We start from the raw sequence: 72,089 nt of genomic DNA on the forward strand, positions 1-72,089 counted from the left end.
TTTAACGACGAAAGACTGAAGACGGACTAGAATTGGATAACTTGAGCAATATTTTGTACGATTGACCTTTGGTGCTTAGCTACTGGGTGAGAAACTCAAGTACAACTGAATGGACTCTTATTGTAACCTTAACGACTTTGAACGACCAGTATGGTTACGAAAAAATTGGACCTGGTCTAATTCAAATTATTTTTTCTTTTACTGTTCAGTCGCTATACGACGAAACAGGTGGAAATTGACAGTTAACGCTGAACTTTCGTGCACTATTTTGATCCAGACTACAAGCGGCCTCCATTATTTCACGGCCACAATCCTGCGCGGATTTGAACGTTCGGACGCACAGCAGTAACTAACCGGGACGGTCTGAAACATTCATTTTTTACAGTTGGTATTCGGAGGTGGCACGACTGTGTGTTGTTTCTTCCTGGTGCTCGACTTCTCGACAGCCGTGCAGTTACCTTTACTTCGGTAAGAGACCTTGATGCAGAAGTCGTTGCAGTAGGCGGGAACACTGGCGCACGCACGATGATTCTTTAACCAACACTATCTACATCAAAATTGCGATATAACCATATTACGGCAGTGTTTATATGCTATCCCAAAAATTCAATATTTTCACATTCATATATGGCGCACTGCTGCGTGTTGCAAAGCGTTAGAACTTGGCCCCACGCATAATGCATGCATGCATCATGTGTAGATTCTGAGACACTCTTATGTGGACGTGAGTGTACACACTGACATACATAAGCCGCTTCTGCTTTACAGCACCGTATTTTTTTTTTGAGACAGGATGTCATCCTTTGAAACTAATATTATAGGCCAGAAGACTGAGGGGTCGCGTCGAAAGTTGAGGGTGCGATTGCGTATAGCGAAACTAGACACCCCGCGATCGCAGCGGAGTTTGGGCAGATACCGCTCAAGTGGGTTATGTACGCTTGAAGCATAAGAGAGTTGGGCTTGGAGCTGTTGCGCTTGGAGTTTGAGGCGCTCAAGTGATATGTACGCCCTTGCAGCTGGAGTTCGCAGTTTGAAGTTCTTTTATTAGCAATATGATGTAACTAGTTGTATAAAGTCTGTCTTACCATATCAACTACGTCTCGGATTCGTCAAGTGTTCTTGCAGCAGCGGATAGTAGCCGACCGATTTTTCGGACCAGGAGGGGAGCGAAAATTAGTCCTAATAAAAGAGCAGTCCGAAAAATACGTTAGCCATTAGTCCTATGGTACAACTGGCGATTCTTCGGGAAAGTACGGAATATCCAGCAAGTCCGAATTTTTGGAGTCCGAAAAAACGGTCGGCTACTGTATTTATAAAGGCGCGTTCACACTTGCGACGAAAGCGACGAGAATTCTGTCGCTTTGTCGCGCGACGACAAAAATTGGTCCCGACCATTCGCCAAAAACGGTCGTCGCGCGACAAAGCGACGGAATTTCCGTCACTTTCGTCGCAAGTGTGAACGGGCCTTAAATGGTAGAGACATTATTAGCTGGCAGGTCGTATGGTAGATGACACGACGCGGTGTACATGCATAAAATCCTACCCTTCTCTCTTTAGAAAGAGGTGTGGTAATTGTTATTTTTGTTGTTTGTGACCCAATCATTCAGTGTAAACGGACCTCTGTAGCCGCACCCGCAACCGTCCAGTGGAATCTGAGAGTGTGAAGGTACCGGGTCGCTGGTAATCGCTGATGCTTAGGCTACAAGGGCCGAAAAAGAAAACCCACGTAAAGCGCATAAAAGAATGGTGTCGCTATAGAGATACTGCGCGAGCCGTTTCGATCCACGTCGACCAATGCATTCAGGAAAAATCACCCGACGAGTGCTTTAGCATATCGAGAAACAAAAATGGTATTGGTGCCTTCAGTTCGGGCAAACCGGTGCCATCATCGAAGTTTTAATACTGTGAAGCAAATAGTCATCCAATGATAAATAGGTACTATGTACACGCGTTGAATTTTGGCAGGGAGAAACTCTATTCTGGGGTTTCAGCGGAAGCCAAGCAAGATTTTGGGATCATCCGGAAGATAGGTGTCCAACGCTCTGGCGCTGCGCATAAGACTACCTTTGGGGAGGTCTGTTTTGTTAGGAGTTGCGTACCGCCTAAAAAGCCGACGCGTGGCACAAAGTGAAAACCTGTATTAAAAGCATTTCGCGAGGCCATTCGATAACCAAAAATAATTCGCGCACTCAGGAGGATGACTGGTGCGCATTCCCAACAAATCACGCGCTGTATTAGAAGTCATCAACCAGGCACTCAGCTACCCGGAAGCGCGAATTCTCGCCGCTCGAAACATAGTCGGGCCTACAGATTGCCAAGAAGAACAAACAAGGCACGGCCGCTCGATGGCAACTAGGTCCTAGTTTCCATCGAGCGGCCGTGAACAAGGCTTCACAAAACCACCCTTCGTGAGGAATGTATTACAGCCAGGCGTCTCCAAGAAAACTGTGAAACAATTATCAGCATACGGAAAAAACCACTGACGCAGAAATCGACATTCATGGGAGCTGGAGCCTTGAGTTTCGCCTGCGAAAGAGAACTGAAACATAACAAGTGCATACACGCCTCCTACGCCGGTTACTTCGGCCGCGGTCATGTAATTGTTATTTCTGCGTTCGCGTTCACGTGCACTGTTTTATTCCCGATAGTCCTCCTGTGTGAATCAATTTCGCATCCAGCCACCTACCGCGCAGCACTGCTAAATCATCACATTTCGTCGTTCTGTGTGGGTGTCACCACCGTGCGGTGTTTTATTCCAAGTGACCGATAGTTGGGGGCAAGCTATAGCACGAGAGGTGCGCATGCGCATTGCAATTTCTTGAAAAAGGTAGATTCCCGGTAAAGGGGCTACACGTACCAGCGCGGCAATACATGTTGCAATTCTCCGCTCAGGTGGACGCATGTCGTTATCACGGCCTTTATTAAATCACATCTGGGTCATCAAGTAGGTCCTATTTACTAGTTAAGCTGCTTAGAACTATTTGCTTTGTTTCGGCGGGATGATTGTAGGGCTAGTTCTGCTATAGTCCATGGAGTCCAGTGCTTACACCTTTTCGTGAAGTTCACGAGTGCTTCATATTTTCGCCGTTCGAACTTTGCCAGACTATATTAGCTAAAAGCGCTACGTCTTGCAGGCCATATGGGATGAAAAAGCAAGATTGGCACGATATCAAGGAACAACCACAGCGGCCTACAAGCCAATCGGATGAAGACGACGAAAGAAGAGATCTATGTAAGCACAATATTTACTGCTACAGAATATATTAACAGCATTTCGTACAATAGAAAAGTACCGAATAACAAGAGCAAAAGAAAAATACTTAATGGAGATATTTCACTTACTTTGAACTTCTGCTCTTCCTTCACCGTTACAGTCAGGCTAAGCGCAATGAACAGTACCGTTTTTTTTTTTGAGGAACAGAGGAGTAGTTTTAAACGCGATGGCAGCTTTAGTCATTGTACTGGCTCTGGCTTTCTTCGACTAACTACCTCCATGTGTACACTTGTAAAGATTGCTTTAACTTAGCCAATTATGCATTTTTGTGCTGATTCAGGGTGTTACATGGTCGGTGTTGTGGGGTACTCCAAAAAGAATAATTAGGAATTTAAAGACTGTAATAAGACCTTGAAACTGTGGTTGGTTTGTGGGCGTGTTTCTTGCGCCAGCAGTATTTGTAGTTTGGGCAAAGTTATCTAATTAGTTCAATTCACTTTTCTCATGTTCTTATTATTTATTTTATGGCCTGGGTAGCATTAAATTTCTTGCACGTTGACCTTTAAAACTACCCATGCAGCTGTGTGCAGTGTGCTGCTGCCATTTCGCACTTTCTTTTCTACTTTTATCTTTTTGCTGAGTGTAATTTTATGGCAATACAGTTTATCGTTGGCCGGCGAGAAGACAAAAGTGAAGCCCTCCAGCCACGGGTCTTTGCTGATGCATCAACAGGATGCCTCCTGAATTGTTACCTGAAGCGACTTTCACTGGGAGGGTTTTGCAGCGAACAGCTCTTGAGGTATAAACAAAGGATACTATCTTACTAGCCCTGTATACCGGCCTACTGTAACAAAGCCTACTGTTAGCCCTGTAACAAAGCCTACTAGCCCTGTATACCGGCGGGCTAGTAGGCATGAATGAAAGTACTTCATGACATTCTACTCATGAACTTCACTGCTTTGATGTGCTACACATTACCGTAATAGTGCTAGGTCATCGTGTTCCTTATGAAGTGAGGAGCTCCCGTGCACGCCGCCCAGGGAGCAGCTCCGTCGCATAGCAACCTCTGGTGGCAGCTCAGCTGAACACTGTGGCAGCAAGGTCCCCGAAAGACTGCAGCCACGCTATCCTGTACAGAGGACACAGCTGTTCGCTGTACTTGAATCACTTCCAGGAATTGCATTAACGCGGCGAAATTTAATTGCAAGAACCTTGCCGTCAGCATGATGTGGGTCGCTCTACAGGTTAACATGATCTCATACACTACGCCTTTTGCGGAGAAGTGAATCAGACAGCTTCGCATTTTTTTTCGCGCTATTCTTCTGGTCAAACACCGTAGATTATAGGGTTAATAGGGCGTGGCCCAAGTTCTGAAATATCTGGCTGATCGTTCCGGTTTTCCAGATTTGGAACGGCGTTCGCAAAAATTCATAACGACAGGAGGGCTGTATATCAAGTATCAACACACTGCCGCAGCCTACCATCACAATATAAAACAACAAAGATTCCGGGTGGATTTTTAAAATCTTCACTTGTTCTGCAACTTCCTTTGGGCTCACAGCCTAGTGATTGGCCCTAGTGATAGCAAGGGAATCAGCCTTCTCTTTTGAGCAAGCCAGTTGTTTCGTGCTCTCACCATCCACGTCACCTGCACGTTCTGCAGTACAAGGCAGCGAGCACCTGTCGGGGTCGTCGATGAGCTCGCTCGCGCCCGTGTCCACGGGCCAATACCCGCCGGCGCCTTTAACCAGCGGTGGACACACGTCTATACCGAACGGTGCGGGCTCTACTAACGGCGATGTCCCCCGTCGAAACCTCGACACCGGAGGATCCGGCTTTGGCGCAGCCTGTGACGCTAGTTCTCGCTGCAACAGGGCATTGGGACTCGTTTGCCTTAGGTGAGAAGAGCCACTACTTTATCCTTCCTTATGTAACCGGGAGAAGTTTCTTTTAACACGAAAGCGTGTTTATTCCTGGATACACCGAGATTTCACTGACGTCATATCCGTCACGAAAGTGGCGCCAGTACAGCGAAGCAAGCGGCCTGTAAAGGGTGCACCCCTGCACACAGGGTCTTCTTGCGGGAAAGCAACCTTTAGTACCAAAGAGTACGTTATACTTAGGGTTGTTCATTTTCAGGTTTTATGTCTTAACACGAAAGTGTTTTATGCCGCATTACCCCAAGATTTCACTGACGTCATATCCGTCATGGAAATGACGCCAGAGCAGCTTTGCCGAAGCGACCCGCCAGCAGGACATCGCTCGCCAAGCACACCCACAAGTCAGCCACCGACCCGCAAATCATGCTCAACTGCAGATTTCGCTGCACATTTCACTTTCGTGTTTTACTGAATGCTATGGCAGAGGAATCAACCACAGTTTTTTTAGGATGGTTTATTCGCCATACGTAGGAGTAAATAGACTAGGTGAAAAAAGCGAAATCGATTGTCAGATGCAAGGTTAGGTATATCCATATCTAAGCATAGAAATGATTAAGGAACAAGGTTAGGAAAAAAAAGACACTTATGAACGTTAAGAAGACACTCCCTATTAGCAAAGAAAGAATTTATGTATTCAGATACAAGAGAGCAACCTTTAGGAACTGCAATGGTAACATAGGTAAAGTAGAGGAAACGTGCCATCCCTACATTCGTGTTTGCAAGGCTAGGAAACGATATTGAATTTACCCACTTGGTTCGCGAGGAACCGTTAGTAATTAAAATGAGGTGGAAAAAACATCCAATGGGATGAGGAGAGGATAAGCTGCGGGAGTCGACGAAGTAACCGTTCATCACTGAAAGGGGGAGAAGATTCTGTGGTAGAAAATATTTCCAAATTATTGGCATAGTACCTGAGAAGTCTAAGGAAAGCCTAGTAAAATGCCACCGTAATTGTGATCCACAAGACCGGTTATGCCGAAAGAAATTAAGAACTGCAGACTCGGCAGCGTTCTGTATGTCGTATAAAAGTTGTTGACAAATGTATTAACCGCATAACCGACAGCCTAGGTTTCTAACGACTGATAGAACAGGCTTGATTTATAGGGAAGGCTACCCAACATTTGATCTTATTCAAGTCATTATTGTTTTAATATAAATTCCGCGGAGTATATTGAATCTATTCAGATAGAATTTATAGACTGCGAAGAAGCGTTTGGTCTTAAAGACACCGCCTCAGTACTTGAAAGACCGGCAAATAGAGGAGACATATTATAGGCTATTATAGGACATACACAAGGATTGCACGCGCGCGGTAATCCTGCACAAGAAGAGTAAAAAGATTCCAATCAGGAAGGAGTGAGAAAAGGAGACACTTCCTCTCCAAAACTGCTCTATCTTGACGAAATCTTTTAGCTACGTGTTTTTTCAATATGTCTTGCCGTAAGACGAGTGCTACTGACACGACTGTTCACAAAGTGCGATAACGAAGGTTATTGCACTCTGTGAACAGCTATGTCACTGTGCATGAATAGGCCCTACTGCGCATGCGTAGGCCCTACGCATGCGCAGTGGGGTCTACTGGGCTACGTGTGGTCGAATGTATTTCAAGCACTTTGCTTTACCCTGATGCTCAATAATATTCGAACCCCAGTAATAGTCGTTTTTCTACATGGTCGTTTTTACACACTTTTTGTTTTGAAGGGCCGATCACCAGAAGTACTTCTGCGGCTGCGCCATGGAAACACCCGTGCTCATCGAGGATGACGGCGTTAAAAAGTGTGTTCCAGGTAGCCGTCTGTCTTTCCTTTCTTGCCTATCTGCAGAGGACAAGGACGGATAAGCGTTTATTTTCTTCTAAATTTAGAGCAGGTGGGTGGTCGCCTTAGTCTAGGCAGCCGCGTGCTTTCGCTGCTCGGGTGAGCGGTTGAATCACGTTTTGCTGGCCGTACATGTCAGAGCTGGTCAACGTGCATTCCCACTGCTCGGGAGAACGTGAGGAGAGTGAGGAAGGGTGGTGCGGGCAGAAGAATACGAGGTGGGGAGTAGCGGAAGTCAGTGCAGTTATAGGGGAATCGTCTGGGGAGATGTGGGACAGGATGGTGCCGTTATAGAATGTGTTTGTTTGGAGACGTCGCCATATGTGGGATTCTTCGTTGGGGATTTTAGGGGGCGGGCGAGGGTATTCTCGGCAGTTGTGTCGGCAGTGTGATAAGATATTGGAGTAGGTGGCTGGTAATGGGTGTTGTGATGGCAAAGTCGTCCGGCCTCGTCGGGAGTGTCCGGTAGTGGAGTACGCGGGCCGCAGCGTGGGCTGCTTCGTTCCCGGGGAGGGAGTCGAGGCCTCAGGTCCAGACGGTGGGGATGATAGGAGCGGATGATAGGGCTTGTAGAAGCTTGAGAGCAGGAAGGTGAATTCTGCCGAGAAGGATCTTCGACAGGCTTGCTGTGAGTCGATGATAATCGTGAGGTAGTCGGAAGTAGCCCTATGGGTTGCGAGGGCTTTTGCTCTAATTTCCGCTGCAGCTGGAGATAGGTGGTGGTATGTGGCTGTGGTGAAGACGGTGCCATAGGTATCGGTGACTGCTAGTCTTGTATGGGAACGTGAGTAAGCGATGTAGGTGTAGCGGGGGTCATTGGGCAATGCGTATTTATTGCGCAGGTAGTGAAGGCGAGCGTTGCGACGTCCTTTGTTGAACTCTGGATGCATATGTCGTGAGATTAGGGCGACTTTGATGGTAGTCTGCATCTGAGGTGGTATTGGCTATAATGCTTCATGGGGATCAGATATAGAACGGCCTAAATTCTGGAGAATCGTGCAGTTTGGGGTGTTGAACGTAAGGCGGCCGAGTTGGCCATGGTGCCTTGAGTCGATGAGATCGGAGAGTGAATTATGCAGTCCAAGTTTAAGGAGCTTAGTGGGAATTTTCTTTACCTGGCTGATCATGATTGTCGTGGCTCTTTGGCGGGGTGACCGCATGATCAGTGCCGTCGCTATAATAAAAAGAGCGCGCTAAAGAGAGACGGGAATAGCGCCGTTGCTATGGTAATGGGGAATTTTAAGCTGTGAAATCCCCGGTTGGTGCACCTCCCCGAGTTGGTACGCCAGCGCGTGAGCACCGTACAATCAATTGTCGCGGCTCCTTGAAAGAGGATCACAAAAGAGGAGATACGGGGGCTAAACGTTGTCGCGGCAGAAAATAAATAATCCCACAGGAGCCACGCGGTATAAGGAGGCGCGGACACTCCGTTCACAGTACCTCGGACGGAGTGTTGCGCAGAGAAACAGACGCCCAACGCCTACGTCGACGAGCCAAGCTAGATCAGGAATTTGACGGTGAAAATGACTATTGTAGGACTGTTTCCTCAGCAACACGTTGCCATGATTCAAATATTTATAATGTTAAAATATCACGATGCCTCAACTAAATCGTAGCAAAGTCGTAGGCTTGTCTTGTGCTTGATCTAAATTTTTCAATCTCCGGATAGAGTAATCGTCTGCGAATTGTATTATTACACCCTATAAAAAATCATCTTTGTTGAGTTTGCCGTTACTTCTGCTAGGCTACTGCTCCTTAAAATCAATTTTGCCAAGCCTGCGTATATTCGTCAGTTGGCAAACTTACAAAGGTCAAGCCTTCGGTTACAGTCCCGAGGGTTACGAATAAGGCCTCCCCGGGGAATTACACAGGATTTGTGATTACGGCTTTACCGAAGATGGCACGTTTATAAAAGTTAATAACCTCATATTTTAACTGCAGCTTCTTGGCTACTTCGCCTTTTTTGCGTCGATGGATGATCTGGCTTTTCCCACTATCGTTTCCCTTTTTTCGTAAGAGAGGACGTCGGAAGCTGTGCTGACCAACGTCGAACGAAACCACCATTAACATCATAGGCCTCCTCGATTTACGGGTTCTAAACAGTACGCAGGCAGTCCGAGGACTGCTCTCGCACCAGAAGTCCCATAGGAATACATGGGAAAATCGAGCACCGGAGCGCGACCCGGGCAGTTGCGGACTGTCCGGGACTGATAATCGAGGAGGCCCTACATAGAGCCTGTCGGCTGTCTGCTGGGATAAGGTGTTGAAAATACACGCGCAGTTGGCTGCAGAAGTGATTATCATAACGATATATCATAATATTTACCGTATCATGGAGACTTCAACATAAATACGCTGCTATTTGTGTCGGGTACATTGGTGGAAATTGATGTCAATTTATGTCAAGATTTCACGCGGGACGACGCTTCTCGCAGCGAGGTCCATGTACGAGTCGTGCGTGAGCCACCAGCAGTGCAGCTTCCGCACGCCGAACCTGAAGTGCGTCGACTTCCTCTGCTACTGCCCGCTGCCGTTTGTGCTCACGAAAACGCTCGAATGCCTCAACCGTACGTGTGCATTAATCTCACTGCATGTCGCCCGGGCATGCTTAAAGTTGCGCGAAACCAAGGGTGAACTTAAGAGCACGCAGAAAATCAGGCAGGGGATGTCTCAGCACCTTCGTTCAACTTAAGGGATTAATATTGCGTGATCTTACAGTCATAATGGGAAAATAAAACGCGTAGAAGCAAACAGAAACGCAGCGCTTGCCAAACCAGAAAAAAAGTTGGAAAATATGGCGAAACTTGAACTCCTATCGTCGCAGTTGATAGTTCCTCAGCACGCGTATGGTGTCGCTGTAAAGTGAGGCATGACCGACTCTAATTTATGTAAGGTGAAATAGCAAAAGAAAGCCCGTGTTCGCACGTTATTTTAGCAGACGTTAAAGTACCCGAACTGATTTAAATCGGTTCGTAGCCATCCACTACTGCGCGTTTGGTAGCCTAAGTTAAGCTTTTGCGCTGAAAAAAGAATTTTGTAGCTGGTTTTGTACTCAGACAAGGAGAATTTATCAGACTGGTTCGAGAACATGGTGCTCAGAGGAGCCCGTAAGGCGCATTTCCCATCATAGTTTCAGAGGTTTTATTTCTTGGAACTCGGCGTTGCCGCCGTGACTTTACCTAGCGTCCATGCTTGCGGCAGGTGTCACGCAGAGACACTTGCGTGACAGCCGCCGCGTTGCATTCCCTTTAATATCCAGGTAACTATTTACCTGCAAGAAATTATCCGCTGAATAAGGATGGAGTGCGCTGCTTTTCTTAAAAATTCTGGTATCCTGACTGGTGAGCTTCCTCTGCCACCCAGAAAGCTTGTATTTAACCAATGCGTTCTTCCAGTAATGACGTACGGGGAAGAAACTTGGGGTCTGACTAAACGACTTGAAGAGAAACTTAGATCGCTCAACGGGCTATGCAAAAAAGAATGCTAGGGGTCAAGCTGAGGCACAAGAAAACAGCTGCTTTGATTAGGGAACAGACTCAGGTGGAAGACATTCCATCTCAAATTAAGCGAAGAAAATGGGTAAGGGCGGGCGTTGTCATACGAATGAGGGACAGCAGGTGGACCGTCCGTTTGACGGAGTGGCTGCCAATAGACTGTAAGTGCAGTGTGGGGGTCGGCCAAGGACTCAATGGTGAGATGAGTTACGAAAGTTTATGGGGAAAGGGTGGACTCGGCTAGCTCTCGATAGACGTGGCTGGCGATATGTAGGAGAGGCCTTCGTCCTAGCCTGGACACAACCAGGCTAATGATAATTATGGTAACGATGATTAACTATTTAATATAAGGCCCTGGGGGACGTCATTCGGCCGCTGCACCTCGTTCTCTTGCTTGTGGCTTTTAATGGGTTTCTCTTGTTCCAAGAAAAGATTTACTGGGCGCCCATTTTGTCTTTAGTACGATCGGTGTTCGCTGCATGTACATATACTATAAAAGCCGATGTCGCAGAGAAGAGCTTTAGTTTATCGCACAAATGACGTAAGTGGTGAGCACTGATTATTTTCCAGCCAACAGGCAGCCTGTTGTAATGTACTAACTCGGGCAAGCTTGATGAGTGCGCTGCTACTTACAGTAGAAACAGAAATATTTAATGCTTAATTGGGGGGAAGGGGGGGGGGGGTTGGCGGGAAGTGAACGAACTGATGCGTCACCGCCAATACATTTGTAAAGCGTTGTGCCTGTTTGCTCCTTTCTATTTTAAATCCTTTGGAAGTCGGGAACGTAAGTAGCAGGAAGGGCATCACTGTAGGTAGCAGTATTGCAGTAATCGCTGTAAATAGCTGCACGGCATTACTGTAGGACAACGCAAGGCACATTCTACGGCATCACTTTATTCGACGCGATAGTGCAGAAACTGGCGTCATTTCGTTGCTTTCATTGTCGTCCATCGCCCACTTTAGGCGCATACATTCAAAGTTCTCTTAGTGGCAAAAACGCTTGTTCAGTTGCTGCATCATTATTCGGGCGTCATGGTCTAAGAAATGGCGCGTTTTTCTAAGCCGCCACGTCGCCTTCGAGAATCGGGGTTTTGGTGCCTTCAGTGCCTTCAAAATTAGGGCACCACTGTCATCTCGTTACAAGCTGCGCACAGACATTTGTGAAGCTGCTGTTTTGATTAACTAGTCGTTACTGTCCTTTGACAGCGTCGGCATCGCAAACAAACATCGCCTTCGCCGTGGCACCGAGCCTGCTGCTTTTAGTCCTCATCGTGATGATCGCTGGGGGTTACGTCTACAAAAGGTGAGCGCACGGGGCAAAAAAGGCCGCTTGAACGACTTCTACGCGGTTGCTGTCGGTCCACATCTACACATTCACAAACTGGAAGTAGAGCTTCTATATTTGTCAAGCACTTGTAAATGTGTTGAGGCGAAAGTTAAGAGTTAATTCTTCTCTCGAAAGAATTGACCAGAACCAGGAATCGGCCTGTTGTTTGCGTGTTATTCTGTACAAATGACCCTCCGTAATTCTTTTGTCCCCGCTACTTGAAGAAGTGGGAATAGCATTATTTGAGGCTTTTTATTTAGAAATTTCTCAGCCCCCAGGGGAAGAAACCATCGCAGGGTGGAGAGCGGCCGCAGATCTCGGGGTAACAGGAGGTCTGGTCGCTGCTCGTCTCGGCGCTCCCCGGATTCCCCTCGGCGCACGACCTCAGCCATCCGCGCCAGTCGCAAGCACGAACCGCGTCTACGCACCCGGCTCTCGCCCGGCAAGCACGACGGGGGAGCTCCTGGGGTGACCCTAGAACACGGGCTGTCACCGTTCTACCCCGACAGCGGAAAGCGGGATCGAAGCGGACAGGTGCGTTCCATGCGAAGTTCTGGCGGGGTCATAACAAGGGTTGTACGGTTTCACTGATGACCGGTATACTAACGAAAAGCTTTGCCTTACGGGCGCCCCCATCACTTGAATATTTGAGCTGCTTGCGTCAAGGCTTAACTTTGTAATGACTTCGTGGGCAGAGCTGACCGTTCTTTTTCAGTTTGATCAAAGCCGCCGTCTCCCATTTTTGGGAGGGACTAGAATGAGATGTAGCTTGCAAATTATCATTCCGATCTTCAGTACCAAATCTGCCACTGCCTGAAACTGGTCCTTCTTACGTTGGCGAATTCTACACGCCTCGAAGAAGGTACAGACGGACAAGAACACTATTTCCCGGTCTCGTGAAAGCCCGCGCACGTTGAGTCTGAGAAAGGGGGAAACGAGGGATCTTTGCTGGCGGTGTCCGCTCGCAATGGTAGAACAGATTGTGGTAGAACAGATGAGGTAGACAGATCCGTGGTAGAATAGATTGTTTTCCAAGTGCCGCGGGTGTGATTCACCGCCAGCGTGGGCCCGCGCGGCGGGTGCACTCCGGCTTGTCGAATAATGTTGTAGGAGGGCGGCTTCCCTGCAGTACACAAAGCTCCTTCCCACTGCACCAAACTTGAAGCACGCGTGCCAGGGCAGCGCCGTGCTAAATCGTAACACCCCCTACAGATGCTTCACCCCTCTTCCAAATGAGGCTCCTCATCATACATCAACCCCATACTTGGGACTCCCACACGTGTCTCTTATTGCCCACTACTCAATTCAAAGTGGCCTAGTACGAGCATTATAGAGCGGCTAATGCTCTCCCTTCTCGTCACACCGAGTTCACATTTATCCCGTCCTCCCAATGGGCGCATTAGGCTCACATCCATGATTCCAACGGACCTGATGATGTTCCATATTCCAGACACCCCTTACCTTCTACACGCACTCCTCTCACTTGACCGAGAGTCGTTCTGCTCAGATAAAAGCTTTCTCTTTGGGGTAACTGAAATTGCGCCCAAAAAGCTTAGTGTTTTATTAGCTGGTCTGAAGATGGGCTGTTTCTGTGCTTGACTGGTTTACACTATTATGCTTTGTTACTTCATACGTACTGGTCCGCGCAGAACTAAACGGAGCACGGGAGCGGTGGCGGAATCGCATCACGGCGCCGCCTAGAAGCGCTCACGGGAAGCAACGAGCGGTGTTCTGGGGATGCGCAGGATGCGTGCGCACTGCCCCTGAAAACATTCTGATAATGCTTAATCGTCAGTCTGCTGGTGTGTCTGAATGCGCGTCCAGTTTTCAAGAGGTAGCGTTTGACTGTAGAACGGCACTGGTTACATTTCCGCTCGCCGCAATCAGCGGCGACCGAATCCGCTGCTTTTCAGTTCACAGAAGCTATTTCGTATAAAGCGTGCATTGTTCCTCGCTATTGAGCGCAGCCATTGATGTCCTCGTGGCTGGCCGCATAGTATCGCTTGCCTATCATGCGAAGTTTTAGTAGGCGCACGTGGTTTTTATTGACCTTTCGTCATAGCACTCCTGAGTTAATTACTAAGAGTCATTACTTAGGAGCAAACGAAGCAACCCCGAATAAAAGAAAGATATCTGAAGCAGCTAGCATGCAAATCCTAGAGATTAATCCTTAATTTGTGCTGGATATATTCCGAAGCTACATTTTGTTGTCGGTTTATTATATGTAATGCATTGCAAAGGCAGGCCCTGGGAATACTAATAAGCAGATAATACAATGTCGCCAGTGAGCACGCACCGATGGCTGCTCTGTATTGCACCTAACAAGGAACATTTTCAAGCGCATAGCTTCTTCGATCTCCAAAGCACGGCGGATTTGGTCACCGCTGATTGCAGCGAGTGGCGATGTAACCAGCTCATTCTACAGCCAAGCTCTGCCCCTTGAAAACTAGCACGCGCAGTCAGGCACGCCAGCAGAGCGTCGATTAAGCATTATCAGATAGGGTGGCGGGGGCAGTGCGCACGCATCCCCAGAACGCCGCTAGTTGCTTCCCGTCGGCGTTTCTAGGATGAGCCGCGATGCAATTCGGCCAGCGCTCCCGTGCTCCGTTTACTTCTGAGCTGACCTGTACATTTCAATCCTCGCGCTTTTTTTTCATGTCGTAACAATGCAGCTTAACGGGAAGGCGTCATAGGTGAATGCACAGCTGCTTAAATGTATCTCGTGCACTCGTATTTCGATTTGCTTCAAGTCAACACGGAGTTCTCGGTCGTTTAACGGGGGAGGCGGTCGTTCATCGATGCACCCCGAGTCAAGCGTTCTAAACAGGCTCCCTAGGTGAGCTACAATTAACCGTGTCTTTTGATCAACGTGGGGTCCAATAGGTAATCTTTCTCTGTCGTTACGAGATGACCATCCATACATTCCTCATACGCTTATTTCAGCAACTCCCCTCCCCAGCTCCTTTAACGGGACATGAAGATAAAGTAAAACTGTGTTTAATCTGTAAGAGCCAGCCTTTGATAACTCAGTTTCATCCCAGCCATGAAAGGTGTTTTCTTAACAAAAAAACCGTGCGAAATACGGATAAACTTAATTTCTAGCTACAGGGACGTGTTACGGGCAGCACTGAAAACCTAGTGTCCAGTGTATCAACTGCACGTTAGATTTGCAAGAGAGTTTGTTGCTGTTGCTAGGCTGGTTGGTGCATATTAAGTTTAGAGGAGACCAGCTGAATGCTGAAACAAAGGGCTAAGTAATAGCAAAGAAGTGACACAGACAAGGCTGCTCCCTGAGTGCACGTTAGCACTCAGGCCTTACGATCAAACGAATCTAGAGGCGCAACTACTATCGCTGAGTTGTTTGTATTGGTGGTGGCTTTGGTCGACGGCCACCAATAACACAAACAATATTCTGTGACGTCATAAAGACTTTGCCAAAAGGCGGCTGGACAGTCATCGCAGCTTCATCTGTTTTAAAGACGATGGTATTTCTTGGGCTACTTAAACGCAGAAATGTTGGTCTGTCTGTGTGTGTGTCTGACTCGATTCAGCCACCCGGCAAAAGTAAAACGATCTGCGCAATAGTCTTATATACTCACAGCCAAATCTAAACGTTTAAGTCCGGTGCCAGTGTTCATTCCTGTCAACATTGTTGAACAAGAACAAGACATTACGCAAATATAAAGCAGAAAATCAATACATAAGGGATATTTGCAGTGTTCCTTTATTAAAAAAATTCATGGATGCTTGGTTTTTGCGCTAGCAAACGAAATACTACATCAACAGCAGAAACCGTCGCCTGCTGTTGCCAGCGCTACCTCCTGGCGTTATTTAAGAAGTCAAACGGCAATAGCAAGGAAAGGTTCCACTAGATGGGATACACGTTCCACCTGGAACGCTCGCGCAGTAGGACATCATGCTTCTATAAATGTTGTAGTATAGGGCGCCTCAATTGACGCACGTCTCCGCCGTACGGCAGCGCTGGCATCAAGACACCCGACTTGGAGCAGTGGAACGCGGTAAATTTAAATGGACTTGAGCAAACCTCTAGCGTGTTATCTTGGGAGGAACGAGTCGGGAAAGTAACAGCATGAGAGGTGATCGGGAAAGAGAAGGGAGGCATTTACTTGGCAGGGGCGCCAGTCCACTATCGTCTTTCGGCGCCATTTGCAACGAAAGGAGCATGATACGCGGCCACTTCTTTTTTAATATCTCAATTATTCTTTTGAAATTTGCGATAAAATTAGTATCATTGTTATCGAGACAAAGCAATGTTTTTAATCAACCAAACTTGTATTTTGTCTTCATCGCGCTGCCAAAGGTTGCCCTGCTGTCATCAATGCTCGTGTCATCACTGTGTTGAACTATTTCTCGTAGTGTATGAGGCTCAAACATTGGGGTTTGTTACTTAGCGCATATCTGCAGTGACTTGATTGGTGCTTTGTCCAAGCATTTTTTTCCCTTGCCCAGCGAGCGAAGAAACCGTCTCCGTTGCGCACCCGTACTACCGCTGAGGAGAAGCAGGGTTCGCCGTCGATGGGGTCGACGGGTGACTGCAGAGCCGTTCCTCCTGCAGTGCCCAAGTCCAAGGGGCGGAGACGTCAGGAGCTGTTTGAGTCTGACTCTCAGCCAACGTCGTCTACGACGATCAGCTTGGAGCCATCCAGTGCGTACAGTCGCAGCTCGAATCAATCGGAAGGACGCACTGTAGTTTCCTCGAGGTCGCCTTGCAGAGGTCACTTTGAGGGGTTTCTGTGAAGGAAAGTTTGACATCCACCACAATGCAGCCTTACGGACAAAAGAAAGCTGTACAGCTTTCTCAGAAACTTTGTAGTTGAAGGAAAACTCGTGATGGTCCAGGATTCGAACCCGGGACCACCCCTTAACCGGAGCAGTCGCTCTACCAACTGAGCTAACCAGGGGGCTAGCAGTTTGTAGCGCGAGAGCGAATTGATCAAGAGCTCGAAGTGAAGGACAGGTGTTAATCGACCATACTGAGGAGAAATCCCCAAGGTGGAGTAAGTTTCTTACTCCACCTTGGGGATTTCCCTTAAATCTGGTCGATTTGAGGGGTTTGGATGTCTCGGTCGCAGGAAAATGTATGATGCCGTCAGTGCCATTAAACATTCATTTGACCATTGGAATCCCTTCTAATTACTTGGAACCTCGAGCGAGTCACGTGATCATATCGCTGCTAGTTATGCTAAAATGGTTTCCTTGTGAATACAACACTGCAACCATTATAATCTGTAGCATAAGGTGTCATTTCGTATTTAGGGGCTGCAGGACTATTCGATCGACCCAATTTCTTGACCCATTTTTTTGGGGCGGGGGGGGGGGGGGGGGTTAAGGCCACTCACAAGTGGCATTAATAAGGATGGAAAAATGCCAATGCTCACTTGCCGGTTACGGACAATTTTATTCTGAACATTGTGACTGCAGGGGTTGCAAGGTAATAAGTGCCCTGGTTGCGTGGTCGGTCATATACGGTTTGTGTTGTCAATCGAACAGGCCCAGCTAAAAAAAAGGCGTCGACATGAAAAAGCAAAACCATCGCTTGTAAACTAAAAATTCCAGTTCAGAGTTCATCCCGTCTGTCTACTCTTATTATTTCTGGTTTTTCTTTCGTTGGCTTGGTTTGATATTTTAGACATTTAATTTATGGTTTAAAAACGAAAAGAACATTGTGATCGCTAGGGACTGTGTTAGAGGTCGACTTCTTCAAGTTTTTCTCCAAGCGTAGCTGTGGCCAAGAAAACTACCGGTCAACTGGGCCTTCAGGAAAAAGTTGTTAAAAGTACCACGCTTCGGCGCCATGAAGAGCGAGCCTAGCATAGGTGGGGCGGTTCGATCTAGAGATAAAATAAATTTAGGTGAAGTTGCCCTTGCAGATTGAAGAAACTTTCATTTCGAAGATCATGACGTGTATTAGAATTTTAGCTGTTTTGTTCTGGTGTTTTCTATTCCGGTTTTAAAAGTTGTTTTATATGCATATAAATTATGATCTATGGTTTTCTAGAAATAAAAAAAAAATTGTAGCGATTCGATAAGTTTTCGTTTAATTTTAAAATGCCTCAAAACCGTCAGCGCTTTATACGTGAAACAATGCTTCACAGAAAGAAAAAAGGCTTTAGAAGCAGTATTTTTTCGCCTGTGGTACCCCTGGGTAGCTGGGATCACGGACTCAGCGAAAAATTGGCGCGCTGGTACTCAGTGAAATCTTCGCACGAGGCGCTGCAGGAAGGAAATGGTCTTCATTTCATTTCATTTCTTTTATTGCATCCTTAAAGGCCCGAGGGCATTACATAAGGGGGGGCAACAAATACTCTGTGATGGTGTACAATTGAATGTAAACAAATTATATGCACTATAGTAATAAACAAGCATATGGTAAAACAAACAAACAAACAAACAAACAAACAAACAAACAAACAAACAAACAAACAAACAAACAAACAAACAAACAAACAAACAAACAAACAAACAAACAAACAAACAAACAAACAAACAAACAAACAAACAAACAAACAAACAAACAAACAAACAAACAAACAAACAAACAAACAAACAAACAAACAAACAAACAAACAAACAAACAAACAAACAAACAAACAAACAATTAAATAAATAAACAAACAAACAAAAACAAACAAACAAACAAACAAACAAAAAACGATTCAACTGGGTACGCAGGTTGAGGAGTACGCACAAACAACTTGGCAAAAAAATGTGCATACAGTACGCTGGTAGAACATATCTACAGTCACGGTTATCGGATGGAGTCAAAGTGGGATTCCAGCTTTACGCGGGATGACGTGCTGTCAGGTGTGGTAATAATGGTGTCGGGGAGGTGACTATAAAGGTTAATTGCATGGGTGAAAAAGAAGTCGTCCACTGCGGACGTACGGCCATTGATTCGTGCAATGGGGTAGGAATGGTTAATGCGGGAAGAAGTTCTGCTTGGGGGATTTAAAAGTTCGTGTCTTGATTGTGGGCGGAACAAGAAACTGTGTAGGAGGCATAGACGTGAGATGAGGAGGCATGGCGCGAGAGATGGCAGTTCGATTGACTTGTTTTAGGCAACTGTGAGCTTATAAAGCGAGCTGCGCGGTTTTGGACTGATTCTAGTTCGTTAGCGAACTAAAATCAGTCTTCAGTTTGAGTGCAACGCAGTCGGGATGTTACTTCCGTGTTAATTTTTTGACCCGACTAAACGCTACGCAGCAGAGGGCGCAGAGGTTCCTTGGCCAAAGCCGGCTGAGGGTCGAGGTGCTCGGCAGTGTCCTTCGACGTGGCAACTGCATCCCCGGGACGACCCACTGCGCAAGGTTTTGAACGATGCCACAGTCACAGTCAGCGTCGAGCATCGCAGTTCCAGCCCTTTCGACGTCAAAGAGAGGGCTGGTTCGAACGATGGCCCCTCACAGCCACGACGAAGGTTCGCCGCACTATTGTCATTTTCTACCTTTTTACACAGTTTTTGTATTTTTAAGAGAGTTATTTTTAAACTGGCGTTTATCTCCGTAATATACCGTATTTACTCGATTATAACCACCCATTGTTTTTCACGATCGCGGTGCGCGAAGTGAGGGGGGTGCGTAGTTTCGAAAAACCGAAATTGCCCCTCCACCGTCCACTTTTTATGGCGGCAGTATCTCGACGACGCGGGTGCAAGGAATAATGTTTTCTTTGGCCAACATTCAACAGGAAAATGGGTACAGACAGTGCACCCACCGCTTTCGTCTGAGGCACGCCGCCCGCGTAGGTCGTCTTCTGTTCACTTGAAGCAGTTTATAATGAAAAACTTCAGAAATTACTTGGCCAGAACGTCAACTCGAACCCACTTCCACGCATCTGAACTCCATCTTGCGACGGTTTCTTAGGAAAGGGGGTGCTTAGATTCGTATGCAAACTTTCTTTTTCCAAATTTTTTCTCGAAAGTTGGGGAGGGTGCTTAGAATCGGCGGTGCTTAGACTTGTGTAAATACGGTACTTCCTTTAGTTATGGCCATGCACCGTATTTGTTGCACGAAGTTCGGTTAGCGACGTTAACAACCATCCTCACAAACAAACATATTCGCTAACAACCATGCACTTCTTTCAAGTTTGAGGCTGTGTTATGTGTGAAGGTACCCTAATGTTTGTAGCTCTATTGTGTCCTCCAAGAAAACAAATAGCACAATTTGGTAGTGTGCATCACTAACAAATTGTTCCTAGATATGATTTTCGACATGAATTATTGCGTAAGCTGCTGTTAAGTAGCCAAATTAAGCCGTGAACATGTAGTCAAATTCCAGTTGAACTTACAGCACTCATAGGTTGTCCCGAAGGCACCGGTTCGGCCTGTATGGCCGCATCTGCACGGAGGAGGCTGCGCTGTACGTCTTTACTCGACCTGTGGAAGCTCGAGCGATAGAACCATCGTGCAGGTAGTGCTGAATGTAAACCATGGGTCTTCAGCCTTTCGAGGTGGAGGGCCGGCGTGCATGGAGCTGACACGGCAAGGGCCAGACGGCAAATCTAGGCGCGCGGGGGGGGGGGGGGGGGGTTGATCGGTGCAACGAAAGGAAGTGAAGACGTTTGGCTAAGAGTGGATATGGCGCGCAATGAAAACTAGAAGCGATCGTGCTTTGTTCCTCTATGAAACAATTTGAGGTTAAAATTGCCATGTCAGCCTGCAGATAAGAAGTAACAAGGGGAGGGGGGTTTTGACATCGTGCCGAGGAATAGTTCCCCGCGGGCCGCAGATTGTCGACCTCTGATGCAAACGATTAAGAAAACAAGCGCGCCGAAATATAAAGAACAAAATGACAAAAGAAAAACTGACACAGTACCCCGGAAACATCCAATTCAAAGAATGTTGGTATGACAAATGCCAGCGCCCTTTACAAAATTCCGTAAAAAGTTGGAAGAACAACAGATTCACTAAGCAGTTTTGACAGATAGTGGCGGTTGCACTAGTTCGGTCGTCGCGTTCACAACCCTCAAGGAAACCTCAGGTGTCCTCGGACTTTTTTCTGTGAAGGAACGTATGCAACATATAGGTGGGAGTGTTATACGGTACGTGTTAGCAGCGGCGCTTTGAAGAGTTGCCCGACGGGTTGTTCGGCGCCTAAGAAGCCGGTGTTGTGACGGCGCCCGATCGAAACATGCCGAGTTTGGCCACATCGTTGGCGCGGGAAGGAATCGAACGTACCAAGTCGGAAATAGCGGCTCCGTCGGCGGGGGAAGGGGCGGGGGGGGGGGGGGGGGGAGGGAGGAAGAGGGGGACAAAGCGAACGCGTATTTGCGGCGGACAGGCAGTGGTCGCACCCTATGGCTCACTAACTTTAAATAAATGTGGAAGAAGGTTTAGCGCAGTTAATACAAGTGCAGTGAAAAGACGGGACGGGTGCTAAACCTGCTTCCATAGTTATGAACTAACTTACTCAACAACACGTTTAACTTCATTTTAATTATATGCCTTCCCTCATTCACAAACAACTGAATGTTTTTTTCTGATATAAGGTATAAGGTACGGGGCATTGATTCAACTGTGAATGCTTTATAATGCGGGCACGCCCCGAACTTGGGATTTTTGATAATACTGGCATTATTATCAGTTTTTGTGGACCGGCAATTTTTATTACTTTATAAAATTTATACGATTCTTCGCTGAATTATGTGGCGTACACCTGTAGGCAGCCTAGCCTTCAGAATGCAGCAGTCGTTCATGGCTGGTAGACGGGAGCGTAGATGAGCCTAAATGTACGAATGGAGGCGCAATGGCCGTGGTTGATCTCCTGTTATATTGGTTACAGCAAAGACGCTCAAGGAGTGGTTCCGGATTTTCGGCCATTTTTCACTACGCGCAAAACATTACTCAGCAATTCATTAAAGAATTGTGTACGTGGCGTACTCGACTCAATGTGGCGAAATATTTCACGTAGCTTTTATGACTGTTCGCAGAAACGCTAGGTTGGAGCAGGAACTTCCTATTAGTTCCATGGCTGATATGTATATATATATGAACAGAAATGGTCGAAAGGGGAACCCGTCTCAGTTTGAAATAATGAATGTTCGAGGCAACGAAAGTACTAACCTAACAGTACATTGCACTAAGGAGCAAGCAGGACATGTCAACAATATAATGACTAAAACAGGATGGGGTTGCAGTCTGCCCTTTTCACTTAAAGAGGAAAGCCGTTACGTTTCGCTGTAACGAGCGAATTTGGTGGAAGGCCTTCTATTCGCCTTAGACGATACGGGCGGCATTCAGTGCGTCCGTGACTGCTCCACCGGAGGACCGCACTCGCGTTTCGTCCTCTTTTTGCTCGCCACTCGCACCGATATATTTTGCGCTTCTGACCTGGGAGACGATGCCCTAGTTTGTCAGCGTATAGTACATCGCAGCGATTGAATTCAGATCGACGTAGTCTACCAGGGAGACGTCTTCCAAAATGTCCGCCGCGGGGACAATCATGCCTCCTTCGAGCGCAGATGGCTGGCTTCCTTGCAGGGTTTGCGCGCCGAAACACCAGTTGCGATAACCATTTGCTACCGTAGCCGCTGTCACCTGCCCTTAAGCACACAGTGTAGGCAACGGGTGTGTTTCTCTGGCCACGCGGCAAGTGCCAAGCCACCGAGGCGGTGGTGCGTAGTTCGAATTATCCATAGCGGAGTCTACTCGCGTTCGAATTAGCGGGCTTTTTGTAGCGTGAGCTACACTAGCTGAGGTTGAGCAGTTTCGCGTGACTCCTAGAGAGCCGTGCTGCGCATGCGCGAGGAGCAGTGCCGTCCCACGGCACACAGCTGGCGCGCCGGAGCCGCCGCGACTGGATTGGATTGTATTGGAAATCGTTTTAGCAGCAGTAAGCATGATGATCAGCTAATCCTAGACAACCAGGAAGCCTAAGAATAACCAGCTGAAACTTAGCTCATGCTATGTATATTCTGGCATGGCCGAGCTGAGCCACTTTTTTTATTATAAAAAATTCTATGGATACTCGCTAGACGAAATCTCACAGCCTGTATTATACATAAATTGGTATTATTGAGGTTGTAGTTAACCAGTTTCCGCTGAATAAAATATGTGTGTGCTAGTATACGTGCTTCCTGAAGCCTGAAGGTACCACACCAAAACATCAAAATTAATTTATTCTCTGTTTGTATTGCTTCTCGCAATGCATAGCCTGATTGTTGAACAGGTTAAAATTTCTGCCATTTTTTTGTCCTCTGAACAAAATGCATAGTTACAATATATAGTTCAACTAGGATAAAAAATTGAACTGTAAATTGTATCGAACTATAAATTTATAGTTCAACTTCATCACTGTGCACAAATATACAGAAACACAACGAAGTTTTGATTTGCTCCTCCAAAATCGGTCCATGATTAATCATTGCTGAATTCTAAACAAAACAGTAACATCAATTGAAACATTTAGTGCTTAGCTCGTAACATGCTTGACAGCTAACCTCCGATCCCAGAAATGGGCTCTTCTGATGGTGGCTTACTGGTTTGATTGATTGATTGATAGAACATTACCATTTGTTACACCAAGTTTACAAGCACTGATTCGACCCATATCCAGAAGCTGGGGCAGGATCCAATAAGAAAAGTAATGGACAGAAGCGGGAAATATCAATTACAGGTAATACATGTATAGGTGTACAAACACGGTAAATAGTCCTTACAGGTAGTTATAGGCATGCACTTTTTCTTATAAAGAGCATGCATTTCCCAGGGCTTCCGGGGAAGCTCAACAAAGCCCACCGGCCGTTTCTCATGCCACGGACAACTTCGTTGGGCAGAACGAGAAGGACTCAGTGAACGAGAACTCGCCCACGAACGAGGCCCAGTGCGAGAGTAAGGCTACCTGCACAGGGCCCTCGTTGTGGGACTGCGTCGGTTTTACTGGTGTCGTGGCCACCGTGGATAAGGGTGTTCAGTCGGACGAGGCCATTGGCGTCGACAGATCTCAGCAGACACCCGATCAGCCCAGCTTCGGTGAGACAGCTGCCGACATTACGTAATTTGTGTGTTGACTCCCAACGCAAATGATAACCATCGTGGTTTGTAAGAAAATAGGCGCCGCCGCCACATAGTATAGTAGCCGATGGGGTCGCGACACTGTTAATAAACACAATAATGAGGGTGTAGCAAAGTCAAGGTTGACATCGCAAATAATGAGGAAGATGACATCATAATTGTCATCATCATCCTGATGGTGTCCACTGCACGACCAAGGCCTCTCCCAAAGATTTCCAGCCACGTCTATCGAGTGTTAGCTGAGTCCATCCCTCCATCGAGCTGACATCAGTTATCCTAAGTATAAGAGGCATTGATTAGTGTTTTCGTATTTGCACGTGCCAAGCATTCGCAATTTTGTCTGCAAGCGAACCACGCAGTAAGAGCGTCCGGTTATTGCTTCTGTCTTTGGGTCATTGTACTAAAGAAACGATTTAGGCTTGTGGCGAAGCAAGACTTTATTGCGAAAACATTCAACAACTGGTCTCCTTTCGGAGCGCGCACACTATTATCTCTTCGGTTGGCGAGAGTGTTCCTATCTTCACATGCACTCGGGCTCAATATTCAGAGGCACAGGCGCGGCGCGCAGGCGGAGAAGGGGGCTGTCCTGAGACGCGCGGCAGTGGTGGTGATAACATTCCACTACAGACTTGTGGGTATTTTAGCATTGGTCCGTATCGCAAAATGCAAGGTGCCTGAAGGTCATCCTCACTGTTTGAACATAGCATTGTTATTTTAGCTTTACACAAATTCCGCAGCTTTATTATGGCCGTTTACATAGCTCTGTTAACTTTACTTAAATTCTGCAGCGTTATTCTGGACAATTACAGGTTCCCAGCATGCAATTCCGAAGTATACTTTATTTATAGGGGCACCTAAAGGGACACCTTTTTATAAAACAAGAAGAAAACTAGGAGTGGTGATGTTTGCTACCAGACCACGTTGTACATTCCCATTTGAAAAAAGGCGTTTGTTTCATGTAGCGCTAATAATTTTTCCAGGTCCATGGCTCAACAATATCGCGCCCGTCCACAAGTCAATCCGGAAGGCAGAAGCGAAGCAGGTGGCTGCGGACATACCGGTGCACCCGGTTAAAATAAATCATTTTCCCCAGGGTTGCGAGAAAGTTTCGTCGAAAGAAAACAAGATAAAGAAATCTGTAAACTTTGACGTTACCCTCACTTCATCGTCGCCAGAGAGCACCGAGACCTGTGGAGAAAGACGAGCGAGTTTCTTGAAGCACGTCTTGCCCAAGCTCTCACAGAGTTTTCTCCGCCAAACGGTTGCTAAAGAACCAGTGAAGTTGGCCAGAAGCGAAGAGAAGGACGCCAAGGATAGTTCCACATCATTTGTGTCACGCGTGGCGACAAAAAGTACGGCTCAAGGCGGGAGGTCGGCGGCAGACACAAGCAGAAGCGTGAGCGTCGACGACAAGGGCGACACTAAGAACAGCGCGGCAAAAGGGAGCGCGTTTCCTACACCGACGATGTCCGGTGCACGAGTCATCGGTTATGGCGTGTCCAGCCCTAACGCCCCTAACTTCAGTGAAGTCCTTAAAGAACTGGTCATGCGGCATCAGAAAAGGATGTCTTCCAATGCTTCGGTAGATGACCAGGCAAACGAGAACAGTGCTTCGCAAAAGGCGCGGCTGACACCTAACATGCCCGAGTGGAAATCTGACGGTGCGCCGTGCTCTGCAACGGCGAAGGAAGGCACCCTTCCTTCCAAATTGCTCGTGAATAAAAGTCCATATCTCCGGATGGAACAACAGGCGACAAAGAGCTTGTCACCTCTACTACCTCGTCGGCCTTACATGACGGCCGTAGACGAGTCAGCCACAACGCTTCCGTCAACTGAGGCAATAAAAAAAGGGGAGAAAAATAAAGAGGTAGAGCATCCGATGAGAGACGCGGAATCCCGGGATATGGGCGCCGAGACAACCAGCGCACTCTTAGGCCTTTTTGATTCTCCAACTGCAGTTCAAGGATCCGTGAAGCCGCTAAAATACCACCAAGACGGTGAAAAGGTAGGCAACACGTCACCTCACTCGTTGAAATCGCCACCGGCAGCTTGTAAAAAAGCACCCTTTTGGACGAGTCAAAGCACTACAGGTGGAAAGCGAAGCGTTGCTTTACAGAAAAGCCGGGAAAATACAGATGTCAGTTCTCCTGGCTCGTTGAACTTCCCAACGGCCCTTACTAACGACCCCAAATTTATCCGACTAAAGCGCTTCTGGTACCGGCCAGTGGACGGAGAGAATGAGACGCCAGTTGAGGAGCAGGCGGCCCTGAAGCGAGATGAAAGGCTCGAAGACAGGCGAACCTTTCAAGTGGGCGCAAAATTCAGCAAAACAACTCTGGAAAACAGTTTGAGCATGTCCGAAGAACTGCTCTTTGCGGAAAGGAGGAGGAGCCACAACTTCATGTCACCGTTCAGTCAGGCGTCTCCCCCGCGGCAGCTTTCTCTGAGGGAAGAACTCCAGGCAGCTGAAGCGGAGGCTGAAACCTCCGTGGAACAGTCTCTTAAGCACGACTGGGGCTTGGTGGCTTCCAAGGCGGTTATAGGAAGCCTGGACGTTGCGCCGGATCAGTCATCACCACCCCTCCCTCGACGCCCATCTGCGTCATGCGTGGATGCAAACTTCCAAATGCTGGTGCCACATGAGGAGTCCGGGCCGCTCGAGGTGAAAGCGAGCAAGCCCAGGAAACGGGTGCAATTCCAGGAAAAGCCTTTTGCTGACGTCCTTGCCGAGATTGAAGGGAGTTATTCGGAGATTCAAGAGGGAACCGGACCATGCGAAGGTAAGGAATACCAATGAAAAAGAAAGTCAAAGCCCCCTATCTTAAAGAAACGGTTAAAACGTGAAGCTTTCTCCCGCGCAACCTGAATCAAATAATGCAAACTGCTTCGACCGTGCCTGCATGGTGCAATCGGGTAGACGTCGGCTTCATAACGTAAGCAACGCACGGAAGCGAGGGAAACGGGAAATATTTTTTAAAGACGATAGTCTTTGGTGTGCTACTTAGCGCAGAAATTTTGGTATGTCTGTCTGTCTGTCTGACTGTCTGTCTGTCTGTGATTCCATTCGGCTGCACGGCCGAAGTGAAACATAAGCTGAGCAAAAGTCTTGTATACCCACAGCCAAATGTGAACGTCTAAGTCCGGTGTTAATACTCATACTTGTCAACAGTGTTGAACAAGAACAAGAAATGACGCAAATATAAGGCAGAATATCAATACAGGAGTGATATTTGCAGTCTGGCTTTATTTAAAAAAATCACGTATGCTTGCTTTTTGCGATATCGAATAAAATACTACATCAACTGCTGTAAACCGTCGCCTTCTGTTGCCCGCGCTACCCGGCGGCATTTTTAAAAATCAAACGGCAACAGCAACTAAAGGTTCCACTAGATAGTTTCACGTTCCGCTTGGAACGCTCGTGGAGTAGGGCAACGTGGTTCTATAAACCTTGCCTCAACCAGGACCACATCTTCGAAGGATACAGCTCGTTCCCCAAAGATAGAGCAGCACTCCAATAACCAGCCCTAAACGACCAACGCCGCTTTGCAGATTTTGTAAAGAAATTTGTTAGAGGTGCCGTGAACTGGGGGTACCTAACCCGGCTGCTAGTTTCACAATAAAGCTGTATTCATTGATTCATTGCACTAGGGTGCCTCGATTTACGCGCGTCTCCGCCGTACGACAGCGCTGGCATCGAGGCATCTGAGTTGGAGCAGTGGAACGCGGTAAATTGAAATTGATGTGAGCAAACCTTTAGTTTGCTTACTTTGGAAGGAGCGCGACGGAAGACGAACACCATAAGAGGTGAGAGGGAAAGCAGATGGAGGCATTTAATTGGCAAATGTCGACGAGAGACTATCGTCTTTTGTCGACATTTGCAACGAAAGGAGCAGATTCGCGGCCAATTTTTTTTTCTTCCCACTGTGGATTAAAATACCCCCAAATGTGGGCTTCTACTTTTTTCCGAACGGAGAAGTACGCTTCAATGACCCCATAAGAAAATACCTCATGCTTTACTTATACTGGTGTCTTCAATTTGTCGTGGAAAGGGGTCTCTACGCCTTCTAACAGCAAGACTCCCAATCACAGTAATCTGGTCTCTATGAATTATATGAAGTCAAAAGGGACTGTCAGAAAGCAATGGTTAGAGCAAGAGAAAAAAATGTTCTTAAAAATTGCGCGAGTTGCTGTGTGCGTGCAGGGAAGCAGTAGTTAGCGGTTTATTTGACACTAGCGGTAGTACCCGGCGGTGCCCGGGTGAGCCATTATATTAGGGACAGCAATGGGTATAACACAAGTTCGTTTATTTGTTAGTCGTCATGTTACGCTAGTTCATTCGGAAGTTGTACACATTCGGGAGCGCCTGCCTGCTGTCAGTACATAGGCTCCAACTGCAGGCGCGTCGTGGTAATGTGAAACGACTGGCACTCGTGTTTTACTCCAACTCAAGCTAAACAAATTGCACCAAGATGGTGCGCTCGAGTGAGTGAGTCAGTGAGGGAAAAAGTTTTATTGAGCCGGCGAAGTGGGAGTGGTTCCCCATTTCATACAGCCATTTGATGAGCGGGCAGCCATCGTTCTGGAGGAAGTATTGTATGGACGTCCAGATCGCTGTTAGTCACCAGGTTCTCCCACAGCTCAAGGGTGGGAAAAGTGGATAGAAGAAGGAGGAGCTTGGTTTGCTTGCACTCTTAATATGATATGAGAAAGAGTGCCAGGTTGTAAACATAATTTGAATTCGGCAGGAGACTGCGCTGGGAACTCACGATACAGGCCGACTGGGTGAGGAGTATTCTTCCTCGTGGGAAGTGCTATCTTAGAAGATATGAACGATGCTCATCGGTACAGTTTTCTCATAAGTAACATGGGCTCCCTACGGGAGGCGCGGGGTTGCAGGAAGTCCCAACAGATGCCGAGGGCTAACCTTGGCGCTTTTTACCGGTACATCTTCTTTTTTACATTTATGATGTATAACACCGGCTCCTACGGGAGACGCATAGTAGCCGAAGGCGTCAACAGGTGGCGACCGCTAAGCGAACGCGGGAAAACTCAACTGAATTTTACGTCCAAAGCGATGCAGATTAGAAAATTTCGCTGGCCTTCTTATCCGTATTTTAGGACAAAATCCTGAAATTGGTTTTTGGGCAATTAAATGGGCAGCATTTTCAATAAAAAACGAATGGGAGATATCAACTGGCTGTGTGGTTATTTACGAATGTGTAAAAACACAGTGTTTTCCTGAAATCTTGCTTGCCTCCATTGGGAGGGTGTCATTGACAAATGTTGTGAAACAGTGTTTAGATACCTGAGTAAGTTGCCTAGCTCACAAAAAACCAGTTCGATATCTCAAATGGCGGGTGGTAGAAGAATTAATATCGGAAAGCTATTTTACCACTTTTCACTCGCCCCATGGTGGAATTTTTAAAAGTTTCAGAAGTATTGACCTCCAACCTTGTAATCAGAATGTGCCCTTGAAATCTGTACCCGTTTGAAAGAGCAGTTTGGCTAGACGTCCACATAACCTGTTAGGCCTTTTTGGCTCGTCAGCCGTGTCATTTGTAAAAAAACAATTTGGCCCTTTTAGCGGCGTCGCAGGGCAAAATCCTTAACAAGGGTTCTGTGAATTTGTATGAGTAATATATGCTAGCGAAAATCAATTTGATAACTAAATCGGCGAAAGATTTATTTGAGAATCTTTAGGAACACCATTTTATTTCCGGAATGCGGAATCACCTCGCTAGCGTAGGTCAGAGTGGAATCCAAACACTACTTTTTAGATATGCTTAAGGGCTACATATATCAGCAAAAAGCGTTTCGATATGTGAATGGGTGACCGAGAAAATCACGAATTCGCGAAAACCCAATTTCGCCCTTTTCCGCGGTTAGGAGTGCAATTTCCAAAAAACCCGCCTTAGTGAGCACCTACTCAATGGCGCAAATAAACTCGCGAAATTTCAAGTCTCTGGATTTAACAGTTTTGGCTTGGCGTTGATGAGTCAGTCGGTCGGTCGGTCGGTCGGTCGGTCGGTCGGCCGGTCGGTCACTTCTTCTTATAGGTACAAATTAGGCCTATGGTTTTTAGATAAGACGGTGTTTGTTTACGTATTCAAAACGGGCTACCCCAAGAAATTGTATTATGGCAGCCGAGGCGGTGCTTTTCGTTACACCGAATTAAGAGAAATGTAGGGGGATGGTAAAATAACGCTGACACTTGTATTCAATTTGATAACAGGATAATACGAGTTATTTGTTTATGCAGACTGGCTTGCCATCCATAGACCAAAAATACGCACCGTATGTCCATTTTGTTGAACGCGTCCGTCGGCAGGTCACGCAATTAAAAAAAAAAGCGACATTGTATTGATAGCACTGTTTGGTCATTTCGCACCTAAATTTGGGAACTATCTTTTGCTGTTATCGCTTTCACGTCTTTAAAATTAACCAGCCTTTGCAAGTTGCCCGCCCCTATGTGAAACTGTAATTGAATGTTCTGAGACACTAAATGCTCTTGAGTTTCTTAAATTAACTGAGATATCAATGATCATTTACTGTAAAATCGAAATGAATAAAAGAACATCATCTTTGTTTATTCAACGCCCAATTCAGTCTCTAAAAGCTATATTAAGTAAAGTCCCTTGGGCTACTCACAAGAAACTCGTTCACAGCTTACGAGTCATTGAATTGCTAATTTGCTGTAGGTGTCCTCACAGAAGCGCGGCCAACTTTTTTTGGTTACAAGCAAGGTGAATCACCTGGAATTTGTCGGAATTTTGGTGTTCTCGCTGGGGTAATGCGTTTGTCTACCAAGGTCGTATCCATCGGTAATTGTAACTTTCTTTCAGGCGATCAGCACAAGGCCGGCAATGAAGACCATTACGCTGAAGGGTCTCTGTCATCATGCGACAGCAAACTCGAGCCAATCGACAATGTTGCGATTGTCGAGTTTAATGATGCCGCTGAAGGCGGGGAGGACTTCAACCAGAGGGGAGCTCTAAAACAGGGACAGAAGGAACTTCCCGCTGCCGAGGACCCAACCACGGCGCGAACCATTTGGAAGCGCGATCAGGTGGTAGCCCTCCAGTACCAAACTCTGGTTGACCGGCGTGAACTCAAGGGGCAGGGGGCATCGTCTGGTTGTCCCTCTAGGTCGGTATTGTACGGGGCAAGCTCAGTAGACGACGTCTTGCGCCTCCCTTTCTGCAGCTCTGGCGAAGGACCCCTGCCACCGTCAGCATCAACAACGCTGTCCTTTTTGTCATCCGACACCAGCGTCAGCTTGGCTCATCGCGTATCAGACTTGACTAGTCTGCACGCCCTGGCAACGCTAGCCGTCCAGCTGCAAGAAACCGGAGACGGGAAGTCGCAGACAGGAGTTGCGGATTTCGCCGAGAAACAGAAACCGGGTTGCACGCCTCAAGAAGAATTGCTTTTTGTTCGCCCAAACCGACCGGAGCAGCAACAGGGACAGACACAACTACAGCGAGAGTACCCGGAGGAAGCCCCGGTGCTCCATCGTCCCCGGTCATGGCGCATAACTCCACCAGCATCACAACGTGCGGCCATGGACGCGCATTCACCGGGGCGTGAAGGTCTTTCCAAGCAGCTCAGCAGCGAATACGGGGCCAAGAAATGCAACGCAGCTCCATTGTCCATGCGGCCAGACACGCGCGAGCGGCATCGAATGGGTCGCTTCACCACAAGGGAGCGCCGCTGGAACGGTGACATCATGCGGGCCATCTTGATGGGCAGCCAGGCTAGCTTAGGCGAGCAGTCAGCTATGTTGCCGCGCCTTCTCCCTGCTGAACTGATGAGCATGGTACTACCGGCTGAAACGGGCAACGCCGCTCGGCAGATTGAACGAGTGCCAAGCTCGTCTGAAGCTAGGGCCAGCACCAGCGGGTTTCTACAATCGGATCTAGCCACCCAAAAGCGACGGGGCAAGATGTCGGCGAAAGGGGATACGACTGTACCGGCGCTCTCTCGGGGCACTTCTTCCTCCAGCGGAGGGCGAGCGTCACCACAGACTAACGTGCTGAACGACGCCTCGCTCGCGTCGGCATCGCAGCATTTGTCGCTGGGGCCATCTGAGTTCACGCTGTCAGAGCCATACACTGCCAGGCACAGTGCCACATTTGGTCCTAGTGGTGAGCAGCGTAAAGTGGGCACAATCGCCAAGGAGGTCTGCGACACCGAGCTGGCCGACCATAAGACCACTTGGATAGCCTCAGGTCGCGACGCGTCAGGACTAAAGGCGGACGATGTCATCGTCGAGCTCGTCAGGAGCCCGGTCCAGCTGACCTTTCTCGGAGACAATGGGAAGCACTTGATGCCAAGCCTACCGTCTGAAATCGGGCATGAGAGCGAGCTGAGGACTCCGTCACCGCAGTTAGATGCGCGCGAGCGTGGACTCGTGGAGTCCGTCAAGATGCTGGTCGAGGCGTTTGGCGAAACGGAATCGTTCTCAAACGCCGCCTCGCTGCCTTGTGCCGAAGACCTGCTTACGTCAGAGATGACCTCTACGTTTCCAAGCCACGTGGCAGGAACGCCACAAAGTCAGATCGACTGTACCTTCTCCTTGGATCCTTGTTGTAGTCTGATGTCGCACGTTACGCCTGGAGGCCCGAAGAGAGCACGCAGCAGACGACTCCCGTCCAGGATGCCTGAGGGCCTATGCTTCGAAACCATATACAATTATATCATGCAGTACGGAGTTCCGCCGCCCGGCTTCTCGGCGAGCATACCGGTGCTTGGCTCTCTTGACATGTCGGGCCAGCCCGCGGATCAGGGGACGTTTAGTGCAACCCTGCCCGAGCAATCATGCTTCCGATCCCAGTCAAGGGGCTACAACGCCACGTTTACGACTGAACCCGAAGAAACGTCGGGACCCACGAGTGCTGCACCGGAGTTGACGCAGCAGGAGCACCGGGCCGGCGAGTTCGACACTGAGGGTCACGTGGTTTCGAGCAGGCGCGTTACAGAGGACCACCGCTTGATTCCGCGGAGTCGGCGTGTCGTGCGCGGCGGAGCATCCCCACGGCGTAACCGCCCGCGTCGCCGGCATGGGAGCCTCGGGCCTGGTACTCCACGAGGGGGACAAGACGTGCTGCATCCCGGTGAGAACAAAAATGAAAAGCCTCTTGCTGTGTTTTCAGCAGCCTGTACTTGCTTCAGGTCTGTTTCTGCTTAGTTTGAATGACTACATCTGTCCAATGTCGCTTTCACACGGTAGTACATAAGCATTGTGCACCCTATGAATGGATACATTCCGCGTACGTAGCGTAATTAATTCACACCGAGAAAAACCAGCCGTTTTAATCATGCGACAGAAGAGCGGTTCGTCCGGTGCCACCCATGCAATGTTAGGCCTAGGCGCTCTTCCGAGATCTCACGTCTCGGAAGAGCGTACAAGACCAAACGCGCCACTCTTACGTCGGCGCTTTAAGTTCCAGTGCTACTACACCACCCTAAACAATAGATTAAATTAAGCGAACAAACAAAGAGAAAACCCAGTTTTAATAGATCTACTGCGGCATATAAACATTTCTTCCCACTCGTGTGTCCAGTTGCTACGTCTTACATTTATTACTAAAGGAGGTAGCCTACGGTCATTATCCGCATGCTTCAGTCAGCGACTGTTGCCGCGCTTTGTGAGGAGAGTGCCCAAATATGTTAGTATACAATTAGTAGAAAAGGAAGGGCACGGGTGGTTTTCTCGTCACGTTTAGGGGCCACAACACAGTCTAGTTATGGTCGAATGTTGCGCTCAAACATTATGCTCGCGTTGCTTCACTGCACTGGAGGGTACTGGCCACGCAACGAGTCGAATGGAAGACCTCCAGTAAGTGGGCGTTGAACCTGCCAGCAAGGCTGTTGCCGTCTATTAGTTGGTAGCACAGTCACTTCGGGAACAGGAGGTGCAAAGGTCAAAACCACGTCGATTCTTTTCTCATATTTTTGTGCAGCGACAGATAGCTGTCCAATGTGGCTGTCGTCGTATTTCTATCGCCCTGTGTGCGTCGGCGCGTGGGCAGTTCCGTGTGTCCATCGTTGTCATCACGGAATGTACGCGGCCAAGCACAGATATAGAAAAGAAAAACGATTTTACCCGTTAGGAAGGTCTGGAGATCGAGGTGAGGCCGTCCTGCTTCTGAGGTGGGAGTAATAAACCAATAGGACACGAATATTCGGGGATAATAAGTTATTTTTACCAGTTTATACTAAAGCTTTATTGCCTGGTTGAACGCCTAGGTAGAGGAAGGTTAATTTATCGTAACTCGTAAATTTTACAGCGATTTGGAGGCAGAAATTCCGAAAGTGCGTGTTGTCACCGCACCGGTAGTGGTCACTCCACTACAGGTGGGTTGACCAAAATGACAAGACCGATAACGTGCTAACAGTTTCATGTGTCCTGGGCTGACGCCTGCATAGGCACACATGGTGTGTGCGCCCCCCTCCTCGCCACCGCCCTTCCAAAAACTTTTTTTTCGTTTTAAATTACCACTTTCGACGTGCCGTACAGAAGCAAATATTTTTCTTGGGGTATCGTCATAATGGCATAGCTGTAGGGAAACGGCTGTCAAAGGCTGTTCCATACAGGGGAGAGTGCCAATAGCGTAGTTCGCGTGTGTAGTTAAATATGGAGTTGCCAGGTCATCAGTTGAAACACGTGAACAAGTTTGTTCTGTGACGTAGTTCTTTCGGTATACAGTTAAACCTGGATGTAACGAACCTCTATGTAATGAATTCCTGAATTTAACGAAGTTTTTCAATTCCCCATTGCCAATCCCTTTGAAACCTATGTGTTTTCGACCTCTATGGGACGAAGGCGTTGCGACGGCTAACCCTGACGTAAAGAATTAGCTACGCGTATGAGCTATTATTGTTTTTTTGCCCATTTTAGGAAAATTCCGCTGGAGAAGTGTACTAATATATCAATTTTTTTATAGCGACAAGCGAATATAGCATACTAATATAGCGGGAAAATGGGAGACTAGACACAGCGCTGCGTGTGTTTAGTCTCCCCTTTTGTGCTGTCCTTAGCGCTGTTTTTCTCTTTAACCATTAAGTGGCTGCCTGTCGGCGTGTAGTCGCGCGTCTCCTCTGCTATCGGAAGTGTCGTTTCGTCGGTGATGATTTCGGCTTCCAGAAACCGAAATATTTTTGACTTTCCAAGACAAGCTCGCAATTAAATGCTGTCTTCGTCGGCGACAAAGAAGAACGTTGCCGCCCGCTACAGTATCCCAGCTAGCACCTTCTCGCGAATTTTGAGAGCGGAAAAGAGCATCAAGTTTGAGAAAAGGCATCCTTTAAGCATACGTTTGGTCCTTGAAACGCGTTAAGGCGCCGAAAAGTGCCAAAAGCAAAAGTGGTACTTAAGGAAATGTAACTTAATTTACGTCGGTGAATACGGGGGTAAACGAACTTGCTCCTTTGGAGTGCTGAGTAGCGGCTAAGCTCGTGGGGAAGCAGTAAGCGGGAATCACGCAGTTTTTTTTTTCACTCAAATAAATCCTTCAAGGGTGAGTTCACCGTAACTGAAGTGTAGCGTTTTGGTTTCGTTTCTACATCATTCACGCGAGCTTTAACTCGATACCTGTATGTAACGAAAACATGAAGGTAACAAAAAATTGCAAATTTTTATCAACTTTGTTATGTCCAGGTTTAACGATCATTTTATTTCCGGTATAACGCCATTCCCTCCGCAATCCTGGGCTACACCAGCGTCTACACGTAAAGCGGAACAATAGAGGCTGTTGAGACGTAGAGACAATTTTATGAGTTATATATCCCAGGAAGCCGCGAAGCCGGAAAGGTTACTGGCCTCTATTTTTGTTTTGTGCTCCCGTGTTAACTTAAGACTAGACTGACTCTAAAACAAAAAAAAAACTACCTGTATTTAGTTCCATTCCATTGCTTAAAGAACAAAAAAATGGTAGAGAAATAGGAAACACACAAGCCCCCTTCGTCATAATAAAGTACAGGCTACAACAGTGGTGGAAGGCTGAACGGCTGAACCGAAGATGTGCTCCAAAATACCGCTGCACTACTTGATCGAAAAATTGCTGCTGCCAATCCTCAGCAATCACATACCATGCAGGTGAGGGCAGCGAGGTGGCGAGGCGCTCCTCCTTTATTTCCTTCGATCAGTCCGGGTCCGAAACGTCGTTGCTACAGGAAGCCGGGGCCCAGGAGCGACCAGCCAGGTCGCCCCCTTCGAGCGCCGACCGGTCGTGAAGATCCAGAAAGAAAGTGTAAGGCTGTGCACGCAGCACTAGTGTACGAGCTTCTACTGTCTACTCATACCAACCCCTTCCTGCGTCCTTGTGGAGCTTTTTTATAGAGAATACAAGTCGTGGCCGCACTGAACATGACCGCCCGTGTATGCGTCGCTCTTCTTCATGATGAGCGATCCAGCTCCTCATTCTGATTTAAATGTCAATAATTGAAATGTACAAAACATTTCTCACGAGGCGACTACCCTCGAGCCCGGGATACGGGCCGGGATTTAGTGCCTTGCGGTGCTAATATTCTTCAAGCACGAGTAACATCACCAGCCTAGCGTTACCATCGTCAGCAGCGTTACCGTCGTCAGCGTTACCAACGTTACCACCCGTCGCTTCAGCAGAAGAAATTAGAAGAACACTTCACGCAGTTGAGGTTGTCTGTGTGATTAATTCCTTTCCTATACAAAGCGTGCACATGGCGTTACAACCGAGTCCTTCTGGTGCACTGTTCTGAGCTTTCCTAGCGCTGCTAGAGGTAACAGTACCTAGTAGGTTCGCTGTCTTTCACTGCGCACGCTGTTACCCAAACATGGAAGCTACAGTGACGTCAGTGCAATTAAAAGACAACATTGCTTTTCCATACATACCTTGTAATCTTTCACGTAGAATTGCGCTGCCATATTGCAGAGAACTTTGCGGGTCTCGAGGCCTGCCATTTTTTTGCCACTATTTGTTCAATTGACCGGCGCGATTGACAAGGCACTCGAAATGGAAACAGTCAACGAAAACATTTTTTTCTTTTTTGCGGAAATTCGAAACGTCGCTAACGATAGGGGACAAGTTACAACACATAGCGCTGACTTGCAAATGTATGTTTAGTCTGCAGGCCGCGAAATATAAAGGAAAGAAGAATATAAAATTAAAGCAGACTACAAAACCGTACGCGGGGCGAAAAGCACGGAGAGGGTACGAAAGCCCGGCACTCGCACCTGCGGCTAGTATGTCTAGCATCAAGATACAGAATACGTCCTTATTAAGCATATTTAGTCACACCATCTCACGTATTTTGCACATTCTGATATTGATTTGATAGATTGTAGGGTTTATCGCGCCGACGCAACGCAGACGATGAGGGGCGCCGTAGTGGAGGGCTCCGGATTAATTTTGACCACCTGGGGATCTTTATCGTGCGCCGAAATCTCGTACTCACGGGCGTTTTTGCTTTTCGCCTCCATCAGAAAAGCGGCCGCCGCGGCCGGGAATCGAACCCGCGACCTCGTGCTCAGCAGCGCAACGCCTTAGCCACTGAGCCACCGCGGCGGGTACATTCTGATATTGAAGCTCTGCATAAGACATATTTGAACACCCTCACGACCTAGTCACATTAGCCCAGTTCAGCGTTGCCAGTGGCCTGGCGAGCGTGATTTAGTGGGTGCCTACCTCCTTCCCTAACCCCTTTTCCCACACCAGCGACCTCCGGTCCTCCTCTTCCAAATAACATTCGAAGCCTACACAGCTGTCGACAACAAGTTTCGACGCGCTGAATAGGAATAAATTAGGTACTCTTGCTGCATAGTCGGTAGTTTAACTCATTGTACAAACCCGCCGCGGTGGCTCAGTGGCTAAGGCGTTGCGCTGCTGAGCACGAGGTCGCGGGTTCGATTCCCGGCCGCGGCGGCCGCTTTTCTGATGGAGGCGAAAAGCAAAAACGCCCGTGTGTACGAGATTTCGGCGCACGATAAAGATCCCCAGGTGGTCAAAATTAATCCGGAGCCCTCCACTACGGCGCGCCTCATCGCCTGCGTTGCGCCGGCGCGTTAAACCCCACAATCAATCAACTCATTGTACAATACAAGTCGATAAAGCTGATTTTTTGCTTCGTTGTTGTCACGTTGGCATGTCAACCCACGTAAAATGATTCGCATAAACGGTGATTAACGGCACGATTGCCCGCTTTTCTTTCAGCCTGTTGCGCCCACCTCGCATACGGGGCCTGCTGAGCGCTGTACGGGTAGCGTTCTTGGGTGGCGGGAAAGCTGCCCGCCCGAAACTCGCCCCTTCCTCGCCCTGTCTCTCCCTCAACTTTATGCGGAACCATTGATTTGCTGCTAAATCGTATGTCACCGCAATAGTCCTGCATGTACATCTCTTGAAGAAATAATCGTTGCAAGCTGTCGTCGTTCGTGTGTAATTGCTAGCGCCAGAATTTGTATTCATACCTGCAAATAAATTTCCCTTTTTACAACGAAGATGCGTATGGGTATGTTTCTGAGGATTTTGTGTATCCGTCAGCAAATCTGGGGAGGCAAGAACAACTTGCTGAAAAGACTAGTATTATCACGAATGCTCAGCAGAAATCGGCTTTAACAGCGGTTTTATCAAATTTTTCCTAAAAACAATTCTATGAATATTGACCTCTAAGACGAGTCTATCATTACTTCGAGTTTCATCTTCTTGTTACAATTATTTTACAGTGAAGTGGCAAACATTACATAACATTGTTTGATGTCAATACATACATGTGCATAGGGGAAGACTATAGTTGCAGAAAAACTGCTGTCACTTGTGTTTTATGAAAACGTTTACAACAAAAATTAGACTGCTTTCGTGAATTCTACGGAAATGTTTACAATTAAACTGCTGTCACTTGTGTTTTGTGAAAACGTTTGTCACAAAAATTAAACTGCTGTCACTTGTGCTTTATGAAAACGTTTACAACAAAATTAGACTGCTTTCACTTGAGTTCTACGGAAATGTTTACAATTAAACTGCTGTCACTTGTGTTTTATGAAAACGTTTGTCACAAAAATTAAACTGCTGTCACTTGTGTTTTATGAAAACGTTTACAACAAAAATTACTGTTGTCACTTGTGTTCTACGAAATCGTTTACAACAATTAAATTGGTGCCACATGTGCTTTATGAAAACGTTTACAACAAAAATTAAGTGAAAATTACCAACTACGACGAATTTCATCTACTTGTCGTGATTAGTACACAGTAAATTTGTGAACGCTGCAGAATTGCCTTCTGCTGTTTATACGTGGACACCTGCGGGAGGGGTATGGTTACAGAAAATGACTAGCTCTTGTATCGAAACCTTCCTGCTAACAAAATTAGTACGGCAATTGGCAGCCAAGGCGCCTCTATCATTACGTCCAGTTTAACGTACCTGTATTTCACAGGGGAGGTGAAAATATCGTGGAATTCCCGTCTTCTGTTAATTCATGGCTTTCTCTTCTGGAGAAAGACGGACAGCCCCACGCTTCTCAGCTAGAATGAAACTCTAGTCTTTCCTAGTTTCACTAAGTAGTCAAAAGGCTATATTCACTGCCTTTACCAAACGATGAGACAATAAATACGCATACGTTCTCTAACCACGTGTGTAGTGTGTATTTCATGCCTGTGCTACACAGTAACTTTCAATTGACGATTGGACTCTCGCCCACAACTGCGCCCTATGTATTTAAAAGGGGGCTTTGACTGCTTTCGGGAGGCCTTTCAAACAGCCGTGTAGCACAGGCATTCCACAGCTTCGCTGGTAGTCCATCGTCGCTGAGTGGATTGGCTCAAGATTTTTTAGTATTAAAGCTTTCTTAAGTTCGCTCTGTTTTTAGGGGGCCTGGTTGATAAGCGTTACAGTATTAACCACGACGCCAGTTAGCCGAACGATGACTGCTGTTGACTAATTTGAAGGTGCTGATGTCTTCACCTTTCGACACCTGGCGGTACTACATGACTGTCTTAGTTGTCCGCAGGCAATTTCTCTCGTCATATCCAATCGAAATTCTTTCACAAACCAGTCTATCCTAATATGTCGAGTGTGTGTATGCATACACGTTCGACACACGCACGTCGGTTAAGTTGTTGGATTTGGACGGAATCGTGTACGACTTATAACGTGAGTAAAGGGAGTCACGTACCGGCAGAATAGCAACACCGCTGGTATACCCCTGGCGCCACTATTGACACAGCGTCAGCACACCATTGCCAATCACTATCAGTTATCAATTTGCTGATTGCAAGAGAATCAAAAGCGTAACCGCATCCTGGAAAATACTGCAGATGGGAAATAATAAGGTGAGGTGATTCGACCATTCGTGAAGATTTCCCTTTGATGCAATGAAAGCCTGCGAGACTTCTGCAAGATGGGGTTCTGCTAGGCCATAGCTTTACTGCATCCACAATCAAGTTTTTCCTATTATGATACCTCCAACATTTATTACCGTTACCTATACCAGTCGTGGTTAGAAATAGTCGCGCACGCGCATACGCTCACTCCAGTTCTGAGTAATACTTTGTTTACGAGGTTTAAAGAACCGACGCTACACAGGCGATGAGGCACGCTATTGTGGAAAGCCTCGGATTAATGCTGACCACCTGGTGATCCTTAACGTGCGCCGAAACCTCGAACACACAGGAGTTTTTGCTTTTCGCCTCCATCAGAAAGGCGGCCACCGCGGCGGGGAATTGATCCCGGTTCTGTATGAGTAATATTTGTGCCCAAATTATGTCAAGTTATTGGTATGAAGTATTGGTATTGAGTGGGGAACGGTGCAGTTACAGCAGTTCAGTTAAGGTTTTAGGCTCTCATGAAGAAACCGTAGTAGTATGAATTCCGAGGACTACGATAACCGCTCTAAAATTTAAGCAGGTCGGGTGCAGCAGGTGCAGTGAAGAGAGCCATACGTGTTTCTCTTTCACTCGGGCCCCTGCTTGCTTGAAGCTGCCTGTTCGCTCTAAGAAAGTAAGGCTTTCTTAACCCTTTCGGCCCTGGTGGTGTCAATTGACGTCATCACATAAAAGTCCGTGTAGCGCATACAGAACGACGCCAAAACTGGTAGTTATTTTGGGAATTGTCCTTCAATGATGCCTATTGCGATAGATATCACTATCACTCTGATGGAAAATTATGACACCGATGATGGAAATAATAATGGCCTCCCAAGCTTGTAAATCTATTAATACGGGCACCACGAAGCTCACGCTTTGTTTGTAGGTTCATGCAGTCATAACGCTTAGGAAAATGTGCAAAAGCGATTTATTTGCTGAAAATATTTTTTAATTGGCAGATGTCCTAATTAATTGCCTAATTATAAATCGGTTAAAACTTTTACTTCCAGCTCTCTTTTTGGTCCATGGCCTACTAACGTCCAGCACGAAGGCCTAGTAACATCCAGCACGAAGCAAAACACCTACATCTCGCGTACGCTTCTGGCCATCACATATCCCTTCTGTGGTTCCCTGGACCCTGTGGTGTACTAGGAAATCAGAGAGCAGATGAGGCTGCACGCAGGGGCCTAGAATTAAAAAAAAAAACAAAAGAAAGATTTTTTGAATCAATCAGTCAATCAATCAATTCAATCAATCAATCCATCAGTATGTCAATCAATCGATCAAAAAATTAATCAATTAATCAACCAATTAATCAAATAAACGATTAATCAATTAATCAATTAACCAATCAATCAATTAATCAATAGCTATAGCAGAAAGAAACTGCTTATGGTCCCTTCCGGAACGTCATCATGATTTTCTGTACTCACTTGACCCGCATATAAGACCGAGGCTGCCAGAACGACTACCACGCCGGCGGGAAACGCTATTTCATAGACTGCGACTCAATGCGGCGTTCACTAATGCCTACTTACATCGCATAGCCCAAAGGACAAGCCCATATTGCGACAACTGTGGCGCCCCGAACCGGTTGAGCATATCCTCCTAGAGTGCTCCGCCTAACACTGGCGCTCGGAGCCGGTTACAGCAGAAGATACATGTATTCACACTGGATCAATCACGCTGAGCCTGCTACTTCGACCACGGCATTCTCCACCATCTCAGCGTAAAGTCCTGAATGCGTTATTTGACTATTTTGACGATATTGGCGTCGCTGAGACTTTATAGCCCTCTTATGCGGACAGTCTTCGCTACATCACATGTGCCTCTATATGACCCTATCTCTTTTTTCTCCTTTGACCTACCCCTCCTCTTTTTACTACTCATCTATCTTTTCCCCAATCCCCTTCCTGCAGAGTAGCATGTCGACGTACGCATGTTGGCAAACCTGTCCGCATTTTCTTCCTTGAGAGCTTCTCTCTCTCTCTCTCTCTCTCTCTCTCTCTCTAGTCTGTCTTTCCTTTCCATTCGTCATCATAAAACGCCTAAAGGTGTGCAGAGCCACATGACATTTATTAATGCCCATCATCATTACAATCTCAGTTATCATCGTCGTTCTCGTCGTCAATTTAGCCGAAATCATCATGTATCGCACGCGCCAACGTACTTACTGAGAACAGGCGGCGAGAAAGACGACGGTCCGCCGTTGCTGCGTGCGTCCTGTTCGAATCGTTTTGGCTACAGCAAAAAGAATGGTAAGCTTTTTGATGCCTTTCGAATTACAATGGCATTAATCGTAAATATCTAAATCAAACGTGTGATAGAAACAGACACACCGCATGAATGAGTGTTGCTTTGCTACTCAAAATGGCCAACATGCGAGCTGTATGCCGATTACCGATACGCTCGTAGGTTACCGGTCAGCTGTAGTGGAAACCGAGGAAATGTTTGTTACGTTTTACAACAATGCAGGTTTCTGCGGCCCTGCTCTTTTACCATTCGAGCTGGCATATGCACTGATCAGCATACGGATATTGATATTCAAAGGCAATTTTCAGTTTTCTCCATGCCAAATTTTCTGAATGATCTCATACTTCGCACGATACGAAATTTGCCTTTAACAAGCTTGCTAATATAGAACCAAACATTCAAACGTTTGAGCTGCGTAAAATTTGCTTTATATCTGAAATATAGTCTGTGCGCTTTTAGTGCAGGAAAACTCTCGGCCTAAACATTTCTACCACTAAAAAATATCTGTAAAGAGAGACGAATTTGCGAAAAGAGAGAAAAGTCTGCATAACTTCTGGCTACCAATTCTCAAACTCTAATAATGCGTTATATCACTACTACTGTTGCTTAGGCGGTTTCATACGTTAGGGCTTCAAATCTTATCGTTGATCAATGGGAATAAACGTAAAATCCAGTGTTTTCCCCCCACGGCAGCAGCATATAAAGGATGATGGCGATGATGCTGGTGATTATAATCTCGAAGAGTCAGCGCATGCCGTATGCCGCTGAATCTTTTCCGCTTTCCCGTCTCCATTTGCAGTTGGCCCGTGGTGTGTACAGTTACCTGTTGCTTCTATTGGACCTATCGGCTGCCATGCAGTACGCTGTGCTCAAGTAAGTCGACCTTGACACACACGTAGCTCCAGAATATACAGGTGTCCTAAACATTTAAGAACCTATTCTAAATCTGCCCTACACTCCACGTGTTTCCTCGACCCGGCTTAGTGCAGGCTACCGCAATGCTTTTACATGCGCAAATCGCATTCGGTGATCTCCTCGATAGGAGGATTGAGTGAAAGCCAGGGTTTCAGAATACCAAAGGTCAGTAGTGTTGCGAGGAATGGCAGGCGCGTAACTTGAAGCGGAAAACACCAACAACCGCTGCCACATGATGCGGCTGCACCACCAAAACTTCGGTGTTCCCGGAATCTGCGCAATATAATAAACCGTTTATTTTCTATAAGTAAATAAATAAATAAATAAATAAATAAATAAATAAATAAATAAATAAATAAATAAATAAATAAATAAATAAACCATTTCAATCAATCAATCAATCAGTCAATAAATCAATCAATCAATTCAATCAATCAATCCATCAGTATGCCAATCAATCGATCAAACAATTATAAATTAATCAATCAATTAATGAATTAATTCAATCAATCATTCAATCAATCAATCAATCAATCAATCAATCAATCAATCAATCAATCAATCAATCAATCAATCAATCAATCAATCAATCAATCAATAAATAAATAAATAAATAAATAAATGAATAAATAAATAAATAAATAAATAAATAAATAAATAAATCAATCAATCAATCAATCAATCAATCAAGCAATGAATCTTTTAATTCAACAACATCTGTGTTGGGAACAGTAAACAAAAAGCCGCCAAACGGGCTTGACACTGTCCAGGGCCCCGTATGCAGGCAAGCGGCACCAGAAGGCTTGCTGTCAACTTAAAAGCATGTACATACTTGAACACATAAGATGAAGTTAGATGTATAATACAATACAAATTTCATCGCAAGTAGATATGCATACGCATAGGAACAAACTTTAACAGCTTAGAGACGAAACAAAACGTAAAACCGGGTATCTAAGAAAAAAGAAGAAAAGTTACACCAACCATATAGTTATACATTCACTAGACAACAAGTGGGCATGTTTGACAAAGACGCAGGAGTGTATTGTCAAATGAACCTTGTTTTGTTGTACTTTCACGTACTCATGTTCCGGCTCATTCAGCTTGAAATGCAACAAGGAGAAAGGTAAGGGTTATATTGTTTATAGTGAGTTGGAAGCCTAAAAAATGCAATTTTTTGTCCGAGAGATATTGTTGGTTTGTTACAGCCGATTTTTGCCTCTACTGTCATAAAGAATATTGGATATAACGAATTTATTTGCTGTCCCGATACTACTTTGGTATAACGAGGTTCGACTGTACTGAGTAATATGCGTGTGTTGCAGCCCGCTTCCGATAGATGACACGGACGCAGACAACCCTATCAGGCTGCCCCGTGACCCGCCGAGACTCGTCTTGGACGACGACAGTTCCTGGGGTAAGCGAAAGACTTGCGATACCTCGAAATATAGATTGTAGGGGAGTGGTTGGGTTCTTACCAAGAAACCTGCGCTAGCTACTTTGGTTAGGTTACTTTTGCTCAATCATTGTTCGGTTTGTCGAGTTGCAGTTGGATTGCGGGTTAATGGGAGGGAAGAAATACAAAAATTGTGGTGGATTCCTCTGTCATAGGAATCGATAAATCAGGAAAGTAAAATTAGCAGCGAAATCTCCAGCTGAGTATAATTTGCGGGTCGGCGGCTGTATTGTGAGTGAGTTAGGCGAGCGACGTCCTGCTGGCGGGTCGCTTCGGCAAATGTGTACTGGCGTCATTTCCGGGATGGATACGACGTCAGTGAAATCTAGGTGTATCCCGGCATAAAATACTTCCGTGGTAAACATATAAAACCCGGAAATGAACAACCCGAAGTATAACGCACTGTTTAGTATACAGTCTTTACAGGCCGCTTGCGTCTTTGTACTGTCGTCACTTCCGTGACGGATATGGTGTACGTGAAATCTTCGTGAATCCCGGAATAAAACATTTTCGTGTTAATAAAATTCGCCATGGTGTGCATGACAAAAAAAATGTTGTGAGTTGCGCATCGTCCGTCTTCCTTCGTCTGTTTATGTCTATTCAGCGCAAGTTTCGTGACAGACAAAAATTCCTCTGGGCACTGATGTCTGCTTACGTGCTTTGAAACGGAAAGCATGGCATTACTTGTTAGCAAGTTGTTTACTGCTAAATCGTATTTGCATCTCTTTATTCCCTATCATTTCTTTGTCTTTTGCCGCATTATATTTCAGCCCGCTTCTTTGTTATGCACCGGGAATGCGTCTCTTTCTTCACTTTACGGCAAGAATCACTTAAACAAGCAGACTGGCAAACGTCACAGCTTTCCTAAAATACGGGGGTTCCGTGCGAATGCTGCGCCCCTGTTCTATAGCATTCTGGTGTCACACAGCACACGCTATTCTACAACCTTTCCGTTTGCAAAGCATGCTTTTTTGAAATTAACGAAGGGGGCACATTGCGTCTCGAAGCTCCCGATTCCTGGACAATTCCTTAAGTGGGCATGTGCCACGAAGAAAAACAACGACGACGAAAACTGTTGTTCCAGCCATAGATTTCATACAATAAGAACTAGTGAGGAAGCTGGCGCTGCGTTCGTCCACCGTGATGGGTGTAATGGGTAGTTCTGGATTCGGATTGGCACTTGATGGCTTGCGGAAGTTATTGTGGATTGAATTGTGCAGCTCGTTTCGTTTTCGTTTTGTATTTGCATAAACGCATTAGTTTAAGTTGGAAGTAGCATTCAAAAATACGTTTCTCCTTGAACTTACTGCCGCACGCGCACCTGAGTGGAAATGTTTTATCACCAGAGCCACGAATAGGGTGGGTGATCGAATCATTGCCGGCACAGAGAGCACGAAGACAGAAATGACGACGCTGTATGCGGCGAAGTTGCCGGCGATTTAGGAGTTGCGGCGCTGCTCATTCGGCGGAAGAATGTATTTTTGAAGCTAATGACGGTTGCGAACTGCTTGAAACAGTCAATGTCACCGCTACACTTTTCGTGCGAACGCCGGCTCCTACGGCGTAGAGCAGCATAACCGGTGGCTGATGGGAACGCAGCTTGTTGAATGTCACTAATGCAGGCTAGAATAACTTCTTTAAAGATAACCAGTTTCTTCTTTTTAGGATCACAAAACTTGTCCGAAGTGTCCTAATATTAAAAACTGCAAGCGCGAAACTTTTACAAATATTTTTTAAAGAAATCCGCATCCCGCTGTATTTGACGGCAAATGGCAAGCCTACTCTGCACACCTCCTCGACTTCGCGTCTGCTTTTTATTTAAGCCATAGAGTTTTATACTAATGTATACTAGAGGTATATCTGGCGCCACTGTCTAGGGGAGCCGCGCTTCGGCTTGCGTTCCGTCATGTATCGGGCAGGCACGTTACACTTGTCCTTGGCATGGCTCATGAACACGACTGAAAAGTTGGCTCTGGCTGCAAAAAAGCAACGATATTACTGTAGAAGGTTCATCAAATTTGTTTTGTTATTATAAAATTAATCTTCCAAAATGATTAATTTGTCAGTGAATACGTAGAAGCTTCAGGAACGATGAACTAGGAAAAATGTTACCCTTTTTTGTTGATTTTTGCTTCGAGGCAAAAAAGAAGCCATATGGCTAGGTAATCCTAGTAGGCCAGGAAGGTCACTAGCGGCAATGGCGCCGCCCGCGGCGACCCGCGACTGCAGCAACAGATTTCTCTCTAGTATATATTAGTGTTAAAATCTATGATTTAAGCGCGCCGTTTTACTTCGAAGAACTTGTATTTGGTCACTAGCTTTGGTTTTTGCCATTGTAAACAGCAAATCGGGAAATAAGAGTTTTCCCCCCCAAAAAACAGGATTTGCGCCGCAATAGACCTGTTTCGATCCTACGCAATCCCGTTCCAGAACTAGCCATCATTCCCATCGAAGCGGAAGCGTCTCCTTAAAGTTCGCGTTGACACTAGCGCCAGTTTCCCCTCTGGTTATTATTCTACGAAACTCTACGATTCCAGCATGTTGTGTGCGCTATTGGTGGCATCTAACCTAAGCCACCACCTGCAACCATCGAGTAAGTTGTTTGCTGACCTGGAATTAACTCACTGATAACTATGCTTCTGAAGCTGGCCATTGTTACGTCACACCTGCCCATATTACGTCACTCTATTGCTAAATTTCAACAGTTTTCAATATTTTTGCGTTTTTTCGCTTACAAAACCTTTTTTTTGGCTGGAAGGGAGCTGAGTGAGCCTGTAAATGCTTGTTCTTTCAAACTGAAGAAAGTTGTATACTAGTCCTGGAAAACGCCGGTAAGGCTGGGGTGTCACCCGCCTCTTTGGCGCTCCAGCCGCTCCGTTGTGGCAACGTACGATTGGCGCGTTGTCGCTCGCAGCTGAAGGTGGAGTGCACCGGCCGGGCCTGCCGAGGACAGGGGCACACCGGCCGGAACGGCCCAAGAAGGGGCACAAGAACGGCGAACGGACGCTGGACCCCACCGATGCTGCGGGTGCAGGGTTCGGGGCACCTTGCGACGTTAGCGCGCCCTGCAGTGGTTCTCTGGGACTAGCGTGTATCAAGTGAGTCAAGTAACGAGCGGAAAGATGGACGAGTGGACATACGAGCAGCTTACAGACATTTAGGCGAGCGAGAAAAGCTGTTCAGTAATTTGTGAAAATTTTGCGATACCATTTTCATGGCACGTTTTGTGCGTGGGTGAAGGGCATACAAATTTCCGTTTTTTTTTGAGGGGGGGGGGGGGGGGGGGGTTGGTATAGCTGAAAATATTCTCTTTTTCTCGCTAAGTTGACAATAAAGCTTCGTTTATGTTTTAACTTTTGCTATAAAATGTGTGCAATACGGCCTGTAAATTTCTGCTGTAGTTCGAGTACACAGAGATCACTGAACAGGAATGCAGTGGCGGCATCATACGAGGCGTAGCAAACAAAACGAATTGTTTGTAAAGGCGGGACAGAATGATAACAGGCAAGACAGAAGAATAAAACAACACTGAAATATATAAGTAAGCTGGCGGAGAGAGAACTATTAACGAGTAGTTTACGTCTACGAAGTTTATTAAATATTCTTGCTCTGCAATGCGGGAAAGTTTGCTTGTAAAAAAACTTATTACAACCCGTGACATATCTTGGTCAAAACAGATACCGCGGTGTTTTGAAGAAGTTAGCTCTATTTAGGACAAGTTTATTTTAAGGTCAGGCTGAGCGTTCATATGTCTGCCTCCTGCACTTATTAGTACTACTTTCCTTTTATTGGCGTTACTGTATAAACAATTTTTTAGATATCATATGTGCATTTTATTTTGACAGAATTTGCGATAATAATCAGGTTTTCGAGAACGTCGGATTTAAATAGTGTAACGTGGTCTCATCCGCGTACGTCATATATTCGGTATCATGGTCAATGTTAACAGTATCAGTTATATGTACTATTGTCCCCGCTTGCGATGACGCCAAATATGTTATGGGGGGGAAGACAGTGATGAGGCGAACCATGCATCATAGTGAAACAATGTATTTACAATGCGATAAGATTTCTTCACAAGGAAGCCTCAGCCGGAAGCTACAGCGTCGAATATAGGGATAAAGTCTACCAGGTGAACGACCAATTAAGGGAGGTAGAAAATATACCTATTCCTGACTTTTCATTGCTCTAAGAGGCGCATCAGTATAAATTACTGCTGCTGGCTACATGGAGGCCAAATGATCTTGGAGGAGACCATTGAGTAGTCATGAATGTAACTGTTTGGAATCTTCAGATGAGATGTTACGGAGGGTTATAGAAACGGAAGTGGTCCTATGAAGGAAAGGACTATGTCCCACATCTTTGTCGTCGTCAGTCTTAGCTAAGTCGTGGATGCGTCTGGTGATGTGCGACACTCTGCACTTCATCTTCTTCACGTGAAAATATGTACAGCAGAGGACTTAAAATGCTGCCCTGGAGTACGCCAACATTTATCTGCTTACGTTTACGAGAAAAGCAGGTTAGACTCGTGAGCTTATACCTATGACTTAAGTATGATGTAATGAGTTCTGGGATGACTTCAAAGGTGCCATAGTACGTCTTTTTAAAGTAGTAATTGTTAATTGATGCTAGCAAAACTTTTGTTGCATTTTATGAATACACCAAGAGGAAGCAAACGTTCCTTAAAATATTTTAAAGATTATTTTTTCTTGCCCCAGCAAGGCGAGCACCACAGTCTTGTATTTCTTGCAGCTGTATTGACTTCTGCTTATTAGGTTTTTATATTGAATAAAATCATATATACGGTAGACAATAACCTTTTTAAGACCTTAGGAAAATATAAGCATTATGAAAATTGCTACGTAGATGGCTCTGTTAGTTTTATGGCCCGTTAAAAAAGACGCAAGAGGTATCGAAAACAATATTTTTGGGAATACACCGGTAGTCAGCCGAAGGTTACATATGTGTGTTAGATGGAGGGCTATATTATTGAGTGTATATATCACAAATTGAATTTCAAATTACATATGTCCTATGTTTTGATATTTTGAAGATCAAAAAAGACATTTATCACGTCTGTTTCCGTAGTATGTGCCAAAACATTGTGCTGTTACAACCATGTGAGGCACAGTAGCATGCTTGTTAAGTTACAGTGGCATTAGTGAGTTTAATAACACAGTTGCTTGAGGCGGCATAAAGCCCTAAATCTGCAGGAACATCAACTCCGTCTTTGATAATTTTTCTATCGTCAATTATGTTGCAGTTCTGAAGTTCAAAAACATCGCCCTGCTAAAGTGTGATGCTTGTACCACGAATTTTCGAGCTTTCAAAACTCACAAAATGTTGTTTAAATTTACGGTCCATGAATTCATGAGTACTTAATCATAAACGTGTAGTTTAAGTTTAAGGCTCATGGATTTATGAGTAATCAATTACCGGAATAGTATTCCGCCTCTATGGCTTGCGAGTGTCGGAACACGAAGACTGTTCATGCGTATGTGTACATCGCTGCTGACTCAGCGTACTTACTGTTTTTTTCTTCCTTTCTCGAAGAACCGAGGAACTGGATTACCGCTGTGGCTGCGCCGAAGGCACGCCAGTACTCATCGAGGAAAGCGGAGTGAAGAAGTGCGTTCGAGGTATATCCACAAGGCCCCGTTGGCCACTTCATCCGTGTTTACGTCATGACGGCCGGTCAACAAAAGATTAGGTCAGGGTACAACTCAGGGTAAAATCAGGGATAAGGATCAGTATTGAAATATATGTAGCCATTACTAAGTAGTTAATCAGTCAGTGGTGGGTCGAGCCGTGCAAACTATTCCCAAAAGTATAGATGGCACCAGGAATGTGAAACGAGCAACAGTTAAGATTTATGCCGCATACAAACCAATCGCATTGTACTGTACTCGCCAACTAGAGTTACCCTTCGTAACGTAAAAAGGAGCCCCCACCAAAAATATTTTGTGGGTGCTGCCCTTCATTATCATGCATGCGTGTTGCGCTAGACGTACGTTTTTGCTCAACGATCGACAGCTTAAGCAGTACGACGCTAATTGACCAAGAAGCGTGTTCGAAAATTTGTGGGATATGTAGGTATATAAATTTCAGTGCATAACATTAGGAGAAAGGAACCGAGTTAGGCTGTACATGCAGGGTGGGGTACTGACAACCGGTGTACCGCCAGTGTAGCGGAGTGCCCACTGTTGAGGCGTCCGGGTTCGGGAATCCATCTTGGTAGTGTGACTGGTGTCCGGACACGTTCATCAGGAGACCGATGCGTGCCGATGAAGAAGAAAAAAAACTTTATACAAGTGTTTGCATGATGAGTACAAGTTTCGATGCTGTGCTTCGAACGAAGCGCACTGCCACCAACACTCGGGGGCTCGCAACAGCGCCTTTTTGTTCAAGCAAAAGTCCCTAGAGGTCTCCTAGAAAATTCTACTCCCAAAGTCTGGTCCATTTACGGACCCACTAACTGTCGCGCATGTCTCGTCCAATCACGGACCCACAATCTGACGCACATAGGCTGCGCCATCGCTCGAAGCCGTTCTGGTTGCTTGCCCACGTGACCACGAGGGAAAGCATGCGTTGGCGCCACTGGTACGGGGAGTCTTTCTGTCCAAGCGTGAGGCGTACCTGAGTGCTTGACTCACGACGGGCGCAGATTACCGATTTCATGACCCGCGCTTCCGTAGTCGTTTCCTTTGTTGTCTTCTGTGATCCCGCGTTGCACGTGCGATGATGGCGCGGGGTTGACGAACCATTGCATTCAACACGGATTTGCCCTTGGAACAAGCCGATACCGATGAAGCCCATGGCGATGATTGGACTGGCGATGAAAACGCTATAATTAGCCCCGATTTTCCAGCTTGGGTGTGCCGGGTCCGCAACCCGGTTATAACACTACCGAAAGACGGGACGAGGAGTCGGGAGGACCGATAACTTGATCGAGAGATGAGGTCAGGAAATTTAGTAGAAAATAATATATTCGGACAGCGAAAGTTGTTTGATGTCAATAGCAGAGGCCTTCATCTTTCAGTTTACATCAAAACAACGATGACTGTAAAGGTGAAGTGATCACAGCGAAACTCTTTTGCTTAGCGTGTACAACCGCGAAAGAGCAGTTTACCTCAGCGGGTTCAATTCGGAGCTTTTGCAGAAGTTTATGTGAAGATAAAACATTTTACACTGGACCGTGTACAACGCACTGGGTTTCCTGCAGCCAAGTCGATGTACGAGTCGTGCACGAGCAACCAGGAGTGCAGCTTCGGGAATCCGAACCTTCAGTGTGTGGACTTCCTCTGCTACTGTCCGCTGCCTTTCGTGCTCACCGAAACGCGCCGGTGCCTTGCACGTGAGTCGATCTTCGAAAGCCCGCTTAATCAAGCTTTTTGTTCTGCCTCGTTACCCGTTAAACTAGAATCAAGGGAAAGACCTGTCATGCACTGTCTGGTTTATCGCCGAAGAGCACTTAAGAGCAGGCATGTTGAGTTACTAGTTTGGTAAGTAAAAGACGTAATTGTGAGGAAATAATCGAAATTTTTTGAAATTGAGACGGCAGGTTATAGGTCACCAGTTTAAAATTTGTGTGTGTTATTTAGTGTTCACACACCTATTCAAAGTATGTTTTGTGGGGAGAACGTAATAGCAATTAGAAAATTATCCCAAACATGCGCGGGCTTTAAAGCAGACATTGGGGCAACTTACCTTGCAGGTAGAGGCACAACTACTTTTGATAAAAGCTTTCTGCGATTTTGAAGAATTCCTTGCTTCATAAAACTCGTTTCACTTGGTTAACAGCCATATGTGTAGCCGGCTTTGACTTTTCTTTTGTACCAGTTTTTTAGATGCGACTGCATCTCATTCACTCGCCTTGTCCCTCCATACGGCGTTGTTGTTGTCCGTCCACACCCCTCCCCCATTCTCCTCGCCGCACGAGCTGCGCTCTCCGCCGCTCACCCCCTCTCCTCTCCGATAGCGAACACTCTCTCACGAGGGGCATTGGATTGGATTCGATTAGATTGGCTTAGCTTGGATTGTATTGGATTAAAGTGGATTGTGTTGGATTGTGTTGCGTCATAGCCACGCCACGTTGCATCATAGCCGCGGCAGGAGGTTCACGGCACGTTTCACGCGATGGGAGAATCAACCTAACGGAAACAACAACGGAACCCCCTATGCGTCGCATCTACACAGGGGTTCCCGCGAGGGGAGGTGGGAGAAATTTTTCTGAACAGTCGGTACTGAATTCCTCATTTTGATGGAGCACCTTACCGAGCCTAAAACCAATATAATTGATGATGATGATGATGATCTTCCGTAGTAATTGGCTCCTTGACCATTGTCACTTAATTATTCCTTTCTCTTTGTTCTAAATTGTGAAGAAAGCACGTATGCCATATTCCGTGATCTCATTACAATGTACAGGTAAACGAAGAAACAAGTGGCAACTTGTTTGCGCAACTTGCGGCATCGAAACAACGGCAGACTGCCGTAGGCAAGTTAAACCCGGTGAGGAAATAATCGTTTCATTGTTCAGAAACAAAGTAGTGTACTTTTCGCCCTAGTGCATTAGTCGAAGACGCCCCATTTTATGCCGGTTCATCATTAAACGAGTGCAATGCAATCATTAGATCACTTCGTTCCACCTTTACGTTGATAAAAACTGGACACTGTACATAAACGTAGTTCCAACAAAGTGTTTTAAACGTCATATAATGAAAGGGTTATGTCTCTTTTAGGGTAGTATAATCATCTGTCTAATCACCTTGCTACCAAGTAACTTCCAAACCAGTGACATTTGTAATATATTTTTTCGCTCTACAGCTCCCGAGTCCCCCAACAAAATGATATACGCCATGGCTCCCACAGGTGTGCTGATTTTTGCCCTTCTACTGATCGGCGTGGGCTACACCTACAAGAAGTGAGTGACCCAGGGACATTCGTGATACTGAAGCTCGCAGTGGCTCATCCCTGCGACTGCACGTTACCAGTGCTTCCTCGCAAGCCCATACCTTACCTAAGTGGGCAACCTCAACTAGCTAATCTAAAAGAAATCTAGCCCTCCTTGAGGAAAAAATCGTCAGTCGGTCCCGCGAAAACGTTTCTTTCAGAGTTTAATCTGTCCAAGAATTCACCTACAGTTTTCTTGCAGAAATAGGCCACTAAGGCGCCATAACACATTGCATCAAGCAGAAGACTGCAAGAGCGGAATAGAAAAAACAGAGGTTAACGCGAATTACATTTAATTAGGCTAGATAATTAGGGAAAAAGGGGGGTGACATCACGAGGCAGTCGACGTGTTGGCTGAATGTTGTCCATGGTTTGTGTGCTATCGACGTCACCGGGAAGTCTTGACGGGCTGGCTGATGCCGCTAAAACAAACGTGAACCAGAGAAGATTAAGTTAAGTACGGCTATTCATCTTCGCGTGACTTTTGTAACAGTGCGGCACTCTCAAAATATACAGAAATATCATAAACTGCACCCGTATTTACATTAGACAGAGTTGATCTATTGAAGTCGTCCAAAATACCGTAAGCTGCTGGTCTTAGCTTGCGGTTCAATGCCCAAAGGAAGCACGGTGCCCTCGGCCATTATAGACGTAAATGGTCTACAAGTTTTTGCAATGTAAACAGTGATAGGTGGCATCACCAATGTTGATGGCCTGTGAGGTTTTCACCGCGAAATGACCTTGATGCAGCTCTCCCTGGAAAACTTTTGTGGCTATACGTGTGTGCGTGCAGTGATGTACTTCATTTGCAGCTGAAAATCTAAAATAATTGGTGCGGGCCAACATTAGCATCTCAGACTTTTAATTTCTTGCTGCAAAACGGGAATGATACAAGAGCGTGTTTAGTTGTATTTGTAGCACGGCGCCGAGACTGGAAACAGTAGTGAGCGCTATTTGGCTGAACGATGCGGGACAGTTTATCGCTTCGCCGAACAGGGGAAGTCTTGCTGGTTCTACGTTGTCGCTGTATTTTCTCTACCATGTTTTTACGAAACGACACTGGGATTTCTATAAAAAGGTACTAGCAATACATAACTACCGGGAGTTTCGTGATGTAAGTTGCGTGCCAGTGCTACCGGGAGAAGACGCATGCTTTGCTTATACCGAGATCACGAATGAATCGCAGGGTGCTCGGCAGTGGCGGTTCCTCGCAGAGCACCACGTCATTTTTGCCCTTGGCTGAGAAGGTCCCGACACGGCGCGTGTCATCGGCCATACGGCTTAGTCGCAAGTCAGGGGCCAGTTGGAACCGGCAGCTGTCGGTCGGCGACAGGCCATGGAAGAAAAGGGTCGATGTTCCTAAGCACCCACCACGCTACATCAAGGGCATACAGCAGGCGCAGAAGGTACAGATACCTAAGGTACGTGCGCAACTTAAAATCCTAACCGCTTAAAAAACGAATGAAAGAGGCCAACTATACAGTGATTTTAAATGTATGAATTCCTCGGAACCGCCGTTTACCTTGGGTACATTTTAATGTCTGAGCTATCAGGGTAAACTTGCAGCGAAAAATTTAAAAGTGCTCAGAGACCGTGGTATATCGCTGGTTTCTTGTTTAGCCCGGCTCTTCGTTTAACATCTCCGTAGTTGCAGTGGCACAGACACAGCAGCCGTGAGCAATTCAGGGGAGCGGACGGCAGTAGCCAATGTTCTACACCTCCCCCCATCTGGACCAATGAGCGGAAGAGACAGTGCCAACCAGGTTGCTTAATGTGCATTTTACCCACCCCTGTACACCTCGTCGTTCAAAATACACCATGGCGTCTGTGTCTTGTTGCAGCGCCACGAAGATGCCGACTCTGCGGGGCAGCAGGATAGCATTATCTCAGCAGAAAGGGCACCTCCTCCGCGTCCAAGAATACGTGCCTGCCCTTGCTGTGCAAAACACTTCCAGTACTAGCCGTAAAAGTAGAAACAATACGTGCCACACGCGTCTTCTGAACTCTTATGCATCCTCCTTTCGATGCTATGGGAATTACTGATTGAGTGCAAAGCCAAATTTTAAAGACGACAGTCTTTCTGGGGCTACTTAAATTTGAAAATCTTGGTCTGTTTCCTCTCTGTCTGTCTCTCTGTCTGTCTGTCTGTCTGTCTGTCGGTCTGTCTGTCTGTCTGTTGTCTGTCTGTCTGTGCCTTGAGTCCGCCTTCCAGCTAGAAGTTCAAAGAACACTTCAACGGAAAGAATAGTACTTTAACGGGAGGTTTATATAGGCAAAAAAATTTCCGAACCATTCAGTCTGGAAACGCACTTCGTACTTGTCAACTTTACTGAAAAAAAAAAGAAAACATTGGGGATATTTGAGGCAAAGAAATGCATACCTGAGTGGTATTTGCAGTGTTCTCTTATTCAGACATACATGGCTGCTTCATCTTTACGAAGCAGATTACAAAAAAATACGCGTTAGAAATAATTATTTGACCCAAAAGTACAAGAATAGCTGGCGCTCGAGCCTAGACTTCATAACGGCATTCGAAGAAGTCTCACAGTAACGAAAGGTTCCAGTAGATGCCGCGCGGGCAGTGAAACGCAGGAAAGTTGAATTGACTTTAGCAAACCTTCATCGTGTTTGTCGTGGGAGGATCGAAAGGGAGGAGATTAGCATGACAGGTGGGCGGGGAAAAAAAAACGAAGCATTTACGTGGCAGCGGCGGCACAAGACTGCCTTCTTTTAACGGCATTTGCAGCGAGGTGAGCAGATACGGGGCCATTGTTTGTTTCATGCAGCAGCTTTGGCGGTGGTGCTGGAAGTAAAATCGGCCACAAGCGGTCGTCCCGGAAAAGCTGGGTACTTATTTAAACATGTCGGCGATGCGGCACTCTGCTTGGCTCTTTCAGGTTGTTGTCAGGGATTGCATCTGCTACGACGTGTACAGCGGTAAAACAGCGCACGTGAATGGTACCGGTCTACGTCAGAAGTATATCAAAGATGACCCCAAAGCCATGGAAAACATGTCAGAATGTCTGACAGCGTCATCTTTTAGGAAAGAAAGGGAACCCTCTGTCCAGTGGCTTACTAGGATTCTGCTTCGTGGGGAGCCGGGCCCATTTAAAAACATTGAGAAAACAATAACAATCAAAAAGTACCCGAAATTATTCGCAAACAAATAAAATAATTAAGTAATAACAAAAACAACACAACCAAACCCAAAAACAATAAATGGCTCGTGGATGATCCAGCCTTGAAAATCATGCCCGTTCCAACACCAAGAATGAAGTCAGACCTCCGTGCCGCAGTGAACATAGACTCGTGATAGTGATGATAGTCACTGTTCATTCTTGGTTTATTTTGCTTCGTAAGCTTCCTTTCGTTTAATGTTTGACCATAATTACGAAAGAAGGAACCGTTATTATTTTTTACTGCGTGTGGTATTGGTAGAATTGAAGGCGCATATCATTAGGTATTGTGAGAAAACAGAATTACAGGGAAATGTGGGTCGCAATTTTTTGTTTTTTTCCCCAGAAAGAACAAGTTCTTCCCCCGGAAGGCTACAGCCCACGCCCCCTCAAGGAGTCTTCAGCAGCGCCTAAACATTCGCGCAATGATCAGCCGAACACTGCGTTCGTCACTTCAGTACCACCAGCAGTGCTGAGCACACAAAAGGACCTTCCTTCTCCAACAGAAGCCATTGGGCACGTGAACAGCGGATCGCCAATCTGGGGTAGGCACTCTTTGGAGTTTTATAGTTGAGTTAAGCAAGCTTTCTCGGACAACTCGAGGAGCGGTGCAATACGCAGTAAGCGAACAGGCACTGTAGAAGGGTTGGTACCCCTGAGGGCACTGATACGCGTGCTAATTTCGGCAGCCACAGAAGCACTATAGGAGCCAATATCAATGCTCAAATGCAATTTTTAGCTGGAAACAGTAGCATGTAATAAAATTAGGACAGGCAATATTTCATTTCGTTTGGTGCCAAAAAACAAACCAAGAAACCAATTTTTACACCGTAGAAAAACTTACTCAGGATACCGAATCGTCACCATGTCGTTTGGAGGTAATACTAACCCCTCAAATATTTTGTCAGAAATTCACACACAGCAGACACAAAATCAGCGGAAAATAGCGCGATAATAACGTTTAAGTCCTGCGTATTTATCTGGTGTTCTACACTGAGTTTTTCTGTTGGTAATTATCTCATCTAATTACTTTTTTTACAAATGTTTTTGATTTTAAATCAAAACATACAATTTCAGTGTATTTTTCTCTACCCCTATACCTTGGTGGTACGGGAAGAGTATCTATGCAAGAGTCCATTTAACAAAAAAAGGTGAGAGAGATATGTGAACCTGAGGTTTTACATTGAGTGCCTAAAGAAAGAGGGCGGCATAAACGCCGTGACATATGAGAGTTATTCATCAAAGCTGATTCAGATTGGAGTTGATCGGTTGTGCCTACACTAGCGAAAAACAAAAAAAGATCAAAACCCTTCTTGTAGGTTTTGAATGGGAAAGCACATGTCCAGCTGAACGCCTGTGCGACGCCTTTTGTCACCTCGCTTTGTCGAAGGGCTTTGTAATCTTTCCGCTGGAAACAGCTTGCTTTGTGATCCGCCTTCAGGCTTCGAATGGTCACCTCCTACGAGTTTCGCCGCCACTGATTCATGCCACCATGTAATGGGAAAATGGACGGCGATGGTGAATTTCGCTGGTTGTTCTTACCCTCTCTTCTTATGCGGTGTACTGATGGAAACGACCACGCCTTGCTTCCGTGATTGGCCTCGTGAAGGGTCCGTTTTAGAGCGAAAGCTCTGCTACGCTACATGTTTTAATACCATTTATTGCGTCGCAGGGACTTTCAGCCGCCGGTTCATTCAAAAGACTGCCTCGTTAGGATCATACTGACAACACTTTCAACGTAAACGTCGCTCAAATAACCTGTATAATTAAGTAAAAAGGGAATGGCCATGTGACCCACTAGCTCATTTCCCGCAACAGAACTTATGATGTCATACCAGCCTGTTGTGCGAGTGGTGGAGGCCGGAAAAAGCAAACGCAAAATAGGCGGGGCTTATAAGCTTGCCGAACGAGCTATTTGCGCATAAATATAAGGCATATCCATTTTACAGCAGTAAGAATGGTGCGGTAGACAACAGAAGTTACGAAAATACACGTAAGCATAGAAGTGCCGTTGCGCACTGCTCTTGGTACTGGGCGCACTATGCTTGTTTTAGCTGCACAGCAGTCCAACGATTTGGAGTGTTGTTATATGACGCTTGCCGATGGGCGTAAGCGACGTTGCCTTACGTGACTCTGTTCGTCGAACATACCCCATGTTTCACGAAACGATTACTTTCTACCGTAGCAAAAACAAGCCAGGTGTAAATACGGTCAAAATCAAAACAATAGCGGATGGCTGAGTATGCTAGCGTCATCTGGTAGGTTTGACGGCAAGCAAGGCTGCAGAGCCGACTCTGGCAGTAGAACTTTGTTATGACTTCATTGTAGACGTCACCAAAACACAGATTTGGCGGGAGAATCAAAATTTTAACCTAAATTGATTAACTTCTCAGTGAAAACGGCATCATTTGCTACCGCGCAAGTGCTAGGGACACTATAATACACGAAATCTTTCGAATAAAACAAGCTTGTATTTTGTCTTCATGACTCCTTCAAGCTGCACATTTCTTTCTTATCGTTTCGCACTTGTCGAGGGTGAACGGCTGCGTTGCCTGCGCCTTACGCCTAGTGGTGGCTGGACCACCTGTGGAAGCGGTTCCGTTCAAGAGAACCACGTGACTAGGCGAGGTTGTAACGACTGGTGTACAAAAATTGGCCGCGTATCTGCTCCTTTCGTTGCAAATGTGGACAAAAGACGATAGTCCTTATCGACTTTTGCCAAGTAAATACATCCCTTCGCTTTCCCGCTAACCTCTCATGTTGTTCCTCTTGCGTCGCGCTCCTCCCAAGGTAAAGACACCAAAGGTTTGCTTAAATCATTTTAAATTTACCGCGTTCCACTGCTCCAGGCCGGGTGTCTCGATGCCAACGCTGCCGTACGGCGAAGACGAGCGTGAATCGAGACGCCCTACTTCAACGTTTGTAGAACCACGTTGCGCTACTCCACGTGCGTTCCAAGCAGAACGTGGAAACTATCTAGTGGGACGTTTCGTTACTGTTGCCGGTTGATTTCTTAAAATGGCGCCAGAAGATATAGTGGCGCGGGCGACAGCAGGCGACGGCGGAGGGAATTTTTTTCTGCAGTTGATGAAGTATTTAATTTCGCAAACGTCAAGCATGTTTGATTTTTTATAAAGGAACAGTGCAAATATCACTTCTGTATTGATTTGTTGTCTCATATTTGCGTAATGTCTTGTTCTTCTTCAAAAATGATGACAAGTATGAACGTTACACCAGACATAGACGGGTAGATTTAGCTGTGACTATATAAGACTATTGCGCAGGCCTTGTTTTACTTTGGCCGGGTGGCTGAATCTAGTCACAGACAGACACAGACAGACAGGCAGACCAAAATTTCTGGGTTTAAGTAGCCCAAGAAAGACTATTGTCTTCAAAAAATTGACTCCAATGCACCCTGTGAAAGTGCTTGGACTGAGAAGTTGTAAACGACACCCACAACGATTACTGATGCGGCGTCACTTGAATTTCCACACGAAGCTCTACAAAGAGTGAAATCAGGGGCTCTGCCAGCCATTACTTGGGATTCGGGGAGGTGGCGTCCCGAACGCAGAAGCGTCGGCAGAAAGAAAACGGGCAGGAGCGTCTTTCGAAGGGTGAGGTTGAGAGCGAAACGCGTGGCTATGGCGTCATTTCTCTCACGGCCTCCCCCTCACTCTTGTTTCATTTGTCACCTCCAAAAAGCGCCCTCCGCCTCCTCAGACGCTGAATCCAAACCACTGTCTGTCTCCCCTTCTCCAAGTGTGGGCGTAGCTTAGTCAGGGGGGTGAAAACGTTCTTTTTTAAGTTACACATGCAGGCATTGTCAGCTTTAACGTAGTTACATGAAAGGGGGTGTTTTTGCCGTGGGGATACGACTGCAGTCTTTGTAAAAACCAGAAAATGTACAGCATGTCTTTGTGGAGTGCTGGGATGCGGTGTTTTTTTGGGGGGGATGTCATGCAACAAACACTCCACAGAGATCTACCACTGACACTAGATGGAATGCGTTACCTTGACGTAAAACACGATGTCATACCATATAATGTTCTGTTCCTGTTCGGCCTTCACGCCATACGGAGGAGCAAAATGGTGTACGAAACAATATCGTGTACGCGATGCCTGTGGTTAATGACTTCAAGGAAAGTGTGTGTAAGCTTAGAGAAGTGTACTCCGCACAGGGGTGTGTTGATGATGTGGTGAGAATCATGAATGATTGAATTGTGATAAAAGTGCACAACTCTGAACTGCCTCCTCAAAGCATGGCAGGGTGCTATTAATATTAACCTAACAGGTTGAGCATGTAACTGTTGTGTTATGTCAAGTGAGGCAATAAAGAAAAAAAGGCGTAGCTTAGTCGACCAGATGACGGGCTCTCGCTCCACTTCTCTTCGGGCCCAGGTTTGATACCTGGCGGTGTCAGTAGTTTGCTTGGGCAGCCTGGCTGTAGGTAGTAGGCAGTAGTAGCCAGTGATGTTTATTTGGGCAGCCAGTAGTAGCCAGGAAGTTTTCTGTTAACGCAGAGACGAAAATTTTCTTGACTGGTTAAAGGTAGACTACTTCGCAGTAAAACATGGCACTGACTGAGTTTACAGAAAATACCATTAGAAAACACATTCTAGGCCAATGGAAGTACCGCTTTCCGGGCGGCTTTGCCGGAGCTTGGTTCCTCAGTCTCCCCACTGAAAACACGCCGGCCGTGCTGCCTGTGCGTCAGCGCAAGCGAAATGAGGAACCTAATCGTCGCGTAGATATAGATAGATGACAGCTTGCGAAATGTCAAGCGAAGGCAAACTTTCACAGCCTTTGCTTTATTGTGGGATAACTAGTTTTGGAAGTGTTAAAGGGACCCTGGAACACGTTTTATAAGCGCTTTTATTCTTTCCTTCGCGTCTGGAATTACTGCGATAGCTATAGTTATCGCCACTACGAAGCGGCACTGTGGGAGTTGCTTGTCGCACCACATACGCCTTCCGTTTCTGCTTTGTTTTTGTGGCTTTAGTTTTAACGTTGATATCAAAAAGCGTTCATTGCTGCAATTGACGAAAAATCGGCCAACAGCCGCTACATGGCCTTAGTAACGTAATTCGAGCCGTCGAAGAACGTCACGACCGGGAAAGAGAGGAAAATCTTTCGAGCGAGTTTACAAGCTACCTGATGGGCATAGAGCCGTAATTTTTGGCTGAGGTACTTTGCGTCCGTTTTTTCCGCTCAAATGTCCATTTCAGGCTTTCGTCTTAAAAACAAGATATAATTTTTCTAAATGCAGAACGATCAGGGAAGTTGTCGTAAAATGATCAACTCGGGGTTCCCGCAGTTGCTTTCGATGAAACAGGGAGCGCGCGTACGGGCATGTTGCCAAATTCAACAAAGCTTGTTGGACTGCTTGTTGTCAGTTCGAATGCGTGGTCGTTTGTACCAACTTACGGCGTTTTTGACGGGTAGCTTTCCTCCGTTCCTTATTTGTTTCGTTCGCTCATGCAGTTAGCGGGAGATGATAGGACCCCAATCAAGTATTCCAGCGATGTAAAACAGTTGCGAGAAAACGGCATGCGGTGTTAGCAATATCTTTATACAAATAACATGCTGATCAGGCAAGGAGATACCAAATGTTCACTTTGGAGAGTTCTTTCACGCTTACTCGAACTCTCCTGGCTGTTTAGAACATCTTGGCGTTTTTCACATTTTGGCGAACATCTTGCAGCCGCTAACCGGCCACATTTATGGGAAATTCCCAAGGGGGAGGGAGGTTCTACGAAGGAAAATTTGGCATCCACCTCAGTGCAGCCGTATGGCTAAAAATAAAAGGTGTACAGCTTTCTCAGAAACATTTCAACTGAAGAAAAATTCCTCCTGGTGCAGGATTCTGGTGCAGGATTCTGGTCTTGTTCTGGTTGAGCCCCGCTTGTATGCGGAGAATAACAGCGCATGTTGCAGTGAATTCTGCTCTAAAGAAACACTGAAGAGAATTGGCCGAGTTCTTATATGGGGTTGCAGGTTGTTTTGGAACTTCCGTATCCATCTCATGACAATGAAAGACTAGAACCTTAGTTTATCTCCAAAACTCATACAAAAAATTGCGTGCTCACTTTGCAGCCGCAGCATGTTTCTGTCGCATCGACTTCTTACATGGCTGGTAACGTCTAATATGACATATGTTCCAAAATTGAGTTTTTCGTCTTCAGCACTGGTTGGCATCCTTATTCTAGGCGTTTGCGCATTGTGTACACATGCTACACCTGCTCGATGTTTTTTAGAGGACGAGGTTTCGGGTTCCATTTCCGGCCACGGCGGCTGCTTTTTTGATGGAGGTGAAAAGCAAGAACGCCCGTGTATACGAGATTTCGGCGCACGTTAAAGATCCTGAGGTGGTCAAAATTAATCCGGAGCCCTCCACTATGGCACGCCTCATCGCCTGCGTTGCGTCGGCGCGTCAAACCCTACAATCAATCAATCAATCAATCAATCAATCAATCAATCAATCAATCAATCAATCAATCAATCAATCAATCAATCAATCAATCAATCAATCAATCAATCAATCAATCAATCAATCAATCAATCAATTTTTCTACTTTAACCTTGCATGTTTATTTAAGAGGAATACGGCATTTTTTGATTACAAAATACCCATAAATTGCACTAAAAGCTTCAAATATGCCAGAAGTATACTGCGTAACTGGATGAATGGATTAGAGTATTTATAAACGCTAGGTTACACAGAGGGGGACACAAACTTAAACCTTGCGTCGCCAACATCGCAGCTGAGGCTCCGGGCTTTGAGCAGGCCAAGGAAGATGCTGGCGGCCCCAAGGCAGCACCTAAGCGGCCTTCGGATGAAGCACTGCGCAGGATTCTGAATGAAGGAGGGATCACGGTCAACGTCGAATGGGTCAGTGTCAGCAGGACAGAGGAGGAAGATGCATCGAGCCTGCTCGACAACAGCTCGCGCCCACAGCCAAAGTGCGTGTCGCTTTCTTTTTTGCCCCATGCGCCTCTCTTTTTCTTTAAGCTTCTATATGTCAGAGGGTTCCAATAGGCAGTAGCATGGTTGGGAACGGCAGTCGGGTAAATGTACAAAGAAATCATTCTCGGGAAGCGTGGTTGGCGTCGCCTTCGGGTGTGAGGAGTGTTCTCCCGTGCATTCCGTCGGAACTCATGAATGACCTGGTGACACAGAGTCTCACCCTCGTATTCTGAATCCTGCGGTCACTCGAGACTGCAGTTAAGGAAATCCTTGAAAGTAATTTTGGCAAGTACAATGTTTAACGTACCTAAAGAGGGCGCGAGCACTTTGTGCATTTGAACCATGGTACTAACCCCCGTATTTAGAAAGCAAACTTATCTTACGCATTAAAGGCGCCCTATACAGGGTTCCAAAGGTTGCGACTTTATGGGCGAAATCGTTGGAATACTATCCAAGGAGCGTCCTGCCACAGGATGATTTAAAAGCGTTAATTATTACGCGAGTTATATCGTTCATTAAAAAGGGACAAAAATACGACCTGGAGCTTTCACCCTCTCCTCGCGCCTACAAAGCACTCTGGAAGCTATGACGTCGCCGACATGGCGCAAGACAACCTAGCGAAACAGGACAAGACACTTGCGGCTTCGAGATACGCGCAGCCGTTGGCTCAGCTGGGCAGTACGCCACGCTATTTTTTTTTGCAGCCGACGTGCATGCTTCACCTACTACTGCCGATCGGGGCCGGTCGGCCGTAGGTCCGCTCCCACTGCATGCCGGGCGGCCGTACTTTTCGCGTTGGCCTTGTTTCGGTTGGCACGTCAGTGTTAGAAAAGGGAAACGCGCCTTTGAAGGCCAGATAGGGTTGTCCAAACACATGCTCGCTCACGACAGTATATGAACATTTCGACCGACGACCAGCGGTCCGACAGCGTTTTCGCAAACGGGAAACCGGCCAATCGCTGCATTTATTCAGTCAACGCTTTACGAAGCCGCACCGACGAAAATTACCAGCGCAATTTTTCACCGAGCTATCACCCCCTTTCACAAATTAATGAACTGATTTTCACCAATAGTCGCGCTTTGGCGGTCGGTAACAAGATTTAGCTTCTGTGGTTTACGCCGTATCATGCATACCAGTGCAGTGAGCTCCTCGACCGAGCAGGCAGAATTTTTCCGCGGTCGCGCTTGTAGCGGTGTTTCAGCCAGCAGAGAAGCTCAGTGTTTCTCAGCATAATTCATACCTTGCAAATGACGCGCCATATGTACAAACTCAGCTAAGCTCGAGTGAAGAATGTCGACGGTCGACATTCGCTCCTCCAAAGATTCGCCGTGCCAGAGTGCCGCTTGTCGGAACAGCTGGAACGTACGCCCGCGTTTCCCCCGCAGCCGCGAACGTTGATTGGCTGAAGTATTTAAGGGAACCAGCCAATAGCAGCGCCGTAGTCTCCAGCGCCAGCTCCGTCGTAGAGGCTGCGTCCGAGTCAGAAATTAATGACATAGTAAGTGAAAATGGTGACCAGGATTGCAGGTAAACAAGGAAAGGAAGAAATATACTTTTTTTTGTGGTTTGCGCGGCCGCGGCCACTGCTTTGCGCAGAGGTGTAATATTTCTTATATGTTGTGGGGAACTCGTAATCCAGCGATTTCGCGCTTCAAATCGTGACTTTCGGAAGCTTATTCAGGGCCCTTTTAAGGAATCATCTGAACCAGAAAATTCGCCACGTGTCTGCTCCTTTCATTGCAAATGCCGACAAAAGACGATAGTCTTTGTCGACATTTGCCAACTAAATGCCTTCCTTTGCTTTCCCGCTTACCTCTCCTGTTGTTCGTCTTGCGTAGCGCTCCTCCCAAGGTAAACACGTAAAAGGATTGCTCAAGTCAATTTTAAGTTTACCGCCTTCCATTGCTTCAGGCAGGGTGCCTCGATTCCAGCGCTGCTGTACGGCGGTGACGCTCGTTAATCAAGGCGCCCTACTTCAACATTTCTAGAACCGCGTTGCGCTTTTCCACGTGCGTTACAAGCTACCTACCAAGTAACCTACCAAGTGGAACCTACCAAGTGGAACTGTCGTAACTTTTGCCGCTTGATTTCGTAAAATGCCGCCGGAAGCTATAGTGGCGCAGGTGACAGTGTGAATGTTCGTTCTGCAGTGGATGTAGTATTAATTTCGGAAAAATCAAGCATCTGTGATTTTTTTATAAAGGAACACTGTAAATATTCCTTGTGTATATATTTTCTGTCTTCTATTTGCGTAATACTTTGTCTTGTTCAACAATGTTGACAAGTAGGAACCTATAAACTGGAACTGGACGTTTAGATTTGGCTGTGAGTATACAAGACTTTGGCGCAGACTTCGTTTCACTTTGGCCGGGTGGCTTAATCGAGTTCCAGACAGACAGAGAGACAAACAGACATACAGAAATTTCTGGGTTTAAGTAGCCCAAGAAAGACTATCGCCTTTGAAAAGACCGCCGCGCGTTTCAGAAACCTTCCTTCGGGCGCCCTTATCAAAAGCGCCCTTTCCGGAGCACGCGATATTTACGCAAACAAAGCTAGCTAGCGAAGCGCCAATCCGCGTACGGTGTGTGTGGTGGGACTTGACTCTTGCAGGAATAGAGATGGACGGTAGCGTGGCGGCAGCTTCGAAGCGCTCGGATCAGCCAGCTGCGTCGGTGGCTGGTCTCCACAGAAAACGTCACGCTTAACATCGCTGCAGACATTTTACCCCCGCATGCTCTACGGCCGCGCATGACTATCCTTTGTGTAAGCTGTTACTACGGTATCATGATGATGATGATGATTAGTGGCTTTCCCTTTGAATCGGGGCGCCGGTTGTCAGCAACCGACTTGCCTGTTTTATTACGTTTACTTGCCCCATTCGCAGCTAACCTATAGATTTGCTTCCTCCCTCCCATCTCTCGGTTTGAAACAGAAAAGAGGGACCTCTTTTCTGTTTCAAACTCATCGCCCCCACCCCCCTTTTTTCTCCCCTCGCTGTTCTAAATTCTCATCCGTATGATTACTCCGCCTGCGTACCCATCCCTTCCCTACTTTTCCTCCACCACCACTCCAGTCGCCTCTTCGTTACCTCTATGGCCTTGAAGTTGAGGTTCCTCCTTGCCTCAAATCCCAAAGCCTCCGCCAGCGTCGTTTCCCCCTTCCCCCGCGGTGGCCGTATCTCTGTGCAGCTCCTGACAATATGGTCTATAGTTTCCCGATCACTGCCGCAGCATGCACACGTTTCATCCTGCTGCCTGTAGCTACCCGTGTATGCCCGGGTTCTCAGGCACCCTGCCCGTGCCTCGAAGAGCAACGCACTGCCTCTCGTATTGCCATACAACCCCTCCTTCTTAATTTCCCGTTTCTCTGCCCTATAAGACTCCAGGTTTTTTTTCGCTTCCATTCTCTGTGCCCACTTCGTCGTCTCTGTTGCCTTTACCTGCTTTTTAACTGTTGTGTAAATCCCGCTTCCCCCTACCGACTTTCCGTACCGCTTGGTCAGCTGTCTGGTCCTCCGTCTCCACCGCGTGACCATGCTACTCATATACAGGTACGTAAACACCCTCGCCGCCCATTTTTCGTCCTCCATGTCACGAAGTCGCTCCTCAAACTTTATCTTGCTCTGCGCCTCCCTCGCCTCGAAAGACGACCAGCCCATATCCCCTTGTACCGCTTCATTTGTAGTTTTGCTGTGGGCCCCTAGGGCCAATCTGCCTACCGCCCTCTGATTTACTTCCAGGCTCGCTTGGGTCTCTGGCTTCATGCACAGAACCGAATTAGCGAAAGTTAATCCTGGTACCATGACCCCTTTCCAGACTTTCCTTACCACCTCGTATTTGCTGTATCCCCAGAGGGCTCTACGCTTCATTATAGACGCGTTCTGTCTTCCTTTCGTCTTAAGGGGAGCCTCATGCGCCTGCGTGTAATCTTCGCTGTTGTTCAGCCATACCCCTAAATATTTATTCTCTTTCACCAATGGTATTTCTACTTGCTGCACGGATACTGTTTTGTGCTCCTCGCCGTCATTAAAGATCATGATCCCCAATTTTTCTCTGCTAAAGGATAGCCCTAGGTGCGTCGCTTCTTCACCGCATATATCCATCAAGCCCTGCATACTTATCCGGTTGTCCGCCATCAACAATATGTCATCTTCATACATTAGTCCCGGAACCCGTGGTTCCACCACCTCCCCGTTTTTCATGTAGGATAAGTCGAACCCCAGCGTGCTGACTTCTAGCTCCCTTTCTAATCCCGCCATGTAGATCATGAACAGCAGCGGAGAGAGAGGACATCCTTGTTTCAAACCCTTGTAGGTGTATACAGGCCTATTGTATGTTACCCCCTCCCACACTATTTGCACTTGGTTCTCCCGGTATAGCTCCCTGAGTAAGCTAATGAATTCTGCCCCAACTCTTTCGTCATCCAGGATACTCCAAAGCCACTCCCTGTCTACATTATCATACGCCGCTTTAATGCCCAGAAAGGACAACCACGAAGGTAGGTTTTGCATCTTCGCCACCTCTATGCATTAGCTTACCACGAATAAGTTGTCGTCTAGTCTTCTGTCCTTTCGAAACCCACTTTGAAGCTCCCCTAATATCCTATTTTCTTCCACCCACTGCTCTAGTTCGAACTTCACTGCCTGCATTGCTAACCTGTACAGCACTGACGTGATGGTTACTGGCCTATACGAGCTCGGTTTTGTCCTGACTCCTTTGCCCTTGTACACTAAGTGCATCCTGCTCATTTGCCACGCGGCCGGTATTCCCTTTTCTTCTATCCTTGTTCTGATGGCTTGCAGTAGCTTTCCCTTGCTCTTTGGTCCTAACTGGTTAATCAACTCCATCGGTATCCCATCCGTGCCTGCCGCGGTATTTTTGGGGACCTTTTCCTCTGCTCTTTTCCATTTCAGCTTGTCCCCATCTATCTTCAGACATTCCGGCCTACCCGCCACGACATCATCCCCTTTCTTGTAGGCGTAACTTGGTTTGCCCGATCGTGGCTAAGGCGTTCCGCTGCTGAGCACGAGGTCGCGGGTTCGATTCCCGGCCGCGGCGGCCGCTTTTCTGATGGAGGCGAAAAGCAAAAACGCCCGTGTGTACGAGATTTCGGCGCACGATAAAGATCCCCAGGTGGTCAAAATTAATCCGGAGCCCTCCACTACGGCGCGCCTTATCGCCTGCGTTGCGTCGGCGCGTTAAACCCCACAATCAATCAAAATCAATTTGCCCGATCGGTTGCATTCTGGCAAGCGGCGACAAACCGTAGCCGCACCTGCCGGCATAGTTCTACGCGCGGACGCAGCGCCATGGTGCCGACGCTGGCCTCATCACGTGTCAGCGAGCCTCTAGGCGGTTGTACGCACGGCCGCCTCCGGGCAGCAGGCGGGTGCACGGATCCTTTTAATACGTATGTGATCGTCGGGATTCTTACCATGACACTGGGCAAAAGGAGGTGGAGGCACAGCAACATGGAAGATTTTACATTATATTTAATAGGATCAACTGGCTCGATCTCGCTTACGGTTCGGCGTCGCTGGGCTGCTTCGGCGTGATGCGGCACGGACTTGTAGGAAGGGCCTGAGGTTCGCCGCGGTCACGCTGCGGTGGCTCGGGTTCAAAAGAAGGGTCCGCCGCGATGAGGCTGCAGCTGGGCGTGCTCGAACGAAGAGGTGGCGTACGCAGCGATGAGGCTTCTCCGGCTCGGGCTCGAACGAAGGGCCCGCCGCGATGAGGCTGCTTTGACCCGGTTTCGTACGATGGCTGGACATCGGTTGGCTTAGGTGTGGAGATGGGTGGTCAGACGTCGCACTCTAGCGAAGGCTAGATTCCGGAATCCTAAGTTCCCCTGCCCTCTGGCTACCGCTGCTGGCGTCTCGTCTCGTCCGCTCCCCAAGTCGCTCTCCCGTCAGACGTTGCACACGGGTGATGGCTAGACTCTGGGGCCCGAAGCCCCCCTGTGTTCGGCCTAACGCATCTCGCGACTCGTCTCGCCCGTCCCCGGATCTCTGCCCCTCGATATGACTCCCCTCGCCCTCCGGTGGGCATCCTCTTTTAATATCTTTCGTTGTTCTTCCACTCCTCCTCCCACGCCGTCAATGACCGCTGTTCCCTTGTGTCCGGCGGGGGTATAATGAGCCACTTACGTCGTCACAAAAGGAGTTCTTATCAGGGGGCGGGGGGGGGGGGGGGGGGAGGGAGGGGTGTTTAAGCGGCATCGCCAAGACGGTACAGGTGCCCTTTGCTCTGTTAGCCATTGGCACTGGCCCGGCGACGCCGTCCCCGTGTGGCGCCCTCGACCGTTTTTTGGAAGGGTCCCGCCGCCGAAGTTCCAGGCACACACGCGCACACACATATACGGCCCTGTACAAGATTAGAACCAGCGATAGTCTCTTTTAGCGCCGGTTCCCGGGATTGGCGGTGCTGCCGGATGACACCGTACCAGTATGGCACCATGCACAGTTCCTTGAGGTCAACCACCCGCCGAAGTCTTTTCGGCGAACACGAGCCGTCGCACGTACCATTCTTTGCCGAGTACCCCCACAGCCAGGACCGCGTATTAAACGCCCTGCATTTCCGCAAAAATGGAGGCATCGCGGAATTTCCTCCTGCAATCGCCAAACAGAGATAACTCGAGCACGAAATTTTGAAATACTAAAAATAAGAAAAAAAATTCAGAAAATGGTGAACCGTTTAACGCCCTGCATTTCAGCAATAATGCAGATTTCGCGAAAGTTCCAAATCCAATCCGTGGAGATAATTTGTCGGACAAAATTTTGAAAGCATAGAACAATAACAAATACATTAAAAAATCACGCACATAGGCAAAACGTATACCGGATGGCATTTCCACCAAAATGCATATTTCGCAAAAGTTTAACCTGTTATCCATAGAATAGCGTACAAGGAGATCATTGGTTGCAGGAAATTTTGAAAAACTAAAAAATAACAAAAAGTTAAAAAATACGGAAATAGGCAAAATGCATGGAATTTCCAAAATACTGCACATTTCTGAAAAGTTTACTCGAAAGTTCCTCCTCTGGTCGTTATAATTCCGTAAATGGAAGTAATTCTTGAACGAAATTTAGGATAATCCAAAAGAAGTAAGAAAAATGTAAAATAATTACAGAAACTGCGAACCGTGTAACGCCCCGCATGATTCCTAGCTTAGGCTGGTGGAAAGGGCCGTGGCGGGAGGGGTCTCCAATGGAGTCCTGCACTGAGGACCCCACACCACATTACGATCCTGTCAATAAAGGTTATCCTCCTCCTCCACAATAATGCAGATTACCCGAAAGTTCCGAATGTAATCCTTATAATGGCGTAAATGGAGATAATTGGTCGGACGATATTTTGAAAACTACGAAGAAAGAAAAATATTAGGCAATTACGGAAATAGGTTAAATGTACAACTCAGGGCATTTCCACAATAATGCAGATTTTTCGGAAGCTCCACCTATAATTGTTATATTATTGTAAATGAGATCAACGGGAGAAAGAAATTTTGTCACACTAAAAAAGGATAAAAATATAAAAGAATACGGAAAATGGAGAACTGTTTAACGCCGTGCATTTCCACAAAATTGCAGATTGCGCGAAATTTCCACTTCTAATCGCTATAATAGCGTAAATGGTGATAACTGGTTGGGCAGGATCTAGAAAAACAAAAAAATTGGCTGGAAAAAACTCAAACTCAAGGCAAGGGGCATAAGAATGACCACGCAGTAGTAGATATTTCTCTAAATTTCTGCAGAATGTCTTGCTCGCAGAAAGGACTTAATTCGTTACTGTTTGATCAATTTCTCGCGAACGACGCGCGAAATCTTACACCTCAGCTAAGCTATCGTCGTAGTCCACGATATTGCTCGGGTAAAGGCGCACTTAGATTTCGGCGCACGTAAAAGATCCCCAGGTGGTCAAAATTAATCCGGAGCCCTCCACTACGGCGCGCCTCATCGCCTGCGTTGCGTCGGCACGTTAAACTCTACAATCAATCAAAAGGCGCACTTAAAGGGGTCATGCAGACAAAATACAAGTTTGCCTTATTCGAAAGATTTCGTGTTGTACAGTACCCCACCGCTTGTCCGCAAGCAAACGATGTTTTGTTCACTGATATAAAATCAAGTTAGGTTACAATTTTGATTATCCCGTGAAATCGTGTGTTTTCGTGACGGCTGCAATTACATCACAGGAACCGCTCTGCAGCCGATTGTG

The 72,089-nt window shown here is 46.7% G+C and overlaps 1 protein-coding gene across 1 annotated transcript; it reads left to right on the plus strand.

Moving 5' to 3' along the window:
* The first annotated feature begins 6,832 nt into the window (after window positions 1-6,832).
* On the plus strand, window positions 6,833-38,225 carry LOC144175212 (uncharacterized). Its single transcript, XM_077704314.1, has 11 exons — window positions 6,833-6,941; window positions 9,407-9,538; window positions 11,672-11,768; window positions 12,089-12,326; window positions 16,263-16,458; window positions 19,017-19,230; window positions 23,519-23,781; window positions 24,804-26,603; window positions 30,666-32,936; window positions 35,921-36,074; window positions 38,013-38,225. Exons 1-10 carry the CDS (start codon window positions 6,890-6,892, stop codon window positions 36,055-36,057), a joined length of 5,400 nt encoding a protein of 1,799 aa, XP_077560440.1. The 5' UTR covers window positions 6,833-6,889; the 3' UTR covers window positions 36,058-36,074; window positions 38,013-38,225.
* Window positions 38,226-72,089: the final 33,864 nt, after the last annotated feature.

The sequence above is a fragment of the Haemaphysalis longicornis genome, unplaced genomic scaffold (genome assembly GCF_048455015.1).
Source record: "Haemaphysalis longicornis isolate Haplotype H1 unplaced genomic scaffold, Haemaphysalis longicornis Haplotype H1 scaffold_3, whole genome shotgun sequence".
Taxonomy (NCBI): domain Eukaryota; kingdom Metazoa; phylum Arthropoda; class Arachnida; order Ixodida; family Ixodidae; genus Haemaphysalis; species Haemaphysalis longicornis.

Coding starts and splice junctions, on each gene's coding strand:
- LOC144175212 (XM_077704314.1), top strand. CDS start 6,890: ATGGAAACACCCGTGCTCATCGAGGATGACGGCGTTAAAAAGTGTGTT. Junction 16,459..19,016: donor GATCAGCTTGGAGCCATCCA/GTGCGTACAGTC, acceptor AACGCTACGCAG/CAGAGGGCGCAGAGGTTCCT. Junction 19,231..23,518: donor CCCTCACAGCCACGACGAAG/GTTCGCCGCACT, acceptor TGCATTTCCCAG/GGCTTCCGGGGAAGCTCAAC.